The sequence below is a fragment of the Scyliorhinus canicula genome, chromosome 18 (genome assembly GCF_902713615.1).
Source record: "Scyliorhinus canicula chromosome 18, sScyCan1.1, whole genome shotgun sequence".
Taxonomy (NCBI): Eukaryota; Metazoa; Chordata; class Chondrichthyes; order Carcharhiniformes; family Scyliorhinidae; genus Scyliorhinus; species Scyliorhinus canicula.
The window spans coordinates 74,053,540-74,124,952 of record NC_052163.1 but is presented as its reverse complement, the minus strand read 5'-3'; the positions used below and the strand labels follow the sequence as shown (position 1 = coordinate 74,124,952).

The 71,413-nt window shown below is 51.3% G+C and overlaps 2 protein-coding genes across 3 annotated transcripts; one reads left to right on the top strand and one right to left on the bottom strand.

The window, feature by feature from the left end:
* Positions 1–12,738: 12,738 nt before the first annotated feature.
* LOC119953510 (mitochondrial import inner membrane translocase subunit Tim8 A-like) lies at positions 12,739–13,080 on the bottom strand. The gene has a single exon (XM_038777865.1). The coding sequence runs from the start codon at positions 13,061–13,063 to the stop codon at positions 12,788–12,790; it is 276 nt and encodes a 91-aa protein (XP_038633793.1). The 5' UTR covers positions 13,064–13,080; the 3' UTR covers positions 12,739–12,787.
* A 15,774-nt stretch (positions 13,081–28,854) lies between these two features.
* Positions 28,855–70,556, top strand: LOC119953252 (lipoprotein lipase-like). 2 transcript variants are annotated; one of them, XM_038777304.1, is made up of 10 exons: positions 28,855–29,373; positions 34,697–34,866; positions 40,039–40,218; positions 46,265–46,376; positions 50,496–50,729; positions 52,831–53,073; positions 60,206–60,326; positions 61,035–61,268; positions 63,283–63,391; positions 67,448–70,556. In XM_038777304.1, exons 1-9 carry the CDS (start codon positions 29,286–29,288, stop codon positions 63,362–63,364), a joined length of 1,464 nt encoding a protein of 487 aa, XP_038633232.1. In that variant the 5' UTR covers positions 28,855–29,285; the 3' UTR covers positions 63,365–63,391; positions 67,448–70,556. The 2 variants fall into 2 exon arrangements, with proteins under 2 accessions (XP_038633232.1, XP_038633231.1); XM_038777303.1 differs by having other exon boundaries at positions 28,856–29,373; positions 67,372–70,556.
* Positions 70,557–71,413: the final 857 nt, after the last annotated feature.

Genomic DNA, 71,413 nt, shown 5'->3' with positions numbered 1-71,413 from the left:
CTGTAAATCTGAAGCCACTCGTAGCAGGCGATACAGCCTGCAGGATAGGGTATTTATCAGAACAGAGGTCCGAAGGCTTCTCAGTGAGGGGGTTATAGAGGCCAGCAATAGTCCCTGGAGGTGGCCGTTAAGACATGGGAAAAATTCTGCATGGTTGTCGACTATAGTCAGACCATAAATAGATTTACGCTCCTTGACGCGTATCCCCTCCCCAGGATTGCAGACATGGTAAACCAGATCGGCCATTACCGGCTCTTTTCCACGGTGGATCTGAAGTCTGCATACCACCAGCTCCCAATCCGCCCGGAGGACCGCCACTACACGGCATTCGAGGCCGATGGCCGCCTCTTCCATTTCCTCCGGGTCCCTTTCGACGTCACTAATGGGGTCTCGGTGTTCTAACGAGCAATGGACCGAATGGTGGACCAGTACGGGCTGCGGGCCACGTTTCCGTACTTGGACAATGTCACCATCTGCGGCTACGACCAGCAGGACCACGACGCCAACCTCCACCGTTTTCTCCAGACGGCACAGAAACTGAATCTCACGTATAACAAGGAGAAATGTGTTTTCCGCACAACCAGACTAGCCATCCTCGGCTATGTCGTGGAAAACGGAGTCCTGGGCCCAGACCCGGACCGTATGCGCCCCCTCTTAGAACTCCCCCTCCCCCATTGCCCCAAGGCGCTCAAACGGTGTTTGGGCTTCTTTTCCTACTACGCCCAGTGGGTCCCTCAATATGCGGACAAAGCCCGCCCACTCTTTAGGGCCACACGATTTCCCCTGTCTGCCGAGGCACGCCAGGCCTTCGACCGCATCAAGGAGGATATCGCCAAAGCGGCCATGCGGGCGGTGGATGAATCCACCCCATTTCAGGTAGAGAGCGACGCCTCAGAGGTAGCTCTAGCAGCCACGTTAAATCAGGCAGGGAGACCAGTCGCATTTTTCTCCCATACCCTCTCCGCTTCAGAACTCCGACAGTCCTCAGTCGAGAAAGAAGCACAAGCCATTGTGGAGGCTATTCGTTACTGGAGGCACTACCTCGCAGGTAGGAGGTTCACCCTCATCACCGACCAAAGATCGGTTGCCTTCACGTTTGACAACTTGCAAAGGGGCAAAATTAAAAAGGACAAAATTCTGAGGTGGAGGATCGAACTCTCCACCTACAATTACGGTATTAAGTATCGACCCGGGAAGCTCAACGAGCCTCCGGATGCCCTATCCCGCGGGACATGTGCCAGCACGCAGATTGACCGATTGAAAGTCATCCATAATGACCTCTGCCACCCGGGGGTCACCCGGCTCGCCCACTACATCAGAGCCCGAAACCTGCCTTTCTCCAACGAGGAGGTAAAAGCGGTCACCAGGGACTGCCCGATCTGTGCGGAGTGCAAACCGCACTTCTATAGACCAGACAGGGCCCACCTGGTCAAGGCTTCTAGGCCCTTTGAACGCCTCGCGATTGATTTCAAAGAGCCACTCCCCTCAACTAACAAGAATGTTTACTTTCTAAATGTCGTAGATGAGTTCTCCCGTTTCCCATTTGCTATCCCGTGCCCCGACATGACCTCCGACACAGTCATTAGGGCCCTGCATAGCATCTTCACCCTGTTTGGTTTCCCCAGCTACGTACACAGCGACTGGGGTTCATCCTTGATGAGTGACGAGCTGCGTCAGTACCTGCTCGACAAGGGCATTGCCTCGAGCAGGACTACCAGCTACAACCCCAGGGGGAACGGGCAGGTGGAGAGGGAGAACGCGACGGTCTGGAAGACTGTCCTGCTGACCCTCCGGTCTAGAAAGCTCCAAGTCTCCCAGTGGCAGGAAGTCCTCCCAGATGCGCCCCACGCTATTAGGTCCCTTTTGTGCACAGCGACCACGAGCCTCACGAGAGGCTCTTCATTTTTTCCAGGGGCACTACCACAGGGGTCTCACTTCCGGCATGGCTGAGGACACCGGGCCCTGTACCCCTGAGGAAACACGTCAGGGCGCACAAAACCGACCCCCTTGTTGAGAAGGTGCGCCTGCTCCACTCCAACCCCCAGTGCGCCTTCGTCGAGTTCCCTGACGGCCGTCAGGACACAGTATCCCTCCGGGATCTCGCATCCACCGGATCCAGCACCCCCTCTACCCCCACAGAAGGACCCCTCACCCTACACCGCATGCTGCCGCCCCCTCGCGCTCCCGAGCCCATGAGCTCGCTCCACCAGTTCCGCGCACCCGCGCCGACCAGCCCCCAGCGCCCCCGGTCGAACCAGGAGAGTATGAAGCTTGGATACAACCCTCCCTGGAGTCCGCCATCGTACCCCAGCACACAACACCCATCCAGCCACCGCAAGCGGCTGCAACCCCGGTGCTCCGCAGATCACAGCGGACAGTTCGACCACCGGACAGACTGACTTTGTAGACCACCACCCCCGCCGGACTTGATTTTTTTTGCAGGGGGTGAATGTGGTGAATGTAACTTGGTAATTCACACTGTATCTTTGTAAGCGCAGTAGCGCTATCCGATCACTAGGGGGAGTAGTTCTGGGAATGCTCAGGAGTTTGTACGGGGCTCCACCCTTGGCTCCACCCACAACTCCTCCCCCTTGTGCTGCTGTATAAATACCCTTGTCCAGAGTCAGCCTGCAGTTCACCGAGAGTTCATCAACGGGTAACAGGCTGGCTCTGTAGTAAGTAGATTAAAACCACTGTTAAAATCGGAAAACACATGTGTGGTGAATTGATGGTTCCATCAGTAGCGATCTTTGAAGTGTCAGAAGACCCGAGAGTTCAGGGAGTGAAAGAGGCCGACGTTCTGGCCTTTGCCTCCCTGGTAGCCCGGAGACGGATCTTGTTAATGTGGAGGGACTCAAAGCCCCCGAGTATAGAGACCTGGGTTAGTAACATGGCTGGGTTTCTCAGTCTCAGAAAATAAAGTTTGCCTTGAGAGGGTCAATGCTGGGGATCTCTCGGAGGTGGCAGCCGTTCGTCAACTTTCTCGGGGAAAATTAAAATGTCAGCAGAAGCAGCATTCTGAAGGGGGGGGGTGCGGGTAGGTGCAATATGGTTGAGGGATGTACAGAAGGGGTTGGGTGGGAAATGTCTATTTTACCATGTTGATGTTTATGTTATTATTATTGCTTTTGTTAGAGTTATAAAAATTTTGCAAGTACTTCAATAAAAAAAATTTTCAAAAAAGAACAGTCCATCCTGCTGGTGAATGTCCAATCCTGGGAGCAGCTGCCATGCCTCATCCTGAGGCTTTGTGCCATTCCTCTCATCTTCAGCTGGGAGACCATATCCATAACCATTTGGGCAGCACGGTAGCATAGTGGTTGGCACAGTTGCTTCACAGCTCCAGGGTCCCAGGTTCAATTCCCGGCTGGGCCACTGGCTGTGCAGAGTCTGCACATCCTCCCCGTGTGTGCGTGGGTTTCCTCCGGGTGCTCCGGTTTCCTCCCACTGTCCAAAGTTAAGCAGGTTTGGTGGATTGGCCATGATAAATTGTCCTTAGTGTCCAAAATTGCCCTTAGTGTTGGGTGAAGTTTCTGGTTTATGGGGATAGGGTGGAGGTGTGGACTTTGGGTAGGGTGCTCTTTCTTGATGGGCCGAATGGCCTCCTTCTGCACTGTAAATTCTATGATTGTACGATAACAGAAAGCAGAATGAAGAAGCGAGATTTGAGAAGGTGCTCGAGACAGAAATATAGAATCCTTACCGTGTAGAAGGAGGCCATTCGGCCCATCGAGTCTGCATCAACGCTCCAAAAGAGCAACCTACATGGGCCCACTTCCCTTCCTTTGTAACCCACCTATCCTTTGGACACTAATGGGCATTTTAGCATGGCCAATCCACCTAACCTGTATCTTTGGACTCTGGGAGGAAACCCAAGCACCCGGAGGAAACCCACAGCGGCATGCGGAGAAAGTGCAAACTCCACACAGTCGCCCACGGTCAGAATTGAACCAGGGTCCTTGGCGCTGTGAGGCAGCAGTGCTAACCACTGTGCAACCTTGCCGGCCAAGAGAATGACATACTGTCATTCTCAATCGTTTCAGTGACAGTCTCTCCAATTATCCCCAGCATTGTCAGGGTGAGCTGGACCTGTCCTCCCCTGGCTACTCCAGGCCACATTGACCTGCAGAAAAGAGAACAGTGCGTCAGTGAACCATTGAGGTCACGGCGGGGCGGGCTAATCTGATGCCACCCACGATACAAGGGCGGGATTCTCTGTTTCAGAGACTAAACGTTGATGCCAGTGTTGAATCGGTGGACTTCTATGACAACTAAATTGGCGCCAGTCCCACAGCATTACAGGATTCGTTAATGGGCTAGCACTGGTGCCACGTGTAACTTGAGCGATTGCAATGAAAAACGGTGTCCGATTCAACAGGGTCGGGATTGCCACTCCAGAGGCTGACAAGTTGCGGCCACATATTAGCATTCCACTACCAACGCACACACATTCCCGCCAATAGGATGGCAGCACAGAGAGCGGCATCTCGGTTACCGGACACAGAGCACAAGACCCTGCTAGACGGTGTGGAGCAGAGGCGGACCACTCTGTTCCTTCCCCAGGGTGGGAAGGAAGCTGACAACTGCTGCCGTACATCGGGCTGGGTGCAGGTGGCAGAGGCCTTGAGCGCCGTGGGGGACAGGATGAGTAGGCAGCCCCTGGCACCAACCCCTGTCCTACACACCCATAACAACCCTCCACCCACCCAGAGGGCGACTGACCCCTCACCCGCTAACAGTGTGAGTGCACCCCACCCTGCACCACATTCCAGCACCCATACCATCCACCATGTCCGGGTGCCCTGGTCACAAAGGTCACCAGCTGCCCACCCCCCCGTGCTGCATGCGTCCGACAGACTAACACTGCGCGCTTTCTGTCTCCCTAAATTCCCTACCCTCACAGGACAAGGCGGCCCATAACCACAGAGAGAGAGATGACCGGAAGGCGAACACCGGACCTGCGGCCCCTCACCGTCGCGGAGCAGCAAGCACTGACCCTGGTCGGTGGGCCCGGAGCGGGGGCAGTTTCAGTGGCAAAGGTTGGCAGCAGGCAACATGGTAAGCAGCCACTGAGTTGCAGTGTCCTTATGCATGTTTGGCATGACCCCCACCTCTCCCACACTATCCCTACTCCCCACATCGCTCTCACACCACACCACATCCTCCATACTTCCCACCACCCCAACCCGCGATCCATAACCATGCATTATGTTTTGTGTCTTGCAGGATCACCTGATGCCGAGGCGGTACTTTATGGTGCCCCCCACCCCCGACCACAACCCCAAGCAGATTTCAGCGACGAGATGGCAACAGACAGCAAAGAGAGCCCCCTAACGCCAGCTCGAGACACCCTGGTACACCAGTCTGGGAACAACACCGACTTCCCATCACAGCTATCTCCAAAACCCTCCACCATCCCAGAGACACTCACTTCGGTTGGGCATGTTATTGAAGAGGCTCCTGGGGACTTCCGGTGGCGGCAATGCGGAGCTAAGCCGCATATTCGGCAGCTCCCGCTGAAAATGGACTTTGGGGCACTTTTCAGGGCCCCCAACGGAGCTGTGTCGGCAAATCCCGACGTGGGAAGAGGACAGGAGTCGACCCCTACGGTCCTATGGTCCGGACCAGGAGTGGGGTAAGGAGAAAAACGGAGAAAGCACCCCTGAAAAAGCGGGGGAAGGAAGACAAAATGGCGGCCGGCGGAGGCCTCGAGGAGCTGAGGCAGTGGGCTCAGGAGCAGCAGGAGACTCTGCTGCGCTGCTTCCAGGAGCTTAAGTTGGAGCTGCTGGAGTCGCTGAAGGTAACCAACAGGGAGCTGATGGAGACCCAGACAGCCCAGGGGGCTGCGATCCGGGAGCTGCAGCAGCAGGCTTCCGAAAGGGAGGATGAGGCCGTGGCCGTCGCGGGGAAGGTGGAGATGCACGAGGCGCTCCATAAACGATGGCAGGAGCGGTTCGAGGAGCTGGACAACCGGTCGAGGAGGAAGAATTTGCGGATCCTGGGCCTCTCGGAGGGGCTGGAGGGGTCGGACCTGGCGGCCTATGTGGCGGTTATGTTAAACTTGCTGATGGGGGCTGGGTCCTTCCTTGGGCCCCTGGAGTTAGAGGGGGCCCACAGAATTCTGGCTAGGAGGCCCAAGCCGAACGAGCCGCCGCGGGCGGTGTTGGTGCGGTTTCATTGGTTCGTGGATCGTGAGTGTGTGCTCCGGTGGGCCAAGAAGGAGCGGAGCAGCAAGTGGGAGAACACAGAGTTGCGGATCTTCCAGGACTGGAGTGCGGAGGTGGCGAGGCGGAGGGCCGGGTTTAACTGGACGAAGGCGGTGCTCCGCAGACGGAGTGTGAAGTTCGGCATGTTGCAGCCTGCGCGTCTGTGGGTCACCTATAAGGATCGGCACCATTATTTTGAGTCCCCGGAGGAGGCGTGGGCCTTCGTGCAGGCCGAGAAATTGGACTCAAACTGAGGGTCTAAGATGGGGGATGCTGTATAATACTGTATTTGTATTTGCTTGGTTTAATGTAAGATGTGGGTTGGCCTTAGGGTGTGTGGGGTGATGTCGATTTGTCTTTTCTATATGGGTTTTTCTGCAGGGGTCGGGTGGACGGGATCGGGCAGGGGGGTAAACGAGGAGTTCGGGGAGCTGGTGGGGGGGACTGACAATGGGAGTTGCCCTAGAGGAGGCGGGGCTGGGCAGGGCGAAAGCGCGGGCTTTCTGCGGGTTTCCCGCGCTGGGAGATGGTGGGGGCGGGGTCGGGGCTGAGCAGCGCGGGTCGTTGCTGGCTGTTTTCTTTTCCCGCGCAAGATCGGGGGGGGGGAGGACCCATTGACGGGCACGATGGAGGAGGGGTAGTCCCACGTGGGGAGGAGTCAGAGGTAGGGCGGGAGTCACCGGGGTCAGCAGAAGTTAGCTGGCTCACGGGAGTGCTATGGAGGGAGGGGCGCGGCTAGGAGGGGTCCTAGCCTGGGAGGGGAGGGGAGGGGGTGGGGTGGGGGGGGGGGGTACCGGGTTGCTGCTGAAACGGTCAGGAAGGAGCTGGAAGACGCAGGGGGTGCTGGAGGGGGGGGAGTTGCCGCCGTGGGAAACTGGCAGAGCGGGGGACGCTGGCCGGTGGTGGGCAAGGGATGGGGTATGGCTAATCGGCAGGGGAGGGGGACAGGGAGCCCTCTGATCCGGCTGATAACCTGGAATGTGAGGGGGCTGAATGGGCCGGTCAAACGGGCCCGGGTATTTGCGCACCTGAAGGGGCTGAAGGCGGATGTGGCCATGCTCCAGGAGACACACCTGAGTGGTGGACCAGGCTGAGGAAGGGATGGGTGGGCCAAGTATTTCACTCAGGGCTGGATGAGAAGAGTAGGGGGGTGGCGATCCTGGTGGGGAAGAAGGTGTCGATTGAGGCGTTAAATGTGGTGGCTGACAGTGGCGGGAGATATGTGATGGTGAGTGGTATGCTGCAGGGGGAGCGAGTGGTGTTGGTGAATGTTTATGCCCCAAATTGGGACGGTGCGGGGTTTATGCGGCGTATGTTGGGCCGCATTCCGGACCTGGAGGTGGGGGGCCTGATCATGGGGGGGGGAGGACTTCAACACGGTACTGGATCCCCCATTGGATCGATCCAAGTCCCGGACGGGTAGGAGGCCAGGTGTTGAGGGGATTTATGGACCAGATTGGAAGGGGTGGATCCCTGGAGGTTTGCGAGGCCAAGGGCCAGGGAATACTCGTTCTTCTCCCACGTACATAAGGCCTACTCGAGGATTTATTTTTTTGTCCTGAGCAGGGGGCTGGTTTCGAGGTGGAGGATGTGGAATACTCCGCCATTGCCATTTCAGATCATGCCCCGCGCTGGGTGGACCTCGGGCTGGGGGAAGAGAGGGACCAACGTCCGCTCTGGCGCATGGAGGTGGGGCTGCTGGCAGATGAGGAGGTGGCCGAGAGGGTTCGGGGGTGTATCGAGAGGTACCTTGAGGCCAAGGACAACGGGGAGGTCCAAGTTGGGACGGTCTGGGAGGCATTGAAGGCGGTGATGAGGGGGGAATTGATCTCCATCCGAACCCATAGGAAGAGGGGGGGAGCAGAGGGAGAGGGAGGGACTGATAGGGGAGATGGTGCGGGTGGATAGGAGATATGCGGAGGCTCCAGAGGAGGGATTGCTGGGGGAGAGGCGTAGCCTTCAGGCCAGATTCGACCTATTGACTACCAGAAAGGCGGAAGCTCAGTGGAGGAAAGCACAGGGGGCGGTATATGAGTATGGGGAGAAGGCGAGCAGGATGCTGGCATACCAGCTCCGAAAGCGGGACGTGGCCAGGGAGATTGGGGGAGTGACGGATAAGGCTGGGAAGGTGGTGCGGAGGGGAGTAGATGTTAATGGGGTCTTCAGAGACTTCTATGGGGAACTGTACCGGTCGGAACCCCTGGTGGAGGGGGGTGGAATGGGGCGCTTCTTGGACAAGCTGCGATTCCCGAGGGTGGAGGCAGGGCAGGTGGAGGGACTGGGGGCGCCGATCGAGCTGGAGGAGTTGGTTAAAGGGATAGGGAGCATGCAGTCGGGGAAGGCGCCGGGGCCGGACGGGTTTCCGGCGGAATTTTATAAAAGGTATTTGGACCTGTTGGGCCCCCTGTTGGTCCGGACCTTTAATGAGGCAAGGGAGGGGGGGGCTTTGCCCCCAACTATGTCACGGGCGCTGATTTCCTTGATCCTGAAGCGGGACAAGGACCCTCTGCAGTGTGGGTCATATAGGCCGATTTCGCTGCTAAACGCCGACGCTAAGCTGCTGGCAAAGATCCTGACCACTAGATTAGAGGATTGCGTGCCCAAGGTCATTCATGAGGACCAGACGGGGTTTGTGAAGGGAAGGCAGTTGAATGCGAACGTGCGAAGGCTCCTCAATGTCATTATGATGCCGGCCATGGAAGGGGAGGCGGAGATTGTGGTGGCATTGAATGCGGAGAAGGCCTTTGATAGGGTTGAGTGGGAATATCTGTGGGAGGTGTTGGAGAGGTTTGGGTTTGGGGAGGGGTTTATCCGGTGGGTGAGGCTGCTCTAAGAGGCCCCGGTGGCGAGTGTAGCCACAAATAGGAGGAGGACGGAGTACTTTCGGCTGTACCGGGGACGAGACAGGGGTGCCCCCTGTCCCCCTTGCTCTTCGCGTTGGCGATTGAGCCCCTGGCCATGGCATTGAGGGAGTCAGGGAACTGGAGGGGCCTGGTGAGGGGTGGGGAGGAGCATCGAGTGTCGCTGTATGTGGACGACCTGTTGCTGTATGTGGCGGACCCGGTGGGGGGGATGCCGGAGGTGATGAGGATTCTTAGTGAATTTGGGGGTTTCTCTGGGTATAAGTTGAACCTGGGCAAGAGTGAATTGTTTGTGGTGCATCCGGGGGATCAAGAGGAGGGGATTGGTAGGCTCCCACTGAAGCAGGCAGGGAAGAGCTTCAGGTACCTAGGGGTCCAGGTGGCTGGGAGTTGGGGGGCCCTGCACAAGCTCAACCTCACAAGGTTGGTGGAGCAGATGGAGGAGGAGTTTAAGAGGTGGGATATGTTACCGCTGTCACTGGCGGGGAGGGTGCAGTCCGTTAAGATGACGGTGCTCCCGAGGTTTTTGTTCCTGTTCCAGTGCCTCCCCATCCTTATCCCGAAGGCCTTTTTTAGGAGGGTCAACAGGAGTATTACAGGATTTGTGTGGGCGCATGGGACTCCGAGGGTGAGAAGGGTGTTCCTGGAACGGGGCAGGGATAGGGGGGTCTGGCGTTGCCCAACCTCTGTGGGTACTATTGGGCTGCCAACGCAGCAATGGTGCGTAAGTGGGTAATGGAGGGGGAAGGGGCAGCATGGAAGAGGATGGAGGTGGCGTCCTGTGTGGTCACGAGCCTGGAGGCGCTGGTAACGGCGCCGTTGCCGCTCCCTCCAACGAGGTATACCACGAGCCCGGTGGTGGCGGCTACCCTCAAAATTTGGGGGCAATGGAGACGGCATAGGGGAGAAGTGGGGGGCTCGATGGAGGCCCCGATACGGGGGAACCATCGGTTTGTCCCAGGGAGCATCGATGGCGGATTTCTGGGCTGGCACAGGGCAGGGGTTAGGAGGTTGAGGGACCTGTTTGTGGAGGGGAGGTTCGCGAGCTTGGGGGAGTTAGAGGGGAAGTTTGGGCTCCCCCAGGGGAACATGTTTAGGTACATGCAGGTGAGGGCGTTTGCCAGGCAGCAGGTGGAAGGGTTCCCCTTGCTGCCCCCACGAGGGGTGCGGGATCGGTTACTCTCGGGGGTGTGGGTTGGAGGAGGGAGGATTTCGGACATATACCGGGTAATGCAGGAGGTAGACGAGGCCTCGGTGGAGGAACTGAAGGGTAAATGGGAAGAGGAGCTGGGTGAGGAGATTGAGGAGGGGACGTGGGCGGATGCCTGGAGAGAGTGAATTCCTCCTCTTCCTGTGCGAGGTTTAGCCTCATACAGTTCAAGGTGCTGCACCGGGCCCACATGACTAGGACGAGGATGAGTAGGTTTTTCGGGGGCGAGGACAGGTGTGCTAGGTGCTCGGGGAGCCCAGCGAACCACGCCCATATGTTTTGGGCGTGCCCAGCTCTGGGGGAGTTTTGGAAGGGGGTAGCAAGGACGGTGTCGAGGGTGGTAGGATCCAGGGTCAAGCTAGGCTGGGGACTCGCAATTTTTGGGGTGGCAGTGGAGCCGGGAGTGCAGGAGGCGAAAGAGGCCGGTGTTCTGGCCTTTGCGTCCCTAGTAGCCCGGCGAAGGATCTTTCTTCAGTGGAAGGATGCGAGGCCCCCCAAGTGTGGAGGCCTGGATCAATGATATGGCGGGGTTCATCAAATTGGAGAAGGTGAAATTTGCCCTGAGGGGGTCAGTACAGGGGTTCTTTAGGCGGTGGCAGCCTTTTCTGGACTTCCTGGCGGAACGGTTGGGAAATAGGCCGGCAGCAGCAGCAACCCGGGGGGGTGGGGGGGGGAGTGGGGGGGGGTGGGGGGGGGAGTGGGGGGGGGGGAGTGGGGGGGGGGAGTGGGGGGGGGGGGAGTGGGGGGGGGGGTTTGGATCGGTGGGAGGGAGAACTGTGTACATGGGTTTGTGGGATGTGGCGGGTGTTATCTCTTTCCCTTTTGTTGTTTGGGTGTTCTTTTGGTTTTTTTTCTTTTGTTTGTAGTTGCTTTTGAAGTTGGGTGGGTGTTGTTCTTGGGGTGTTACCGCGGTTGTTTTGTTAATAGAGTTGAGATGTTTATATTTTGTAAAAATTTCAATAAAATTTTTTTTTTTTAAAAGAAGAGGCTCCTGGGGCACCATCTGGTGCACTCCACACACGTGCTGCAGTACATCAGCTGGAGGTAGGAACCCCCGAGATAACGGACGGTTGGAGGGCGGGCTGACCCCAGGGACTAGCCGAGACATGTCTCGGGCTTCTTGAAAGGGCGGTCCCATCGATAATGGAGATGCAGACACAGAGCCAGGGATGCCAGAGGACGTGGTGGAAACAGGCACAATAGCAAAATTTAAGAGGCATGTGGATGGATACATGAATCGGGCAGTAATAGAGAGATACAGAACTAGTAAGGGCGGGGTTTTTTTTTAGTTTGGGCCTGATCCTGTTCTGGATTTTTCTTTGTTCTTTGACTACATGAGGGGCTGTCAGCAACAACCCAGCGCCTGGAGGTGCAGTTGGAGGAGTCCAACCTGCCATCCCGCCTGCAGGGACACCCGGCCCCGCCCCCGCCTGACATCCGGCCCCCGCCCCCTGCCTGACACCCGGCCCCGCCCCCCGCCTGACACCCGACCCCGCCCCCGCCTGACACCCGGCCCTGCCCCCCGCCTGACACCCGGCCCTGCCCCCCGCCTGACACCCGGCCCTGCCCCCACCTGACACCCGGCCCCGCCCCCACCTGACACCCGGCCCCGCCCCACCTGACACCCGGCCCTGCCCCCCGCCTGACACCCGGCCCCGCCCCCACCTGACACCCGGCCCCGCCTTACACCCTGCCCCGCCTGACACACTGCCCCGCCCCCGCCAAAAAAAAAAAAAGAATGTTGGGAGCGCCGGGGGAGGGGAGGGTGGCGCGTGGGTGGGGGAAGTGTGTTTGGTTGGAACCTGACGGTGCCAGGTCCCTGAGGGAGACAGTATCTTGGCGGCCGTCGGGGAACTCCACGTAGGCATACTGGGGGTTGGCATGGAGCAAGTGTACCCCGTCTACCAAGGGGTCCGCCTTGTCGAGTCGGACATGCCTACGGAGCAGGACCGGTCCTGGAGCTGCGAGTCAAGTCGGGAGCGACACCCCGGATGTGGACTTCCCAGGGAAGGTAAAAACACCTTCATGGGGTGTTATTTGTGGTGGTGCACAGTAATGACTGGATGGAGTGTAGTGCATCAGGGAGGACCTCCTGCCAGCGAGAGGCTGGGAGGTTCCTGGACTGTAGGGCCAGCTGGACAGCCCTCGAAACCGTCCCGTTCTCCCTCTCTACCTGCCCGTTTCCCCGGGGGTTGTAGCTGGTTGTCCTGCTGGAGGCAATACCCCTGCTGAGCAGGAACTGACGCAGCTTTTTGTTTTTATGTTAAAAGTGCCACCATGCTTTATTTCTGGATGGCGTAACGTTCATACAGGAAACTCAGTATCAAAGACATGTTGGCTTGAGTTAAGGTCCTTTTAATGGGCTGCCACGGGATAGCCGGTCCTGCAGGGCTGTGCCACAACCACAGAGCAATGCTGCCCATCCTACACTGTGCCCATCCTGTACTGTGCCACGTGTTGAGGCAAATCCTTTGTATTGTATATTGCCGATCCATGGTCCTCCTGCCTGCTCAATCGTTCAGGCCCTCTGGTGACATCCTGCTTTTCTGCGTCTGTTCCAGTCGATTGAGGATGAACTGGCTGGTGTCGATGAAACGTTCCACACAGTTCACAAAGCAGGTTTCTGTTCTGCTGTCAAGCCGAGGGCCTGATTTATCCATACACTTATCCCAGCAAAGCTCAGTCAGGCCTGGAACCAGCTGTTGGAATTTCTGCTTCTGACTCTCCACCTCAATGAATTGTTGCAAATGAGGATCTGCGGACAGAGCCTGAGCCTGGGACTCCATGCCCCGTGTATTGGGGGGTCTGTACCGGCGAACCTGTAGTACAGGTTCTACCTTACATCCCCTAATACAGGTGTACACAGTGGATCACCACATAGGCCACTAACAGTCAGTGTCTGCGTGTGGCCAGTGTGTCTGGATCGACCCTCGCTGACTCATTACGGGAGGCTGATTTTACCTTCCGCACAGGAATGATCTCTGCCCTCACCAACCATCTTTGTTCCTCGCACTGTGACAAAGCGTCCCAGTAAGTGAAGAATATGCCACTTGAAAGCATCTCACATGAGATGAAGATCATGATGTGGTTGGTGGACAATCAGTGTTGATGTCCCACCTGCTGGTAGTTTTTAACATTCCTGTGCACTGTAACTCTTAAACTGCCTGATGCCCCCTTATGAGAGTGAGTTTGCAGTGAGGAGAAGGTTTACTTCCCCTGACCGAGGACATCAGATCATTCATTTCTTCTCATGCACTGCAGGGTGGCCCACTTTAGGGTGGCACAGGCACTGACCTCCCTGGCAACCTCCTCCCTGGCTGGCACATCCAGTTTGTGCACCTCCTGCTCCCATCCCAGGGAGAGAGGGCCTTCCACCTTTCCTAGAAAATCTGGAGAAGATCCCCAGGGAGGCTGGTTGACTGTGAGGCGGAAGGTTTTATTTGTTTTTCTAGAAATTCCGAGTTAAGTTCACAGCACACCTGGGCTGCAGTGTGTGAATGTGCGTGTGGGTGCCGTTTAAATATGGCGGCCGGACCTTTAACCCTAATAATGCCCGGCAGGGTGAATCTCGGCCCGGACCGCCACAAGATGCGATGAGCTCCTCACTGAAGCAGAAAAAAAAAGGTGAAAAGTGGATCAGTCGCGCGCAGACTGGTTTAGCACACTTGGCTAAATCGCTGGCTTTTAAAGCAGACCAAGCAGGCCAGCCGCACGGTTCGATTCCCGTACCAGCCTCCCCGGACAGGCGCCGGAATGTGGCGACTAGGGGCTTTTCACAGTAACTTCGTTGAAGTCTACTCGTGACAATAAGCGATTAAAAAATTTTTTTTTAATTCTTCCCGCCACCCAGCGGGAATCATGCCTGGTTTCCCGCCTGCCACAGCACTTATGTCTCTAGAATGGACCACTTTTCCCCAAAATGGTAAATGATCACCAGGGTCGTCGACGTTTGACCCAAGATTGGAGAATTTTGTAAATAGTAAGAATCTAGTGACTATAGAGGAGCAAAGAGAGCAAGGGAACCTAAGTAAACGAATGAGTAAAAGCTAGTCCGCAGGAACGATAAAATAATCAAAAATACCAATGGAATATTGGCCTTTATGCCAAGCAGGCTGGAACACAAAGTGAGAAAGTGATGCTGCAGTTGTTCAGAGCCTCACACAAGAGAAAATGAAATGAAATGAAAATCGATTATTCTCACAAGTAGGCTTCAAATGAAGTTACTGTGAAAAGCCCCTAGTCGCCACATTCTGGCGCCTGTTCGCACCCCCCCCCCCCCCCCCCCATGAGGAGATCCCCACATGAGGAGAATTGTGTTCAGTTTGGGCCCAGAGCTCAGGAACAAAACCTTGGAGATTCTCTCGAATTATACCGGGGCTTAAAGAAGTAAGTTATGAAGCCAGTTTGCACACATTTAGTTTGTCTTGCTTTGAATAAAGGAGATTTGGGGAAGAAGCTGGCCCTGTAGGAATGTCACTGGATGAGTTATCCCCAGATTAATGCTCTGGGGCCACGGGTTCAAATCTCATCACGACAGCCAGTGGAATTTAAATGCAATCAATAAATCTGGAATTGAAAATTAGTCCCAGTAATGGTGATCATGAAACCATTATTTACTGTTGTAAAAACCCACCTGGTTCAGTAATGTCCTTTAGGGAAGGGAATCTGCCATCCTTACCTGGTCTGGCCTACATGTGAATCCGGACCCACAGCAATGTGGCTGACTCTTGCCTGCCCTTGAACTGAAGTAGCTGAGTGAGACACTCAGTTCGAGGGCAATTAGGGATGGGCAACAAATGTTGGCCGTGCCAGTGACACCCACAGCACAGGAAAGAAAAAATAAAAAATGATGGGGTGATCTTGTGCTTACATTAATTAAAGAATTTGCAAGGGTAGCTGTGGAGAAAGTATTGTCTTTTGAAGAATCAGGAACAATGGCAATGTTATATTATTATAATATATAATAATTAAATAATAATAATTCATAATTAAATAGACTATTAATAATAATTTACTCCATTCAGGAGCAAAATCAGAAAGCACTTGTTTCCCACCATGGGCAGTCGTCCCTGAAAAGCTTGTGGTTGCTAGGCTAATTATGTCCATCACGTTGTTAGGGTAACAGTTTTTGCAGGTTGTGTATCCAGGGACTGGTTTAGCACACTGGGCTAAATCGCTGGCTTTTAAAGCAGGCCAGCAGCACGGTTCGATTCCCGTACCAGCCTCCCCGGACAGGCGCCGGAATGTGGCGACTAGGGGCTTTTCACAGTAACTTCATTGAAGCCTACTCATGACAATAAAGCGATTTTCATTTCATTGTTTTAATAAGGGTCCAAATACTTTCTCAGACTGAGGTAAAGGCTCAGCATTTTTGCTGTCAATCTTTGGCAGCGACGTGTTAGAACAACTAAATGTGATGGTTTGGCTCACTTTGCCAGAGCCATAGGGGCTGCTGCACTCCACCCAAGTTGCATTGTAGACTGCTGCTGAACATTACCTGAAAGGAATTTTATCCGTTCTGGGTTCAGCTTGCATGCACATACCTGCACTGTCATCAAGGGAAACTCATGGTTAATCAACCCATGATTAACAATTAGTGGAAAGATGGCTGATGGAAGATCTGAGCTGTGATGTGTACCAATGACTTGTGATATCCCCGTGCCAGACAGGAACTGGAGCATCATGATACTCATGTTATATCTAGAACATATGGGCATGATTCTGTGTCCAGCCAGCCCCGTTTTTCGGCGAGCGCGTCCCCGCCAGCAGCGGGATTCTCCGTTCCCACAGCCGGCCAATGGGGTTTCCCATTGTGGGCCACCCCACGCTGTCGGGAAACGCGTGGGCATTGGTGCGCTGCTGGTGGAGCAGAAGATCCCGCCAACGGAGAATCCCGCAGATGACATATATTCTGTTCTTCGATCCTTAGTATAAAAGCTCAAGAGGCCCGAGAAGGTAAGTTAAACAACATTTGAATAGTTGACACAAAGTAAAGACGGCAACGCAGCTTCCAACGCAAAGGTCTCAGTCAGGACTGTTGGGAGTGCTGGCCAGCTTTTCAAGGGCGCGTTTACAAGCTCCAGCTTGGGGGGGAGGGGGTGGTGGTATTCCATGAGTCCAATGGCACGCTCGATTGATGAGCACCCATGAGACTCATGAGGGTTATGATACTTAGGAAGCAGAAGAGAACAAATTAAGAACTAGGAGCAGCAGTAGGCCATCTGACCCTCGAGCCTGCTCCGTCATTCAATGAGACCATGGCTGATCTTTTGTGGACTCAGCTCCACTTTCCGGCCCGAACACCATAACCCTTAATCCCTTTATTCTTCAAAAAAACTATCTATCTTTATCTTAAAAACATTTAATGAAGGAGCTTCAACTGCTTCACTGGGCAGGGATTCATAATCCTTAGATTCATAATCCATAGATTCACAACCCTTTGGGTGAAGAAGTTCCTCTTAAGCTTAGTCCTAAATCTACTTCCCCTTATTTTGAGGCTATGCCCCCTAGTTCTGTTTTCACCTGCCAGTGATTGACACACAGGAAAACCAATGAACACACACGACACAGAACAACCAATCACCAGACAGGACACCACCACTATAAAGCCCACAGGGCATTAAGGCTCGCCCTCTCTCACAGGACACGGCTAGGGAGATAGTCACAGTGCACAGGCCAATGAACATCATCACCATGTGGTAGAGAGCTAGTCTGGTCAAGCCAGTAGGAGGTTATCAGTTAGGTTAATAGAGTGTCAACCCACAGCAGATTATGTACAGCAATAAAACAGTGTTGGACAATCTCCTGGGTCGGAAGCCTGTTTCTCGTTTTACTGCATCCAGTTGCAGTCGATGTTAGACCAACATAGATAACACATCATGGTACCAGGGAGTTATTAACTTTAATGAACCTACCTCCAGTGAATCTGAAATGACCAGCACGCAGCCATCCAGTGGCATAGAAAAGATCCAACTTCCTCCGCAACTCCGGATCTCCGGCAACCTCGGCGCCAACTGGAAAGTCTTCAAACAGAAATTCCTCCTGTATATCAAGGCCTCCGACCTCGAGGCAGCATCGGATGCCCGAAAGATCGCGCTGTTCCTGTCGACTGTGGGGGACCACGCCATCCACATCTATAACTCGCTCACGTTTGCCGATAGCGAAGACAAGGCGAAGTTCAGGACGGTTCTGCTGAAATTTGACAACTACTGCGACATTGAGGTGAATGAGAGCTTTGAACGGTACATCTTTCAACAGAGGCTTCAGGGTAAGGATGAATCTTTTCAGTCCTTCTTGACCCCGCATCCTAGCGCAGTCATGTAATTATGACGGCTGATTCCATGATTCGGGATCAGATCGTTTTCGGAGTCCAGTTTGACTCCCTGCTGGAGCAGCTCCTCAAAATCAAACAGTTGACCCTCTCCGTCACCATCGAAATGTGCGTTGTGCATGAGCATGCCAGGAATCGTTACTCCCGCATCAGGGCGGCAGAAAATACAAAACTAGCGTGACACTCACAGATGAAGCCCACAGGGACACAGTAATGTACAGTGTGAATTTATAGTGGTTACACATTCACCACACATTCACCACACCCATCACCTGACCGCACCTCTCCGCATGTCATCACGCCTCCTCCGGACATCTTGCACCACGAGGCCACCGATCTGGCAGCGATCCCATCTGTCCACAAGGCCACCGAGATGGCAGCCATCCCGCCTGTCCAGTTGCCGGCGTCCCACCCTCCACCTCTGCGGCGATCGACAAGAATTTGTCGCCCTCCACAAAGACTGAGGGCGCGATTCTCCGCTCCCCAGGCCGGGTGGGAGAATCGCGGGAGGGCTGCTCTGGCACCCCCCGCGATTCTCCCACCCCCCCCTCCCCAAAATGGAGTGTCGTGTTTTGCAACGCACCGCTCGGAGAATTGCGGGTTGCCGTTTTTCACGGCGACCCGCGATTCTCCAGCCCGGATGGGCCGAGCGGCCTGACGGGTTCACGCCGGCGGCAACCAAACCTGGTCGCTGCCGGCGTAAACATCGCGTGGAAGGTAAGTGTGGGGCCTGTGGGGAGCGGAGAGGGGATCGAGCACCACAGCCATGCTCGGGAGCGGATTGGGCTGCGATCGGTGCCCACCGATCGTCGGTCCGGCGTCGCTAAGAGACGCACTCTTTCCCCTCCGCCACCCCGCAAGATCAAGCCGCCACGTCTTGCGGGGCAGCGGAGGGGAAGATGGCAACCGCGCATGCGCGGGTTGGAGCCGGCCAACCTGCGCATGTGCGGCTGACGTCACTTAGGCGCCGCCGGCTGCGTCATTATCGGCGCCTAAGTGCCAAGGGCCAGCGTCAAGGCCCAGCGGCTGAGTACCCCGCAACACCGCTCCTAGCTCCCGGGGGGGGAGGGGGGGGGGGGAATAGGGGGCGAGGAGCGGCCTCCGACGCCATCGTGAAACACTCCAGGTTTCACGCCGGCGTCGGCCGTTGTGGAGAATTGCGCCCTGAATCTATAGACTTAAATCTTGTAAATTTTGTTCAGTTTGCTCTGTATCTGCACGACAGACACCTTCTCATGTACATATGTTCATTCATTCCCCACTTGTACATAGTTATGCATGCATATACAGCCACGTTCCAAAATGTATTTAAAAAGGGGGAGATGCCATACTATCCACTCATGTATATCATGAGATGCAGACAGGCAGTGATTGACACACAGGATAACCAATGAACACACACGACATAGAACAACACAGACAGAGGAACTAAAGCGCAAATGGGAAGATGAGCTGGGGGGGAGATAGAGGCAGGTCTTTGGGCGGATGCGTTAAGCAGGGTCAACACGTCCTCGTCATGTGCCATGCTCAGCCTGATTCAGTTTAAGGTCGTTCACCGGGCACTCATGACGGTGGCCCGGAGGAGCAAGGTTTGTGGGATAGAGGACAGGTGTGCGAGATGTTCGGAAAGGCCAGCAAACCATGTTCGTATGTTTTGGGCATGTCCAAAGCTTAGGGGATTTTGGCAGGCTTTTACAGATGACATGTCCACGGTGTTAAAAACAAGGGTAGTGCCGAGTCCAGAGGTGGCAATTTCCGGAGTGTCGGAAGATCCGGGAGTCCAGGAGGTGAGACAGGCTGATGTCTTGGCCTTTGCCTCCTTGGTCGCCCGGAGATGGATATTGTTATCGTAGAGGGACTCGAAGCCCCCGAATTCAGAGATCTGGCTTAGTGACATAGCTTGGTTTCTCAGACTTGAGAAAATAAAGTTTGCCCTGAGAGGGTCAATGCCAGGGTTTGTCCAGAGGTGGCAGCCATTTGTCGACTTCTTTGGAGAAAACTGTCAGCAGAGGTGGAAGGTGGTGGGTGGGGCAGTTAGATTATTGTTTCGAGGAGGTGGGACTTATGAGGGAGGGAGGTGGTCTTTGCATTATGTTTATATTTGTATTTGTACTGATTACTATTATTATTATCAAATTATAAATGCCAGAATAAAATGTTTTAAAAAATATATATAAACCACCCTGAACCCCAGGATTAGTTTCCAGTCTGTAACTCACTCTCGGTATCTCACAATATATATATATAAACCACCCTGAATCCCTCGATTAAATTCCAGTCTGTAACTCACTCCCGGTATCTCACAATTTATATATAAACCATCCTGAATCTTTCGATCAGATTCCAGTCTGTAACTCACTCCCGGTATCTCGCAATTTTTATCTAAACCACCCTAACTCCTCAATTAGATTCCGGTCTGTAACTCACTCCCGGTATCTTCCAATCTATATATAAACCACCCTGAACTCCTCGATTAGATTCCACACTGTAACTCACTCCCATGTATCTGATATTCTATATATAAACCACCCTGAACCCCTCGATTAGATTCCACACTGTAACTCACTCCCATGTATCTGATATTCTATATATAAACCACCCTGAACCCCTCGATTAGATTCCACACTGTAACTCACTCCCATGTATCTGATATTCTATATATAAACCACCCTGAACCCCTCAATTAGATTCCACACCGTAACTCACTCCCATGTATCTGATATTCTATATATAAACCACCTTGAATCCCTCGATTAGATTCTAGTCTGTAACTCACTACCGTGTATCTGATATTCTATATATAAACCACCCTGAACCCCTCGATTAGATTCCACACTGTAACTCACTCCCATGTATCTGATATTCTATTTATAAACCACCCTGAATCCCTCGATTAGATTCTAGTCTGTAACTCACTACCGTGTATCTGATATTCTATATATAAACCACCCTGAACCCCTCGATTAGATTCCAGACTGTAACTCACTCCCATGTATCTGATATTCTATATATAAACCACCCTGAATCCCTCGATTAGATTCCAGTCTGTAATTCACTCCCATGTATCTGATATTCTATATATAAACCACCCTGAATCCCTCGATTACATTCTAGTCTGTAACTCACTCTTGTGTGTCTGATATTCTATATATAAACCACCCTGAATCCCTCGATTAGATTCTAGTCTGTAACTCACTCCCATGTATCTTTTATTCTATATATAAACCACCCTGAACCCCTCGATTAGATTCCAGACTGTAACTCACTCCCATGTATCTGTTATTCTATATATAAACCACCCTGAACCCCTCGATTAGATTCCAGTCTGTAACTCACTCCCGTGTATCTGTTATTCTATATATAAACTACCCTTAACCCCTATGTTAGATTCCAGACTGTAACTCACTCCCATGTATCTGATATTCTATATATAAATCACCCTGAATCCCTCAATTAGATTCCAGACTAACTCACTCCCATGTATCTGATATTCTATATATAAATCACCCTGAATCCCTCAATTAGATTCCAGACTAACTCACTCCCATGTATCTGATATTCTATATATAAATCACCCTGAACCCCTCGATTAGATTGTAGTCTGTAACTCACTCCCTGGGTGGGATTCTCCCAACGGGAGACTGAGTGACGGCAGCGGAGTGAAACCCGGAGTGTTTCACTCCGGCGTTGGAGGCCGCTCCTCGCCACCTATTCTCCCCCCCCCCCCCCCCCCCCAGGGGGCTAGTAGCGGCGGTGCGTGAATCACGAACGCCCGGCCTTGACTCTTGCGTAAAAGCGGTGCGCCAAGAATGACGCGGCTGGCGGTGCCTAAGTGACGTCAGCCGTGCATGCGCACGTTGGCTGGCTCCAACCCGCACACGCGCGGTTGCCGTCTTCCCCTCCGCTGCCCCGCAAGACATGGCGGCTTGATTTTGCGGGCGGCGGAGAGAAAAGAGTGCGTCTCTTAGAGACGCCGGCCCGACGATCGGTGGGCACCGATCACAGGCCAGTCACCTCATGAGCACGCCCGTGGAGTTCGATCATCCCTCCGTCCCCCACAGGCCCCACACTTACCGGTCGCGCGATGTTCACACCGGCAGCGACCAGATGTGGTTGGCGCCGGCGTGAACCGGTTGGGTTCGTCAGGCCGCTCGGCCCATCCGGGCCGGAGAATCGCCGGTCGCCATGAAAAACGGCGAGAGGCGATTCTCTGAGCGGCGTGTCGCGTTTTGTGACACGCCATTTTGGGGGGGGTGGGAGAATTGCGGGGGGTGCCAGGACGGCGTGTCGTGATTCGCCCGGCCCTCCCGCGATTCTCCCACCCGGCGTGGGGAGCGGAGAATCACGCCCCCTGTATCTGGCAATTTATATATAAACCACCCTAATTCCTCAATTAGATTCCAGTCTGTAACTCACTCCCATGTATCTGTTATTTAATATATAAACCACCCTGAACCCCTCGATTAGATTGCAGTCTGTAACTCACTCCCATGTATCTGTTATTCAATATATAAATCACCCTGAACCCTTCGATTAGATTGCAGTCTGTAACTCACTCCCGTGTATCTGTTATTCAAAATATAAACCACCCTGAACCCCTCGATTAGATTTCAGTCTGTAACTCACTCCCATGTATCTTTTATTCACTATATAAACCATCCTTAACCCCTCGATTAGATTGCAGTCTGTAACTCACTCCCATGTATCTTTTATTCACTATATAAACCATCCTTAACCCCTCGATTAGATTGCAGTCTGTAACTCACTCCCATGTATCTTTTATTCACTATATAAACCATCCTTAACCCCTCGATTAGATTCTAGACTCTAACTCACTTCCGAATATCTGTTATTCTAGAGATAAAATACCCCCCAAACTCCTTGATTTGATGGCAGGGGTATTCTAGTCTGTTTGGTCGTGTTGCTATGTAATTACTCGTAGTTACTGTCACTGGGATTGTGAACAAGTAAATGCCTCACATTCCCAGATGGGCCCTTATCAGGAGAGGAAGCCTCCAGTGGCACTGTTCTGCTCACCCTTACAACACAATAATGTTGTTTCTAGATTTCTGAAATAGCTTTTAAGCTGCACATTGATGTTATCTTGTGAATTGGGCTGGTAATATTCCAGTGTAATGTGAAGAATGCGCCTGGGAGGCCCGCACACTATGTGATTGGCTTTTCTCCGCAGCCTGACTCGCTGCCCCGTCTAACAGAACTCACTCTGCTCAGCCAATGGGAGGGAGTTGGCTGCACACACCCACCACCCACCAGGGCAGGAAGGGGAGTGGGGTGTGGGAGGGCTGGGGTCGGGGGTCAGTGGGTGTGGGAGGGCTGGGGTCGGGGGTCAGTGGGTGTGGGAGGGCTGGGGGTGGGGAGTCAGTGGGGGTGGGCTGTGGGAGGGGTGGGGGTGGGGAGTCAGTGGGCTGTGGAGGGGTGGGGAGTCAGTGAGCTGTGGGAGGGGTGGGGGTGGGGAGTCAGTGGGCTGTGGGGGGGGTGGGGGTGGGGAGTCAGTGGGCTGTGGGAGGGGTGGGGGTGGGGAGTCAGTTGGTGTGGGCTGTGGGGGGGTGGGGGTGGGGAGTCAGTGGGTGTGGGCTGTGGGAGGGGAGGGGTTGGGGAGTCAGTGGGGGTGGGATGTGGGATGGGTGGGGAGTCAGTGGGCTGTGGGAGAGGTGGGGAGTCAGTGGGCTGTGGGAGGGGTGGGGTCGGGAGTCAGTGGGTGTGGGCTGTGGGGGGGTGGGAGTGGGGAGTCAGTTGGTGTGGGCTGTGGGGGGGGTGGGGGTGGGGAGTCAGTGGGTGTGGGCTGTGGGAGGGGAGGGGTTGGGGAGTCAGTGGGGGTGGGATGTGGGATGGGTGGGGAGTCAGTGGGCTGTGGGTGGGGTGGGGGTGGGGAGTCAGTGGGCTATGGGAGGGGTGGGGAGTCAGTGGGGGAGGGCTGTGGGAGGGGCTGGGGTGGGGAGTCAGTGGGCTGTGGGAGGGGTGGGGGTGGGGAGTCAGTGGGAGGGGTGGGGGTGGGGAGTCAGTGGGCTGTGGGGGGGTGGGGGTGGGGAGTCAGTGGGCTGTGGGAGAGGTGGGGAGTCAGTGGGCTGTGGGAGGGGTGGGGTCGGGAGTCAGTGGGTGTGGGCTGTGGGGGGGTGGGGGTGGGGAGTCAGTTGGTGTGGGCTGTGGGAGGGGTGGGGTCGGGAGTCAGTGGGGGTGGGCTGTGGGAGGGGTGGGGGTGGGGAGTGGGGTCAGGAGTCAGTGGGTGTGGGCTGTGGGAGGGGTGGGGTCGGGAGTCAGTGGGTGTGGGGAGTCAGTGGGTGTGGGCTGTGGGAGGGGTGGGGGTGGGGAGTTCTGTGGGTGTGGGGAGTCAGTGGGCTGTGGGAGGGGTGGGGTCGGGAGTCAGTGGGTGTGGGCTGTGGGAGGGGTGGGGGTGGGGAGTCAGTGGTTGTCACTGGCTGTGGGAGGGGTGGGGGTGGAGAGTCAGTGGGGGTGGGGAGTCAGTGGCGGTGGGAGGGGTGGGGTTGGGAGTCAGTGGGTGTCAGTGGCTATGGGAGGGGTGGGGGTGGGGAGTCAGTGGCGGTGGGCTGTGGGGTCGGGAGTCAGTGGGTGTGGGAGGGGTGGGGGTGGGGATTCATTGGGTGTGGGAGGGGTGGAGAGTCAGTGGGGGCGGGCTGTGGGAGGGATGGGGGTGGGGAGTCAGTGGGTGAGGGCTGTGGCAGGGGTGGGGGTGGGGAGTCTGTGGGTGTGGGAGGGGTGGGGGTGGGGAGTCAGTGGGCGTGGGAGGGGTGCGGGTGGGGATTCAGTGGGCTGTGGGAGGGGTGGGGGTGGGGAGTCAGTGGGCGTGGGAGGGGTGGGGGTGGGGAGTCAGTGGGTGTGGGCTGTTGGAGGGGTGGGGGTGGGGAGTCAGTGGGCTGTGGGAGGGGTGGGGAGTCAGTGGGGGTGGGCTGTGGGAGGGGTGGGGGTGGGGAGTCAGTGGGCTGTGGGAGGGGTGGGGAGTCAGTGGGTGTGGGCTGTGGGAGGGGAGTCAGTGGGGGTGGGGAGTCAGTGGCTGTGGGAGGGGTGCAGAGTCAGTGGGGGTGGGCAGTGGGAGGGGAGTCAGTGGGTGTGGGCTGTGGGAGGGGTGGGGAGTCAGTGGGTGTGGAAGGGGTGGGGAGTCAGTGGGTGTGGGAGGGGTGGGGGTGGTGAGTCAGTGGGCTGTGGGTGGAGTGGGGAGTCAGTGGGTGTGGGCTGTGGGAGGGGTGGGGAGTCAGTGGGCTGTGGGAGGAGTGGGGAGTCAGTGGGGGTGGGCTGTGGGAGGGGAGTCAGTGGGGGTGGGGAGTCAGTGGCTGTGGGAGGAGTGGGGAGTCAGTGGGGTGGGCTGTGGGAGGGGAGTCAGTGGGGGTGGGCTGTGGGAGGGGTGGGGGTGGGGAGTCAGTGGGCTGTGGGAGGGGTGGGGGTGGGGAGTCTGTAGGTGTGGGAGGGGTGGGGAGTCAGTGGGGGTGGGCTGTGGGAGTGGAGTTGGGGTGGGCTGTGGGAGGATTGGGGAGTCAGTGGGTGTGGGAGGGGTGGGGGTGGTGAGTCAGTGGGCTGTGGCAGGGGTGGGGCGTCAGTGGGGGTGGGCTGTGGGAGGGGAGTCAGTGGGTGTGGGCTGTGGGAGGGGTGGGGAGTCAGTGGGTGTGGAAGGGGTGGGGGTGGTGAGTCAGTGGGCTGTGGGAGGAGTGGGGAGTCAGTGGGTGTGGGCTGTGGGAGGGGTGGGGAGTCAGTGGGCTGTGGGAGGAGTGGGGAGTCAGTGGGTGTGGGCTGTGGGAGGGGTGGGGAGTCAGTGGGCTGTGGGAGGGGTGGGGAGTCAGTGGGGGTGGCTGTGGGAGTGGAGTTGGGGTGGGGAGTCAGTGGGCTGTGGGAGGGGTGGGGAGTCAGTGGGTGTGGAAGGGGTGGGGGTGGTGAGTCAGTGGGCTGTGGGAGGAGTGGGGAGTCAGTGGGTGTGGGCTGTGGGAGGGGTGGGGGGTCAGTGGGCTGTGGGAGGAGTGGGGAGTCAGTGGGTGTGGGCTGTGGGAGGGGTGGGGAGTCAGTGGGCTGTGGGAGGGGTGGGGAGTCAGTGGGGGTGGGCTGTGGGAGGGGTGGGGGGTCAGTGGGCTGTGGGAGGAGTGGGGAGTCAGTGGGTGTGGGCTGTGGGAGGGGTGGGGAGTCAGTGGGCTGTGGGAGGGGTGGGGAGTCAGTGGGGGTGGGCTGTGGGAGGGGTGGGGAGTCAGTGGGCTGTGGGAGGAGTGGGGAGTCAGTGGGTGTGGGCTGTGGGAGGGGTGGGGAGTCAGTGGGCTGTGGGAGGGGTGGGGGTGGGGAGTCAGTGGGCTGTGGGAGGGGTGGGGAGTCAGTGGGGGTGGCTGTGGGAGTGGAGTTGGGGTGGGGAGTCAGTGGGCTGTGGGAGGGGTGGGGTGGGGAGTCAGTGGGCTGTGGGAGGGGTGGGGAGTCAGTGGGGGTGGGCTGTGGGAGTGGAGTTGGGGTGGGCTGTGGGAGGGGTGGGGAGTCAGTGGGGGTGGGCTGTGGGAGGGGTGGGGAGTCAGTGGGCTGTGGGAATGGAGTCAGTGGGTGTGGGCTGTGGGAGGGGTGGGGAGTCAGTGGGCTGTGGGAATGGAGTCAGTGGGTGTGGGCTGTGGGAGGGGTGGGGAGTCAGTGGGCTGTGGGAGGGGTGGGGAGTCAGTGGGGGTGGCTGTGGGAGTGGAGTTGGGGTGGGGAGTCAGTGGGCTGTGGGAGGGGTGGGGGTGGGGAGTCAGTGGGCTGTGGGAGGGGTGGGGAGTCAGTGGGGGTGGGCTGTGGGAGTGGAGTTGGGGTGGGCTGTGGGAATGGAGTCAGTGGGTGTGGGCTGTGAGAGGGAAGTTTTGGGACCGGCTGCAGCTGGTTGCTTGAACACCGCCCCCCGCCCCCCATCCCAAGCCTGTACTCCAGTCATTGAGTTTGTGCTGGCAGCCGCTTGCAACATGTCTCTACTCACAGTGAACTTAACCCTTTCCTGGAAGTGCTTTAACTGGAGCTCCAACTTTGAATTCTGGCATCCAGTGTGATATCCATGGCCCAGTAAGGGTTTGGGGACTCCTCTCACTGTGTAAACCACCATCTCCCTCTCACCCCACCATTCCCATCAGTTGGCATGTGGAAAGGAGTACTGACATTGTGACCTGTCAGATTCTGAATCAGTCTGTAAAACCTTCCACTACACCCATTAATTAATTGACTCATGTTCAAACTTTGCCTAAATTGCAATCATACCAAATTCTCTTGCCCGATTCTGAAACAGTAACTTCTGGCTATAGTTCCTTCTCACTTTCATCTTAGATTTAAAGTTTTCCCTCCAGCAAGCACCCTGTCCTGACACGAGAATCATTAGCCCTTGAGGGCCCAAGTCTGAATGAGAATGGAATGTATCAGACATGCAGCAGGCTCGTAATAATATTCGGTTGTTGAAAGATGGGATGGAAAGTGCCTTCCCGAAACTGTTGTGACTAAACTTATGGGTTTACTGCCAGCCAGTGGGTACATCACGCTACTCCCTATTCAAATGTGGGCTTAAGCACCTGGAGTTATAAGGTTGAAACTGCAAAGCAAGCTCACCTCTCCAAGCACATCCACTTTCTGCAGTTCAGGGAGGTTCACTTTGCATTGTGCAATTCCCTCTCTGAACACATTGTTCGGAAAAGTTTTTTTTAAGGTTCACATCTCTCCCTCATTATGCAATTATATTTAATGAATCTAAAGCCCTTTATCCCCCGCTAGCCACAAGACCCAGGTATATTTTTGTCTCATTTTGTGCACAAGGCTTCCCATGATGAAGTGTCCACATTGATAATGAAAAATGCCTAAGTAAGCATGTCACGCTGTAACTATGTTCTCTCACCACTGCTCGTGCTCCAACAGGCTGTAGTGTGAAGAGACTTGAACTCCACTCATTTCTACTTCATCCTCGGCTTTGCTTTGAAGTATAAAGGGCAACGAATTAAAGTACCCTGAGAGAAATAAACCTTCCAATTAAGGAAGGAATACCAGCACATCCTGATCCAGCTCGCTTCAACTGAAATCTACTTTGAGACATTGGGCTTTTGTCTATCTACATCACCATGGGAGTTCATTCGAGAAGCTGCCCTCTGTTTGCTCCAATCAGAAGGGGTTGATCCATTGGAATTTTACCATAGAATCCCTACAGCGCTGAAGGGATTGTCCCATAAAGTCTGCACCAACCCTCAGGGGCTGGTTTAGCTCACTGGGCTAAATCACTGGCTTTTAAAGCAGACCAAGCAGGCTAGCAGCACGGTTCGATTCCTGTAACAGCCTCCGGAATGTGGCGACTAGGGGCTTTTCACAGTAACTTCATTGAAGCCTACTCGTGACAATAAGCGATTTTCATTTCATTTTCTGTAAGTGCATCGGATCTAGGTCCACTTCCTCACCCTATCACCATAACCGAAACCTGACCTGCACATCTTTGGATACTAAGGGGCAATTTAGCATGGCCAATCCATCTAACCTGCACATCTTTAGACTGTGGGAGGAAACCGGAGCACCTGGAGGAAACCCATGCAGACAAGGGGAGGACATGCAATCTCCACACGGTCACCCAAGATTGGAATTGAACCCGGGTCCCTGGGCTGTGTAGCAGCAGTGCTGACCACTGTGCGGTAAATTGGAGGGAGCTGGTTATTTGAACAATGGGAGTCTGGGATCGCTTCTCGCCCTTTTGGCTAAGGTCAAGCCAGCGGTGTGTTACCTGTTCTTGTCAGCTCGGGTCTGGTATGTCCCTTGTCTGGGGGACATGAATTGAATTGGTTATTAGAGGAAGAGACTTGCCCTGGCCACTCTGGACTAACTCTGAGAAAGGAATAAATAACAAAAAGATTCCTTCTACAATTTTGCTGGAATCACCCAGGACTGGGCAACTGGGAGGAGGAACATGGTCTGGTGAAGAAGAAACATCGGAACGAGTGCAGGGAGAAACTCTCTGGGATACCTGGCGGCACAGCTGGGGTAGGATGTGGCACCGGGGAATGTCCTGACTCTCCAACATTGGGGGTCTGACTCTCAGGGACCATGAAGTACATCTGCCACATCAATCATTCTGCTCCTTGTCACATGCTGGTGGAAGGGCTTTAAAAAAAGTCCCAGAAAGAAAACTGTGGAGTCGGAATCGCCCCCAACCCGGTGACCAGGTTGGATGTGTTTGAAGGAGTTCTGTCAGTTTCTCATGCACACCGCCCTTCAGAATGTTGGAAAGTTGAATGAATTGCAGGGGGATTTGCAGTTACACGTTAGCAACTCGAGAGTTTGGAGCCGTGCCAGAGGAAGGAGAAAAAACTTTCCAAAAGAGAAAAGACCGTACCCTTGGGATCAATGAATAACCAATAGATCGGCAGCGATTAGCATAATCACACTGGGGCGGTTAGAAAAAGTGGAAGAGGTAAATGGGATTGTGATAGAATCACAAGTAAAGAGAAGTCCTACATTAGAGTGAGAGATATAGAGAGACAGGGAGAGAGACACACAAATAAAGAGAGAAAGGATAGCTAGAGACAAGGACACAGAGGGAGAGACAGAAGAAAATATAGGTCAACTCCACAAGGCACAGCAAGAAATCTCCGCGAGAAACAGGATTTGTGAAGACAGCTGGATTCCTTCAGCTAAAGGATTATCAGGGCAAGAAAGTTATTATTTAAAAACCAAAACTAGAGCTGAGAATGGCAGGGGGAGGTTACATTGCCTGGATTTGCATTTTTCTGTTTCCCCTCAGCAGAGTATCAGCGAATCATCCAGCCCGTCACACAGGTAAAACCAATTCATATTTCATTCAGAAATTTAAATAATGACATTCAGAGGTTAACCTCAGTGGGCGCTGTGTTTTAGTGACCACCGTGTGAATGAAACTTTTTTTTCAGGCATTAAACTGAAATCGATTAGGAAATGTCAACGGGTTAACAATTAATATTAAAAAAAATATTTTTGTGTGTGTGTGTGTAATTTAAAAGTTGTTTGACCAGCAGCGAGTGGGTTACTGCCTCTGCCCTATCATCACTCCCTTATCATACAATGAGTTCCTGGTAATCCCAGAGGCTGCACGGTGGTGACCGAGAGTAACCTCCCAGTCCTTGGAGTGGAGTGAGGAACTGCACAATCCCCTGCTGTGCCCAGCGGGACCTCCGACATTCAAAGGCGCTCGATGCCTGATGTCAACATACTGCTCCCTGTGCTGAAGAACAGGGTAACTGGAGCAGAAACACGCCAGCATTCACTCACACCCAGAATGGAGAGGCACAGGTTTAATGGCAAATGACAAGATAGTCTCGTATCAAACTGTAATAGACATAAATCACATTGTAAACTAAAACACAATCACATACCTAATTATAAACTGTAATATAGTCCCACATCTAACCGTGAACCGCAAAAGTCATACTTGAAGTTATAAACTTAAACAGTTACATAGCAGGCACAAACTTGATTGTAATTTGCAATATAAACCAGGGGCTGGTTTAGCTCACCAGGCTAAATCGCTGGCTTTTAAAGCAGACCAAGCAGGCCAGCAGCACGGTTTGATTCCCGTACCAGCCTCCCCGGACAGGCGCCGGAATGTGGCGACTAGGGGCTTTTCACAGTAACTTCATTGAAGCCTACTCGTGACAATAAGCGATTTTCATTTTCATATAGTCTAACAGCTGTAAATTCACCACCGTAGCGCATCTAACTGAACTGCCAAAACTATTACATATCTAACTAAATTACAATGCAGTAAGAAGTCTTCGAACAACAGGTTTATTTGGAATCACAAGCTTTCGGAGCATAGCTCCTTCATCAGGTCAGTGTTCCAATATAATTGAATGGATAGAGGATTGGCAAGCAGTAGAAATAAATCAGGTTGGTGGGTTCCCTCTGGGGGCGTGGCTAATGTAAAAATACATTTCATTCAAAATATAGTATTTTTGATCAGTTTTGAAAAGGTTAAACTGTAACATGTAACTCTCAAAGTTGAAATAGTCATTCCATTTTGTATCCTGATTCATATCCTGAATCATATCCTGATTCATTATCAATTTGTGAAAAAAAATATTTTTATTCAAATTTCAGTTTACAAACATATAAAATATTCAACCAGATTCCTACAATATACAGAAAATATCCCCCATCGCCCAACCTGTCATCCCAATTTAAAAAATATATATTTTATTAACAATTTTCCAGAATAATACCATTACAACCATTTATGTAGAACAGTCAACTGTCTTCCAATCTTTCCATCTTCCCCACAAACCCAAAAGAAACAACCAATCCCCAAGGCCCTTCCTCCCCCCGCCCCTAAATTCTGATAGTGACCAACACTCCGAAAAAGGAAGTAAATGATAAACTGCTGCTACTTGAGGTAAACTCCTTCAGTCGATCCTCTCATTAGGTGCTTGATTTTTTTTCTAAGTGTAAAAATTCCATCAGATTGCTGAGACAAGCTGGTGCACTGGGCGGGGGCGAGGACCTCCAGTCAAACAAGATTCGCCTACGGGCTACCAAGGAAGCAAAGGCAACAGCATCTGCCTTTGCCCCTGTCTGTAACTCCGGCAAGTTTGAGATTCCCCAACAATAGCCACCAAAGGACATGGCTCCAAGTCAACACCCAAGAATGCCCAATAACTCATTGCAGTGTTAATGTAAGCCTACTTGTGATATTAATAAAGATTATTATTATTATGGTGCTGAAGAAGGAGATCCAAACATTCATGAGGCCAGGGCAGCACCAGAACATCTGTGTGTGATGGGCAGGGCCCCCAGAGCACCGCTCACACCTATCCCATACGTCTGCAAAACACCCACTCATTCGGGCCCTTGTCAAATGCACCCTATGCACCACTTTGTGAATTTTTACAGGCTTGCCTGACGCATGACGAGGTAGAGTTTTTAAAAATAAATTTAAAGTACCCAATTTTTTTTTCAATTAAGGGACAATTTAGCATTGCCAGTCCACCTACCCTGCACATCTTTGGGTTGTGGAGGTGAGACCCATGCAGACATGTGGAGAATGTGCAAACGCCACACAGACAGTAACCCAGGGCCAGGATTGAACCCGAGTCCTCGGCGCCATTAGGCAGCAGTGGTAACCATTACACCACTGTGCTGCCCACAAAGAGGTAGAGTTGACTCTATATAGAGCCTCACTCCACTTCCCATTCTCAAGTTCCTGGCACAATTCCTCCTCCCAAGTGGGCAGCACGGTAACACAGTGGATAGCACTGTTGCTTCACAGCTCCAGGTTCGATTCCTGGCTTGGGTCACTATCTGTGTGGAGTCTGCACCTTCTCCCATGTCTGCGTGGGTTTCCTCCGGGTGCGCCAGTTTCATCCCACAAGTACCAAAAGATGTGCTGTAGGTGAATTGGACATTCTGAATTCTCCCTCAGTGTACCCGAGCAGGCGCTGGAATGTGGGGACTAGGGGCTTTTCACAGTACCTTCTTTGCAGTGTTAATGTAAGCCTACTTGTGACAATAAAGATTCTAAAAAAAAAAGTTAAAAAAAAAAATTATTTAAAAAATTTCATCCAACAGGACCTAATCTGTTGACATTAGCCGACCGTAGGTCTCCGACACCCCTGCCTCCCCGACACTTGCTGCCGAAAGAACTTGCCCATCAATGGGGTGTGGGAGGGCGTGCATAGGGAAGGGAGCAATCTCCAATCTCCTTGTGCGCAAAGTTTCGTACCTGGTAATATCCAAACTGGTTAACTCTTGAGGGCTTAACCTATCCAGCCACTTCTCAAAACTCAGCAACTTAACATCACCAAACAGATCCGCAAACCTTTCCAACCCTTCCTCCTTCCAAACCCCAAATCCAAAACCGCTGGCACCAAAGGGTGGTTCCCACATTGGGGCCAACATTGACAGAGCACCCAGTTTGAAGTGCCGTCTAAATTGTCCCCATATTTTCCAGGTGGCCACCACCACCGGATTGGCAGCCCATTTCATTGAGAAAAACAGAAGGGGAGCCGTAACCAATGACCTCAAGCTGGAACAATCATTCCTCTCCATCCGCCCCACATGGACTCTGTCCCTCCATTCCACCCCCGCACCTTTTCAATATTTGTCACCCAATAATAATATAATAGGTTGAGTAATGCACGACTCTGTGGTTGTTTATTCCTTTGTAAAAATAAAATGGATCCACGGGTCCTACCCTCCCAAATAAAAGACTAGATCATCTTATTAACTCCCATTTTAAAAAAAAATACTAATTATCCAGAAATGTTGCAGATTCCGGCAACTCACAGCATCATTTAGTCCAGTATTATATGAGTGGAAATGAGGAAGGTACAATGTTTGGATAATTAAACAATTTTTAGCACTAATTTATGTTTTATAATTTTAATGCTTCAGGTAAATATTTATGTCTATGTTGTGTTCCAATTCGCACACTTGTAGTTGGGCATTATCATAGAATCATAGTATTTACAGTGCAGAAGGAGGCCATTCGGTCCATCGAGTGCACCGGCTCTTTGAAAGAGCACTCTACCCAAGCCCACACCTGCATGCTATCCCCATAACCCAGTTACCCCACCCAACACTAAGGGCAATTTTGGACACTAAGGGCAATTTATCATGGCCAGTCCACCTAACCTGCACATCTTTGGACTCTGGGAGGAAACTGGAGCACCCGGAGGAAACCCACGCAGACACGAGGAGAACGTGCAGACTCCGCACAGACAGTGACCCAAGCCGGGAATCGAACCTGGGACCCTGGAGCTGTGAAGCAATTGTGCTAACCACCAAGCTATCGCGGTGCCCATTCTAACATCATTCCATAATCCAGAAATGACTTGGTCCCGACCATTCTGGACTGGATAGGTTATGGTATTAATCTAATTGGAAAAATAGATTTGACAATCATTTGCTAGTTATTGATGATTCAAAATGTGCCAGGTTCATCTTAGTAACATTTGTGTGGTTACGTTCACAAACTAAAGCAAGTTTATGTGATACAGTTGTTTGCCATATTTTCAGTAAGTAAACACATTAAGAATGCTGCCAAGAATGTTATCGCAACCTTCTGCTTCAAACTCGGATTTGTAAATAATGCTTGTGACGTTTAGTAATTTAAAACCCTCCATGGAGATCAGTTACTCCGCTGCAATATGCACATCCTGGCTTAGCATGCTAAAATTCACCAAATCTTTGCATCAATTATAGCTTATTCACAAATAATATCTGAAAATAAAGCCTAGACGTAATGTTGATGTATGTTCCAGAATTATCACTAAATAACAATAGGGGACAAGACACAGTTGTACTCCCGGAGAATGCAGAATGAGTCTGAATTATGATCTGTACATAATAATTGTTAAATTACCTCTGGCGATAGCAGTTATCCCAGACTTTATGGGTCCCGTATTCCCCAAGACCCCATCCCCCAAGCAAAATGGCAACGTCTGCTGCCCCCTGACCCTTTCCCCTCCCTCTGACCACAAGACCCTTTGGAAATGTCGTCCCCTTGATGTACACATTCCATCTGTCCTCGCTAGCAGCCTCCGACTGTCACCCTGCAGCAAGCTGGATTCAGACAGACTGGGTTTGGGGGTAGGGGAGTGAGTGAGGCTGGCTCTGCGTTGCATTCATGTGATCATAGCTTGGGAGTGAAAATAGTTTGGGCCTAATGCTGCTGAGGTCAGCTCTTAGCCCCTGTCTGACTCATTAGAGCAAAGAAAAAGGAAGAGGAACAGAGGCTTTGGGAAATTGCTAGAAACACTTCAATTTGTTTAAGAAAATACATTTTTATATTTCCAAAATCAAGTAACTTAAACATTGATCTCATGCTCCCATCTTGTCTCTCTCTATCCTGTCGTCTGACCTGTTTGTAACCAGCGGCCTCCATCCATTATGCAGTTAACTCCTCGCCCAACTTTCATTGACCCCCAACATCAGCAAATCATTTCATCACCTTCAATCCATATATGCCATCTCCGAGTTCAGTTTATCCATCTCCGCATCTTCTTTCCACCCACCTCGGCTTTCATTCTTCCCCTAATCCCTCCTACCATGAATTCATCCCATCACCGCTCAATGCTCTGAGTGTGCCTTTACTGCAACTCCATTAAGAACTGTTCTTGATTATCCACAGCTCCTCAAACTGAAAGAGACTTCAGCAGTGTACAGACAAAGTTCTCTCTTCGCACCACCTTGGATCCTGAAGGTGATTCTTGCTACCTGATCCCTGGCCAGTTGGATTCCATCAGATGGTGCAACTTCAATCAAACCGCAAGAACATTCTTGGTTATACACGGATGGACAGTAAGCATCGTCAAATAGAAATACATCATGAAATGTCTGATTATTCTTCCCTCGATAAAGGGCAATATTTAGAAATACCAATTGTTCTGGTCAGCCGGATAGGATGAAAAACATGTTACTGGCTGGGTTCAGCGCTGTAAACCAAAAATCAGCACGAAATTGCAGGGCAGTAAGGCCTCGGCTGCTGAAAATCAACAATTAATCCAGTGGCAAATGTCCCTGAAACACACTCAAACTCAAACACACCCAAGGGGCTGGTTTAGCTCACTGGGCTAAATCGCTGGCTTTGAAAGCAGGCCAGCAGCACGGTTCGATTCCTGTACCAGCCTCCCCGGACAGGCGCCGGAATGTGGCGACTAGGGGCTTTTCACAGTAACTTCATTGAAATTGAAGCCTACTCGTGACAATGAAATGATTTTCATTTCATTTCAAACCAACCTTCATACTCCCCTCACACACACTCAATCCAACCTCCACACTCCCCTCACACACACTCAATCCAACCTCCTCACTCCCCTCACACACACTCAATCCAACTTTCAAACCCACCTCACACACTCAATCCAACCTCCACACTCCCCTCACACACACTCAATCCAACCTTCATACTCCCCTCACACACACTCAATCCAACCTCCACACTCCCCTCACACACACTCAATCCAACCTCCACACTCCCCTCACACACACTCAAACCAACCTTCACACTCCCCTCACACATTCAATCCAACCTCCATACTCCCCTCACACACACTCAATCCAACCTCCACACTTCCCTTAAACACACTCAATCCAACCTCCACACTCCCCTTAAACACACTCAATCCAACCTCCACACTCCCCTTAAACACACTCAATCCAACCGTCACACTCCCCTCACACACGCTCAATCCAACCTTCACACTCCCCTCACACACGCTCAAACCAACCTTCACACTCCCTCACACACGCTCAATCCAACCTCCACACTCACCTCACACACACTCAACCCAACCTCCATACTCCCCTCACACACACTCAATCCAACCTCCACACTCCCTCACACACACTCAAACCAACCTCCACACTCCCCTCACACACACTCAATCCAACCTCCACACTCCGCTCTCACACACTCAATCCAACCTCCATACTCTCCTCAAACCAACCTTCACACTCCCCTCACACACACTCAAACCAACCTTCACACTCCCCTCACACACACTCAATCCAACCTCCACACTCCCCTCACACACACTCAATCCAACTTTCACACCCACCTCACACACTCAATCCAACCTCCTCACTCCCCTCACACACACTCAATCCAACTTTCACACCCACCTCACACACTCAATCCAACCTCCACACTCCCCTCACACACACTCAATCCAACCTCCACACTCCCCTCACACACACTCAATCCAACCTCCACACTCCCCTCACACACACTCCATCCAACCTCCATACTCCCCTCACACACACTCAATCCGACCTCCACACTCTCCTCAAACACCCTCAATCCAACCTCCACACTCCCTTCACACACACTCAATCCAACCTCACATACTCCCCTCAAACCAACCTCCACACTCCCCTCACACACACTCAATCCAACCTCCACACTCCCCTCAAACACACTCAATCCAACCTCCATACTCCCCTCACACACACTCAATCCAACCTCCTCACTCCCCTCACACACACTCAATCCAACCTCCACACTCCCCTCAAACACACTCAATCCAACCTCCTCACTCCCCTTAAACACACGCAATCCAACCTCCACACTCCCCTTAAACACACTCAATCCAACCTCCACACTCCCCTCACACACCCTCAATCCAACCTCCATACTCCCCTCAAACCAACCTTCACACTCCCCTCACACACACTCAGTCCAACCTCCCACACTCCCTCAAACACACTCAATCCAACCTCCACACTCCCCTCAAACACACTCAATCCAACCTTCACACTCCCCTCACACACACTCAATCCAACCTTCACACTCCCCTCACACACACTCAATCCAACCTTCATACTCCCCCCCCCCAAGACACACTCAAACCAACTTTCATACTGCCCTCACACACTCAATCCAACCTCCACACTCCCCTCACACACTCAATCCAACCTCCACACTCCCCTCACACACACTCAATCCAACTTTCACACCCACCTCACACACTCAATCCAACCTCCTCACTCCCCTCACACACACTCAATCCAACTTTCACACCCACCTCACACACTCAATCCAACCTCCACACTCCCCTCACACACACTCAATCCAACCTCCACACTCTCCTCACACACACTCAATCCAACCTCCACGCTCCCCTCACACACACTCAATCCAACCTCCATACTCCCCTCACACACACTCAATCCAACCTCCATACTCTCCTCAAACACCCTCTATCCAACCTCCATACTCCCCTCACACACACTCAATCCAACCTCCATACTCCCCTGAAACACACTCAATCCAACCTTCAGACTCCCCTCAAACACCCTCAATCCAACCTCCACACTCCCCTCACACACACTCAATCCAACCTCACATACTCCCCTCAAACCAACCTCCACACTCCCCTCACACACACTCAATCCAACCTCCACACTCCCCTCAAACACACTCAATCCAACCTCCATACTCCCCTCACACACACTCAATCCAACCTCCTCACTCCCCTCACACACACTCAATCCAACCTCCACACTCCCCTCAAACACACTCAATCCAACCTCCTCACTCCCCTTAAACACACGCAATCCAACCTCCACACTCCCCTTAAACACACTCAATCCAACCTCCACACTCCCCTCACACACCCTCAATCCAACCTCCATACTCCCCTCAAACCAACCTTCACACTCCCCTCACACACACTCAATCCAACCTCCACACTCCCTCAAACACACTCAATCCAACCTCCACACTCCTCTCAAACACACTCAATCCAACCTCCACACTCCCCTTAAACACACTCAATCCAACCTTCACACTCCCCTCACACACACTCAATCCAACCTCCACACTCCCTCAAACACACTCAATCCAACCACCACACTCCCCTCAAACACACTCAATCCAACCTTCACACTCCCCTCACACACACTCAATCCAACCTTCACACTCCCCTCACACACACTCAATCCAACCTTCATACTCCCCCCCCCCCCAAGACACACTCAAACCAACTTTCATACTCCCCTCACACACTCCATCCAACCTCCACACTCCCCTCACACACTCAATCCAACCTCCACACTCCCCTCACACACACTCATCTAACCTCCACACTCCCCTCACACGCACTCAACCCAACCTTCGCACTCCCCTCACACACACTCAAACCAACCTCCACACTCCCCTCACACACTCAATCCAACCTCCACACTCCCCTCACACACACTCATCCAACCTCCACACTCCCCTCACACACACTCAACCCAACCTTCGCACCCCCCTCACACACACTCAATCCAACCTCCACACTCCCCTCACACACACTCAATCCAACCTCCACACTCCCCTCAAACCAACCTTCACACTCCCCTCACACACACTCAATCCAACCTCCACACTCCCTCAAACACACTCAATCCAACCTCCACACTCCCTCAAACACACTCAATCCAACCTTCATACTCCCCTCACACACTCAATCCAACCTCCACACTCCCCTCACACACACTCAATCCAACCTCCACACTCCCCTCACACACACTCAATCCAACTTTCACACCCACCTCACACACTCAATCCAACCTTCATACTCCCCTCACACACACTCAATCCAACCTCCATACTCCCCTCAAACATACTCAAACCAACCTCCACATTCTCCTCACACTCAATCCAACCTCCTCACTCCCCTCACACACACTCAATCCAACTTTCACACCCACCTCACACACTCCATTCAGCCTCCACACTCTCTTTAATCAGTCAATTATCCACCATCAAAGAAATAAAGTGGGATTTTCTTCATAAAGCAATGTTCCCCAGAATAGCGCAATGTGAGTCGCCACTAATGGGATTTTTTTTTGGTATGACAGATGCAATGATAATGTCTGAAGCACAGCAACTCCTAAAACAAGGCATGTGATGTTGACCTGCCGGTTTGCTTTTCATGGTGCTGTTTAAAATGCTCCTGAATTTTTCTGTATCAAGCAATTAATATATGCATCTGATTAACCATTTAATCCCTTCTGTACAGAAGGAGGCCATTCAGCCCATCGAGTCTGCACCGACCTTTTAAAAGAGCTCTCTACCTAGGCCCACTTCCCTGCCCTAGGGGGCAATTTAGCATGGCCAATCCACTTAATCTGTACAGCTTTGGACTGTGGGAGGAAACCGGAGCACCCGGAGGAAACCCACGCACACACGGGGAGAAAGTGCAAACCCCACACAGAGCCAAGGCTGGAATCGAACCTGGGTGGATTGATTCTGGGGATGAAAGGATTGAAAGGGTTGACATATGAGGAGAGATTAAAAAGTTTGGGTTTCTACATACTGGGGTTTACAAGGATCAAAGGGGATCTGATTGAGGTGTATAAAATACTAAATGGGATTGATAAAGTAAATGAAGACCAAATGTTCCCCCTTGTGGGGAAATCTAGAACAAGAGGTCACGGATATAGGTTGAGAGGCGGTAGAATTAGAAGTGAGATGAGGAGGAACTACTCACAGAGAGTAGTTCATTTGTGGAACCTGCAGCCCCATAGTGCAGTGGGAATCATTAAATGGATTCAAGAAGGAGAAAGATAGATTTCTGACTTTAAAAAAAAAACAGGTTAAAGGGATATGATGGGGACAGATGGGGAAGTGGATATTGAGACCAGGAAGAGATCAGCCATGATCTGATTGAATGGCGGAGCAGGCTGGCTGGGCTGAATTGCCTACTTCTGTGCCTAATTCCCATGGTCCAATGTCCTTGGCGCTGTGAGGCAGCAGTGCTAACGACTGTGCCACCATGCTGCCTGTGCTAACAGTAGTCGAAATGGGGCTGACAGAAGCTTGTAAATCTATATTTACTTTGGGAAGTCTGTCATTAATATTTGTCAAGGGGTTGGCACTGTCCTTGAATGGGTCTTTCTCACTTTTCTGCCATTAGTCCTACAACTCCGTACAGTGTGAGAGAGCACGCAAGCGATTTCATTCTCATTATATTTGCTTTGTAGGTCACAGGCATGTTTGAGAGTTGGATTCCAAAGCTTGTCCTTGCTTTATATGAGAGAGAGAGGGATTCCAACGTTATCGTGGTGGATTGGTTAGCCCGAGCTCATCAACACTACCCAATTGCTGCTGACAACACCAAGCTGGTTGGCCGTGACATTGCCTACTTTATAGAATGGCTGGAGGTGGGTCTCAAATACTTCCGTCTTTCCTGCTCTTCCCACTATCTCCACTTCAGCTCCGGAATTCCATGTTACTCTCATTTCCTGAAGGTTATCTTCACTGACCCCAATATCTGGCTGCTTTTAGATGGTGATTTCCCCGATTTAACAACAGACCAATTTTGGTAAATTTCTTTGCCACCAAATCTATTGTGTACCTTGAAAGGATCCCGCCCCCTCGCCCCTAGCCTCACTTCCTACATGTCACTAATTTTTGCTAAGATGTAGAACATGATATCATTAGATCTCACAGCTTGTTTTAGTTCGCAAATTAACAATGCACAAAGATGTTGCATATGTAACAGACTTGCATTTATATAGTGCCTTTCAAGTCCTAGGGCCATCCTGAAACACTTTGCAATCAATTGAGCACTTCTGAGGTACATTCTTGCACAGTCCCTTGAGTTCAAGGATGAGTTGCTTGCACTCTGATTCGATAGGTTCTGAAATGGATGATCATCCAATGCATGATCTGCAAATTTGCCGCATGTGGGGCAGGTGGTGGATGCAGGGTTGGGTAAAGGGGGTGTCTCAAGGTTTGTTCACTCTCTTCGATACCTCGATGCCACATCCCTGATTGAGTCTAATAGGGTGTTTGGTCTCTTCTTCATGTTGGCTGGTCACAAGCCAGGGACTCCCATTGAGACACTGGAATGTTTGACCTTTTTGCTGATGCTTTGAGGACAGTATTTCTGGGAATCTCCTGTCACAACCAAATTCCCCGGTGAGTTGATGTTTTGGGCGTCTGGTTTTGGGTATATGAACATGTCCCGTCCAGTTTAGCTGTTTTTCAGTGATTAACACATTGATGCTGGGAGAACGTGCAGACTCCGCACAGACAGTGACTCAAGCCGGGAATCGAACCTGGGACCTGGGAGCTGTGAAGCATCTGTGCTAACCACTATGCTACCATGCTTCCCCACATTCTGGCGCCTGGATGGAGAATTTAGAATGTCCAAATTACCTAACAGCACGCCTTTCTGGACTTGTGGGAGGAAGCCGGAGCACCCGGAGGAAACCCACGCAGACACAGAGAACATGCAGCCTCCGCACAAACAGTGGCCCAAGTCGGGAATCGAACCTGGTGCTGTGAAGCAACAGTGCTAACCACTGTGCTACTGTGCCTGCTGTGGTGGGATTTGAATGTCTGCGCCTCTCAATTATTAGTCCAGTGACATTGTCCCCATTTCCCCCCTCAATTCTGGCAGTTCTACGTACCACACCATAGGAAGGATATCTTGGTCTTGGTTGTACTGTAACGTACATTTATTGGGGTGTTATGAGGAGAGATTAAACAGTCTAGGCTTTTATTCCCTGGTATTTAGAAGACCAGCTGCTGGTTTGATCAAAGTTTTCAGGTGATGAAGGGAAGCATTGGGGAGACTAGGACAAGGGGGGGATAGTGTTCAAATTTGAACTAGATCTTTCAGGAATAAAATTAGGAAACATGTCTACTTGGGAGAGGTTTGGAAATCTCTTCCACAAGCTGCATTTGATACTATATCAATGGTAAAAGACAGAGATTAATAGGTTTCTGTTAACCAAAGGTATTGAAGGTTATGAGGGAAAAGGAGGGTCCATGGAGTTAGCTCACAGATCAGCCATGATCTTACTGAAAGGTGCAGAACAAGTTTGAAGGGCTGAATGGTCTCCATGCCTAACAACCAGGTCACTTGTTTCTGAGTTGTTGGTCGAAGGAATGATCAGGGCATCAGGGAGAATTCTTTTGTGCTTCTTTGAATAATGCCAACGGGATTCCTATTATCAGATCCTAAACTGAAAAATTAATTGAATCACAATCTAATAATAATAATAATCGCTTATTGTCACAAATAGGCTTCAATGAAGTTACTGTGAAAAGCCCCTAGGATGTTGCCCAGTGTATATTCATTTCCTATGGCTCTTTCCAACTGAGAGTCCATTTACAACATTCCTCAGGAGAATATTTCATCCAGTGAGGAACAATACTTACTGGGACTCTGGAGGGATCAGAGTGACAAGAATCTGTGAGTTCACTTGTATGTTAGATCTGGGCAGTCTATGCAATGTCTTTATGACATGGGGCATTTCCAGCAACCAGCTGATGACATTGTGTGTGCTGACCTACCCTTGGTGCATTCAACAGAGTGTCTACAAAGGCCGGGCACCACATTCAGGCAGAGGGAACACACTGGGACAGGGACAGGCTGGCTGATCTATCGAGCCTCTTCATGTTGCACCCGAGAATTCTGATCCTCAACAATCCCCATCCACCAGGAGTCGTCTCCTGGGAAAGGAAAAGAACAGCATAACTAAAAATCTTCGGTCAAGTCAGAGGGGGAAAAAAATGGGGGAGACCTCTCTAACCTCGAAAACAGTGATGTGGAGATACCGGTGTTGGACTGGGGTGGGCACAGTAAGAAGTCTTACAGCACCAGGTTATAGTCCAACAGGTTCTATTTGGAATCACTAGCTTTTGGAGGCAGTGAGTCTCCTGATGAAGGAGCTGTGTTCCGAAAGCTAGTGATTCCAAATAAACCTGTTGGACTTTAATTTGATGTTGTAAGACTTCTTGCTCTGAAAACAATGCAGACAAGTTCCAGGTGATTGCAGCAACTATCATCCAGTCCACCAAGTTTCATTGGCTGTGATCACAGCTGCAGTCATGGGCACTGCGATCCCCACGCAGGCCACGGACAAACAAGCTTTCCGAATGAGATAAACAGTTCTGAGACAGAAGGTCAGCGATTGAATCCTGTCTCCAGCAACTGGAGCCAACAGTCGAGGCCGACATTCCACTTGTACTGAAAGAGCGCTGCACTGTCTAAAGTGGTGGTGTTTCTGGATGACGCATCAACCCAAGGTGCCACTTGCCCTTTCTGATCCCATGTCACTGCACGTTTTGAAAAAGTTCTTCCCTGAGCCAACCTTTATTATTAAGAACAGTTTATCTGGCCATTATCACACTGCTGTTTGAGTTTACTGTGGGTCTATTGGCTGCAGTGTTTCCTACATTACGGCAGTGAATACACTTTTTTTTAAATTTGGAGTACCCAATTCATTTTTTTCCAATTAAGGGGCAATTTAGCGTGGCCAATCCACCTACCCTGCACATCTTTGGGGTGTGGGAGCCAAACCCACGCAAACATGGGGAGAATGTGCAAACTTCACACGGACAGTAACCAAGAGCCGGGATCGAACCTGGGACCTCGGCGCCGTGGGGCAGCCGTGCTAACCCACTGTGCCACCATGCTGCCCTGTGAATACACTTATAATGCATCCCCTTGTCGTTGAGATGCCACGAGCAGGGTCGCCAATCATCCCGGATTTTCCAGGACTTTCCTGTAATAATAATCTTTATTATTGTCACAAGTAGGCTTCCATTAACACTGCAATGAAGTTACTGTGAAAACCCCCAGTCGCCACATTCCGGCTGATGTTTGGGTACACTGAGGGAGAATTCAGAATGTCCAATTCACCTGACAGCACACCTTTCGGGACTTGTGGGAGGAGGCTGGAGCACCCGGAGGAATCCCACACAGATACGGGGAAAATATGCAGACTCCACACAGACAGCGACCCATGCCGGGAATCGAACCTGGGACCCTGGCGCTGTGAAGCAACAGTGCTAACCACTGTGATAACCTGGGGGCCTGTCATCCAGCATCCCTTGTCAAGTCTTCCCACAATGTGTTTGTCCTGGATTTCCACGACAGGAATTGTTTCTTTTCATGTGCATGGCACAGCAAGATTGATGGTGTCTGTTTGGGGCAGGTGTTCAGTGGGTTATGTACCTGAGATGGCGAGATTGGATTCAGAACAGGCCACATGGCTGCTGGTGACTCACTTCCCCCACCGCCCACTTTGCCACACTTAACTGAGGCATTCACCAGTACACACCCCACCTTCCCACCCACCTCAGCTCCCCCCCCCCCCCCCCCCCCCCGGGTCCCACCCACCCCTGCTTTCCAATTCCGTCCCACCCATATCTGCTCCCCCCTCCATCCCACCCATACCTGCTCCCCACTCCCACCCACCTCTGCTCTCCCCCGTCCTGCCCCCTCTGCTCCCCACCTTCCCCCCCTCCCACCTTCCCCCCCCCCCCCACCTTCACCCCCCTCCCACCTTCCCCCCCCCCCCCTCCCAATCCCTCGCCAGCTCCTCCATGACCATAGTTGGTCACCCTGATCATAAGGGCCGCTATATAAATAAATTTTGGTTTTCTTTATTGGAAACATGTTGATAATTAAGACCGTGCCATGGTACAGTGATAATGTTCAAACAAAGGTTCCTATACCTAAGTATCCAATGAACCCTATTGAGACTGTGACCTATAATCCTCAGACTCTGGGATGAGAGATTGAATTCTTGAGCGAGTCTGACTCACCAGGCATGAGATCTTTGAGTTTACAGATGGATGTCAATCTAATTCCAGGTCTTGCATCTGTAAGCCTGGGGGGAAATGTCAAGAAGGCATGTGAACATCTCCAATATGCTGAATCCATTCACTTAAAGAAAAAAGAAAAACTTTTATTGGTAAACAAACCTCACCTTTAGGAAAAGTACAACCTCTATATGAAAAATATCTGTCCCCTGGGGTGGCAGGGGGTGGGGAGGGGGGGGGGGGGGGTCTCTCAGGCCATTAGAGACCCTGGGTGGTCAGGAACAGGGAGGGTGGTGTCCTGGCATTCCCTTTGGCACCTGGGCAACTTGGCACTGCCAGCCTGGGACCCTGGCACTGCCATCTGAGCACCCTGGCAGTGTCAGTGTGGCACTGTTAGGGTGCCAGGCTTGCAATGCCCTGGTGCCAGGTCTGCACTGCCAGGGATCAGATTGGGGGAGGTGCTGCAGCCAGTGAGAAACAGCCCGCTAAATGTGCGCAAAGCCAGATGTAGATGGTGTTTGTCGAATTGCACCCTCCATAGTGAACACGGCTAGGGACCAAGAACTGGAAAATGGGATTTGAACAGATAGGTGTTTGATGGCCAACGCAGACCAGATGGGCTGAAGCGCCCATTTCTGTACTATCAAACTCTAACTTGAAACCAATGGACGGGATTCTCCATTTTCTGGATTCTCTGCTCCTGCAGCCAGCCAATGGGGATTCCATTGTGGCCACCCCCACGGCATCAGGAAACCCGCGGGTTCGCTGCCGGCAAAGTGGAGGATTCCGCCAACGGAGAATCTCACAGCTCGTCTACAATTGTGCTCGTGAAGCTACTGGTCTGCTTCCAGGGAATATGGATTTGGGTTTTTTTGATGATGCGATTGAGCAGGACAACGTGTTCACTTCAGTTTCAATGTTAAAGATGACGGTGAGATTACGGTCTGCCGTAACAGCAACACTCCTGTAGTTAATGGTTCACAGATAGGATAGTATGACATCTGTGTCACTGACATCAGTCAGCCATGTGTTCGACCCTCCAGGGATCTACGAGCTACAAGCTTACACTGTAATCTGTTATGATGTAGTGAGAATAAACATGTGTTGAGCAGATTCAAGGGTCTGTCTATAGTCTAAGAACTTAGTCTCACACCTCCAGCCCAAGACAGCTGGACCCAATCTCAGAATGACCATGGTGTTTAATTGTGTTTAGCTACAAGTCCCAGCAACAAATCGCCCTTGTCCGTTGTCTGGGAAGGTTTGCACTAGAGGATCAGGTGTTTATTATAATGGTAAATCAGCCCCACCTATTTCCTGGCTTGGTCCAATAGGACAAAGGTCAAAGGTTGTTGGTATTAGGGTATTGGTGAATTTAGCTCTGTTTTCTCCAACTAAACACATCTAAGAAAACAGCCCCATGCTATGCAGTGTGTTGGGAGATTCAGCAAATTCAAACAGAATCTCCCCAAAGTAGAATTTCAAAAATTGTACCCATTATAATGGATCAAAATTGAGTAAATGATGCAGGTCAGCACCGCCCTGATGTTGGAGTGAGGTTGTGGGGATGAATGGCCGCCTCCTGCCTACCGAATGCCACAGAGATCAGGTTTCATAAGATATTGTGTGTTTTCTATTCATTTTCTTCAGGAAAAGCTGAACTTCCCATCGCAAAATGTCCACCTGCTGGGGTACAGTCTCGGGGCTCACGTCGCTGGCTTCGCAGGAAGTTACGGACTTTACAGAGTGGGTCGGATAACAGGTGACAGCACACGTTGCAGTCTGGATAATGATATAATCTGGATTGTGCACTGTTCAGTTTAGCAAGGGTGTGGGGAGAGAAGTGACCAGGGACTAGGTGGGGGGGGGGAAGAGAGAGAGAGTGGCCAGGGTGCCGGGGAGGTGGTGGGTGGTGGGGGGGGGGGGGGGGGGGGGGGGGGGGAGAAAGGAGGGGAGGTTGAGGAGTGATCAGGGGGGGGAGAGAGTGACCGGGGGAGGAGGGGGAGAGAGGACCAGGTGTAAGGGGAGGGGGGAGGAGAGAGAGTGACCGGGGAGGGGGAGAGAGAGTGACCAGGGAGTGGGGGGGGGGGGCAGCAGGAGAGAGAGGGGTGTCGTGGGGGGGTGGGAGGGGGAAGGAGGAGAGAGCGTGACCAGGTTGCGGCAGGGGAAGGGGAGAGAGTGACCAGGGGGGAGAGAGAATGACCAGGGTGCCGGGGGGGGGGGGCAGCAGGAGAGAGAGTGACCGGGGTGGGGGGGGGGGAGGAGGAGAGAGCGTGACCAGGTTGCGGCGGGGGAAGGGGAGAGAGTGACTAGGGGGAGAGAGTGAGCAGGGGTTGTGGGGGTGGGGAGAGGGAAGAGAGTGAGCAGGGATTGGGGGGGGAGAGGGAAGAGAGTGAGCAGGGGTTGTGGGGGGGGGGAGAGGGAAGAGAGTGAGCAGGGATTGGGGGGGGAGAGGGAAGAGAGTGAGCAGGGATTGGGGGGGGGAGAGGGAAGAGAGTGAGCAGGGATTGTGGGGGGGGGAGAGGGAAGAGAGTGAGCAGGGATTGTGGGGGCGGGGGGTTGTAGGGGGGCGAGTGCCTGACGGTGAGTGAAGGGAGGTACGGGCACGTGAGGGTGGAAGCAGGAGAGGATACAGGGGTTAAATAAAGAAGGAGCAATTTGTTTGGAAAATCACTTGTTGCTGACAGCTTCGAGTCTGCTCCACAATTCAATCACAGAACATAGAACAGTACAGCACAGAACAGGCCCTTCAGCCCCTCGATGTTGTGCCGAGCCTTGTCCGAAACCAAGGTCAAGCTAGTCCCACTCCCTGTCATTCTGGTGTGCTCCATGTGCCTATCCAATAACTGCTTGAAAGTTCCTAAAGTGTCCGACTCCACTATCACAGCAGGCAGTCCATTCCACACCCTAACCGCTCTCTGAGTAAAGAACCTACCTCGGACATCCCTCCTATATCTCCCACCCTGAATCTTATAGTTATGCCCCCTTGTAACAGCTACATCCGCCCGAGGAAATAGTCTCTGAACGTCCACTCTATCTATCCCCCTCATCATCTTATAAACCTCTATTAAGTCGCCTCTCATCCTCCTCCACTCCAAAGTGAAAAGCCCTTGCTCCCTCAACCTTTCCTCATAAGACCTATCCTGCAAACCAGGCAGCATCCTGGTAAATCTCCTTTGCACCCTTTCCAATGCTTCCACATCCTTCCTATAATGAGGTGACCAGAACTGCACACAATACTCCAAATGTGGTCTCACCAGGGTCATGTATAGTTGCAGCATAACCCAGCGGCTCTTAAACTCAAGCACCCTGTTAATAAACGCTAACACACTATAACACACTATATGGTGGATTGGAAATTAGCAGGTGGATTGGAAATTAGCAGGTGGATTGGAAATTAGCAGGTGGATTGGAAATTAGCAAACGTGACGCCACTGTTGAAAAAGGATGGTAGGCAGAAAGCAGGAAATTATAGGCCAGTGAGTTTAACTTCGGTAATAGGGAAGATGCTGGAATCTATCATCAAGGAGAAATGCGAGGCATCTGGATAGAAATTGTCCCATTGGGCAGACGCAGCATGGGTTCGTAAAAGGCAGGTCGTGCCTAACTAATTTAGTGGAATTTTTTGAGGACATTACCAGTGCAGTAGATAACGGGGAGCCGATGGATGTGGTATATCTGGATTTCCAGAAAGCCTTTGACAAGGTGCCACACAAAAGGTTGCTGCATAGATAAAGATGCATGGCATTAAGGGTAAAGTAGTAGCATGGATAGAGGATTGGTTAATTAATAGAAAGCAAAGAGTTGGGATAAATGGGTGTTTCTCTGGTTGGCAATCAGTAGCTAGTGGTGTCCCCTCAGGGATCCGTGTTGGGCCCACAATTGTTCACAATTTACATTGATGATTTGGAGTTGGGGACCAAGGGCAATGTGTCCAAGTTGCAGATGACACTAAGATGAGTGGTAAAGCGAAAAGTGCAGAGGATACTGGAAGTCTGCAGAGGGATTTGGATAGGTTAAGTGAATGGGCTCGGGTCTGGCAGATGGAATACAATGTTGACAAATGTGAGGTTATCCATTTTGGTAGGAATAACAGCAAACGGGATTATTATTTAAACGATAAAATATTAAAGCATGCCGCTGTTCAGAGAGACTTGGGTGTGCTAGTGCATGAGTCACAGAAGGTTGGTTTACAAGTGCAACAGGGGGATTAAGAAGGCAAATGGAATTTTGTCCTTCATTGCTAGAGGGATGGAGTTTAGACTAGGGAGGTTATGTTGCAATTGTATAAGGTGTTAGTGCGGCCACACCCGGAGTATTGTGTTCAGTTTTGGTCTCCTTACTTGAGAAAGGACGTACTGGCGCTGGAGGGTGTGCAGAGGAGATTCACTAGGTTAATCCCAGAGCTGAAGGGGTTGGATTATGAGGAGAGGTTGAGTAGACTGGGACTGTACTCGTTGGAATTTAGAAGGATGAGGGGGGATCTTATAGAAACATTTAAAATTATGAAGGGAATAGATAGGATAGATGCGGGCAGGTTGTTTCCACTGGCGGGTGACAGCAGAACTAGGGGGCATAGCCTCAAAATAAGGGGAAGTAGATTTAGAACTGAGTTTAGGAGGAACTTCTTCACCCAAAGGGTTGTGAATCTATGGAATTCCTTGCCCAGTGAAGCAGTTGAGGCTCCTTCATTACATGTTTTTAAGGTAAAGATAGATAGTTTTTTGAAGAATAAAGGGATTAAGGGTTATGGTGTTCGGGCCGGAAAGTGGAGCTGAGTCCACAAAAGATCAGCCATGATCTCATTGAATGGCGGAGCAGGCTCGAGGGGCCAGATGGCCTACTCCTGCTCCTATTTCTTATGTAAGCCGCCTTCACGGCTCTATCCACTTGAGTGGCAACCTTCAGAGATCTGCGGACATGAACCCCAAGATCTCTGTGTTCCTCCACATTCCTTAGAACCCTACCGTTGACCCTGTAATCCGCATTCAAATTTTTTCTACCAAAATGAATCACCTCACACTTATCAGGGTTAAACTCCATCTGCCATTTTTCGGCCCAGCTCTGCATCCTATCAATGTCTCTTTGCAGCCTACAACAGCCCTTCACCTCATCCACTACGCCACCAATCTTGGTGTCATCAGCAAATTTACTGACATTTTCTCATTCCCATTCTCCTGCCTTCTCCCCATAACCCCTGATCCCCTTATTAATCAAGAATCTATCTATCTCTATCTTAAAGACACTCAGTGAATTGAACTCCACAGCCTTCCACAGGAAAGAGTTCCGCAGATTCACCATCCTCTGGCTGAAGAAATTCCTCCTCATCTGTTTCAAAGGATTGTCCCTTTAGTCTGAGATGCTGTCCTCTGATTCTAGTTTGTCCGACAAGTGGAAACATCCTCTCCATGTCCACTCTATTCAGGCCTCACAGTATCCTGTAAGTTTCAATAAGATCCCCTCTCATCCTTCTAAACTCCAACGAGTACAGACCCAGAGTTCTCAAACCGTTCCTCATACGACAAGTTCTTCATTCCAGGGATCATTCTTGTGAGCCTCCTCTGGACCCTTTCCAAAGCCAGCACATCCTTCCTTAGATATAGGGCCCAAAACTGCTCATAATACTCCAAATGGGGTTTGACCAGAGACTTTTGCAGCCTCAGAAGTACATCCCTGGTCTTGTATTCTAGAATAACTGATATCTATTCTCATGCATTGGGACCCTTGGGCCTGTTGTCTACTCTATAGTTACATATGTAAATAATTACATCATTAATGTATTTATTTGTAATGATTTCACTGATACTTTACTTAATTCTATCTCTCTTGTGTTCTGATTTATTTAATGTTTGTGTTTCTATTTGTTTTGCCCCCATCTCAGGCCTGGACCCGGCTGGGCCCGAGTTTGAAGGGGTTGAGGCCCACCATCGCCTTTCCCCAGACGATGCTGTGTTTGTGGATGTCCTTCACACTTTCACTCGGGGATCATTGGGTCGGAGTATTGGGATTCAGCAACCTGTGGGCCATGTGGATATCTACCCAAACGGAGGAAGCTCCCAGCCTGGTTGCAGCTTGGTTACAGTGTTGGGAAACGTGGGTTCACAAGGCGTGTACGGTGAGAGAAACCGGCCTTAGCCGGGTTATTACTAATCTAGAGCTACAAACAGAAAGAACATCAACTTTCATTTATATAGCACCTTTCAAGGTCGCAGGACGCAGCCAAAGATTATCATAGATTATCATAAAATTTACAGTGCAGAAGGAGGCCACTCGGCCCATGGAGTTTGCACCAGCTCTTGGAAAGAGCACCCTACCCAAGGTCAACACCTCCACCCTATCCCCATAACCCAGTAACCCCACTCAACACTAAGGGCAATTTTACATGGCCAATCCACCTAACCTGCACATCTTTGGTCCGTTGAAAGTACCTATGATCATGAATGTGGGAACATGGTTGACAATTTTGGCCTAGGAAGATTCAATTAGCATCATTGGCTGTAAAATCTGTTTCAGTGACTTCGATTAAGGGCTAATACCATCCTGATTTGGAACTATATCACCGTTCCTTCACTGTCACTGGGTCAAAATCCTGGAACTCCCTCCCTAAAGAGTATTATGGGGTGTACTTGCACCTCAGGAACTGTAGTGGTTCAAGAAGACAGCTCACCACCACCTTTTTGAGGGCAATTAGGGATGGGCAATAAATGCTGGCCTAGTTAGCAATGTCCACACCCTATAAACGAATAAAAAACACTGGTGGTGGTGGTGGGCTATCCTGCAGTACTTTGATTTAGTGCCAGACAAGTGTCAGTTTAACATATTATCCTAAAAGCAGCACCTAAGACAGTGCAGCGCTCCCTCAGTACTGACCCTCTGACAGTGCAGCGCTCCCTCAGTACTGAGCCTCTGACAGTGCAGCACTCCCTCAGTACTGACCCTCTGACAGTGCAGCGCTCCCTCAGTACTGACCCTCTGACAGTGCAGCACTCCCTCAGTACTGAGCCTCTGACAGTGCAGCACTCCCTCAGTACTGACCCTCTGAAAGTGCAGCGCTCTCTCAGTACTGACTCTCTGACAGTGCAGCGCTCCCTCAGTACTGACCCTCTGACAGTGCAGCACTCCCTCAGTACTGAGCCTCTGACAGTGCAGCGCTCCCTCAGTACTGACCCTTTGACAGTGCAGCGCTCTCTCAGTACTGACCCTCTGACAGTGTAGCGCTCCCTCAGTACTGACCCTCTGACAGTGCAGCACTCCCTCAGTACTGACCCTCTGACAGTGTAGTGCTCCCTCAGTACTGACCCTCTGACAGTGCAGCGCTCCCTCAGTACTGTCCCTCTGACAGTGCAGCGCTCCCTCAGTACTGTCCCTCTGACAGTGCAGCGCTCCCTCAGTACTGAGCCTCTGACAGTACAGCGCTCCCTCAGTACTGTCCCTCTGACAGTGCAGCGCTCCCTCAGTACTGACCCTCTGACAGTGCGGCACTCCCTCAGTACTGACCCTCTGACAGTGCAGCGCTCCCTCAGTACTGTCCCTCTGACAGTGCAGCGCTCCCTCAGTACTGACCCTGTGACAGTGCAGCGCTCCCTCAGTACTGACCCTCTGACAGCGCAGCACTCCCTCAGTACTGAGCCTCTGACAGTGCAGCGCTCCCTCAGTACTGACCCTTTGACAGTGCAGCACTCCCTCAGTACTGACCCTCTGAAAGTGCAGCGCTCCCTCAGTACTGACTCTCTGACAGTGCAGCGCTCCCTCAGTACTGACCCTCTGACAGTGCAGCACTCCCTCAGTACTGACCCTCTGACAATGTAGCACTCCCTCAGCATTGTCCCTCTGACAGTGCAGCGCTCCCTCAGTACTGACCCTCTGACAGTGTAGCGCTCCCTCAGTACTGACCCTCTGACAGTGTAGTGCTCCCTCAGGTTTTTGCCCTTGTCTCATGGGGTAGGACTTGTTCCCATGAACTTCTCACTGGGAGGTGAGTGCTGTACACTGGGACGTTTACCACTGATTCTAACATGCTCAGTGACGCACCATTGCTGCTGTCTCGAGAGTGATGTGAGATTTGAGTTGAGCGGCAGCTGGTTAGTGAGCTGGAAGTCTGGGAGCTAAAACAATGTTCATGTGTCCTCCAATGAGAGTCTTTGTGTTGCTTGATGAGTGACCACTGCACATGCACATTCCCATCAGTGTCTAATTGCCAGTTTGTTTGTTCACAGCGGTGGCGAATGCTATTAAATGCCAGCATGAACGTGCAATCCATCTGTTCATTGACTCCCTCCTCAATGAAAATTACCCGAGTGTGGCGTACCGCTGCTCCAACCAGGAGACCTTTGAGAAGGGTGTCTGTCTGAGCTGCCGCAAAAACCGCTGCAATACACTGGGTTACGACGTTCGGAGAATACGGAGTAAAAGGAGTGGCCGTATGTACCTGAAGACCGGGGCAGACATGCCCTTCCGAGGTAGGCATCGAAGCCAGTGACACCCTGTACCCCTGGCACATCATTATCAGAGAGCCCAGGATCAGATATGAGATAGAAAGTGTGTGTCTCTAATACCAATACTATTTTCTGTCCTTATTAGATCCTGAGGTTTATATTGGCAAAAACAATTTGTTAATTCGAGTGTTTCCTGAAATCAGCGGCTCCAAGATTTAGAGTTTATTATCACAGCCCCACCCCACTGAACCATTCAAAATCACAGCCCCTCCCCACTGAATCATTCAGAATCACAGCCCCACCCCACTGACCCATTCAGAATCACAGCCCCACCCCACTGAACCATTCAGAATCACAGCCCCACCCCACTGAACTATTGAAAATCACAGCCCCACCCCACTAACTATTCAAAATCACAGCCCCACCCCACTGAACCATTCATAATCACAGCCCCACCCCACTGAACCATTCATAATCACAGCCCCACCCCACTGAACCATTCAGAATCACAGCCCCACCCCACTGAACCATTCATAATCACAGCCCCACCCCACTAACCATTCAAAATCACAGCCCCACCCCACTGAACCATTCAAAATCACAGCCCCACCCCACTGAACCATTCATAATCACAGCCCCACCCCACTGAACCATTCATAATCACAGCCCTACCCCACTGAACCATTCATAATCACAGCCCCACCCCACTGAACCATTCATAATCACAGCCCCACCCCACTGAACCATTCAGAATCACAGCCCCACCCCACTGAACCATTCATAATCACAGCCCCACCCCACTGAACCATTCAGAATCACAGTCCCACCCCACTGAACCATTCAGAATCTCCCTGGACAGCCAGATGTTACACCCACTGTGCTGTTAGGGATTGAGTTCCAAGTGTTTGACCCAATGACAGTGAAGATCCAAGTCGGGATGGTGAGTGACTTGGAGGAGAACCTCCAGGTGGTGGGGTTCCCAGACATCTGCTGCCCTTGTCCTTGTAGATGGTCATGATTTGGAAGGTGCTGCCTGAGGAACCTTGGTGAGTTCCTGCAGTGCACCTTGAAGATGGTACACACGGCTGTTACTGTGTGTCAGTGGTGGAGGTTTTGAATGTTTGTGGAAGGGGTGAGAATCAAGCGTGCTGCTGTGTCCTGGATAGTGTTGTTGGAGCTGCACTCCATGCAGGCAAATGGAGAGTATTTCATTACACACCTGACTTGTGTTTTGCAGATGGTGGACAGACCTTGGGGAGTCTGGAGGTGAATTATTCGCCACAGGATTCCTAGCCGCTAACCTGCTCTTGTAGCCACAGTATTTATATGGCTAGTCCAATTCAGTTTCTGGTCAATGTCACCCCAAAGATGTTGATATTGGAAGAATTGAGCAATGATAACGTCATTGAATATCAGGCTGACTGCCTGATCTGCCCCCCACGTCACTTCTATATCAGCTTCCTGGGGCTGTTGGCTCAGTGAGCATGTTCCCATTGATCTTGGTTGTTTATCTGCCGTGATGAGTTTCCCAAAGTTTGTGTTACTGTGACTATCCAAAGTCCGCAGTCCTCCCCTCCTTTCCTGGCCCATGTCCCCATCCTTCAAGTTTCATTGTGACCACCTTCCTGAATGGGCCTGAACAAATTTGAATCAGGCTGAAGATTATTCCGCAGATGTGACTGATTGACCTCATCCAAAGGTTTTCGATCAATCGATTGTCAATCTGATTTAGCCTTTAAATTTGAGTTTGACTCGCCTCTGACCCTGCAGTGTCCTGACTGCTTTCAGAGCAAGGATTTAAAAAACCTGTAACCTCAGCACATTCGTCTCGCTCTGTGCTCTTTGACCTTCTGAGGTGATCAGAGAGAGTGTTTCAATATGTCTGTTATTGTTTGCTCTGTTACTGAATCTATTTGCAGTTAGTCAGCCTCTGTTGATAAAACTCTTGAGTTGCAATACTCCGTACATGGGCTCAGAGTTCATCCAATCAGTGAAGGCGTTTGAGTAAAATGATTCTGTTTACTTTACAAAAATTTACAACATCCGGAGGCACCACACACCAGGAAGGAGAGATTGGCCTTGATATGCATGAATTGCAGGTTCAATAGACTGATACCAGTGAGGAAGGATAAAATTAAGACAATAGGGTGCATCAAGATCGCCTGTTTACCATTTAGTTTAGTTTAATCAAGCTATTCACTGGAGAAATAGATTTGATTGGACCGTGACAGAAATGATTTCCTCTGGGGTGGGGAATCTAGAACTACTGGGCCTCGCATCTTGCCCTTGTTTTGATTTAGCCTACTGTATTTGCTGCTCATGGTACAATCTCCTCTATATTGGGAGACAAACATGGACTGGGTGACCACTTTGCAAAACACCGTCACTCGGTCCACAAGTATGACCCCGACCTTCTCGCCATTTCAATTCACCATCTTGCTCTCATATTGACATTTTTGTACTCTCCCTGTTATAATGTTCCAGTGAAACCCATGGTGGCTGGAGGAACACCTCCTCTTCCGGTTTGGCACATTACAGCCTCTGGAATGAAAAATCTGAGTTCAACAACTTCAGACCGTGAACTCTGTCCTCCATTAATGTTTATTCCCCCCCCCCCCCCCCATCTTGTTCTCATGTTTTTACTTTCAGTCAATGCTGACCTTTATTCTGCTACTAAGACCTACTCTGGGCCGAAGCCTTAGATTTTACTCGATCGTTACCATTCCCTTTGTTTTGTGTCCATGACATCTTTGTCTTCTAATGTGCCCACTCTCTACACTATCCCTGACCTTCTATTTTGCCCCACTTGCCTCTCCCCCTTTAAAATCTATCACATTTCAACCTCTGTCCAGCTCTTTGACTCAAAACATCATTAACTCTTGTTTCCTTCTCCACAGATGCTGGCACACTGGCTGAGCTTTTCCAGCATTGTTTTTGTATCTCCTTTTATGTGGGAGGGGAGGTGGTAGTGATATGGTATCATCATTGGACAAGTATTCCTGAGACCCAGGATAATGCTCTGGGCTCCCAGATCGAATCCCACCATGGCAGATGATGATATTTGAATTCAATATAAAAAAAAATCTGGAATTAAAAGTCTAATGATGACCATGAAACCATTGCAATTGTTTAAAAAACCCAGCTGCTTCACTAATGTCATTTAGTGAAGGAAATCTGCTGTCCTTACTTGGTCTGACCTCCGTGGGACTCCAGATCCACAGCAATTTGGTTAATTCTGAAATTGCCTCGCCAGCCACTCAGTCCAAGGGCAATTTGGGATGGACAATAAATGTTGGCCCAGCTAGCGACATCCAACGTCCCATGATTGAATAAAAGAAAATGAGCGCTGTTGCTGTCTGTGGATGAGGGGAGGATATCACTGTGAGCAGGGTCTGTGGTTGGATCATATGAAGTGAGTTTTACATGATAACATTCTGGGGAATTAAAACTCTTTGAGCTGGTCTGCGGGTTAAGAAATGAAGTGTATTGTAACACAACCTATGGACTTGTATTGACACTCAGCGTCTCGCCATGTTCAGAGTCAAGCAGAGAGTCTGTATGACAGATTCACAGAATTGTTACGGTGCAGAAGGTGGCCAATCAGCTAATCTTGCCTGCACCAGCTCTCCAAATGTGCATCATAACATAGTGCCATTTCCCTACCTTTTCCCTGTACCCCTGCACATTATTTCCATTCAAATAATCATCTAATGTCCTCGTGAATGTCTCGATTGGACCTCCCTCCACCACACTTCGAGACAGTGCATTCCAGACCCCAACCACTCGCTGTGTGAAAAAGATTTTTCTCGCATTACGTCTGCTTCTTTTGCAAATCATTGAACTGTACCCTCTTGTTCTTGGTCCTTTTACATTGGGGAATATCCCTATCTACTCTGTTCATCCCCTTATGATTTTAAACATCTCTATCAAATCTCCTCTTAGTCGTCTTCTCTCCGCTGAGAACAGTCCCAACCTCTCCAATTTGTAAACCTCTTCTGCACTCTCTCCAATACATTCACATTGTTCTTATAGTGTGGCACCTTGAACTGTACTCAATACTTCAGCTGATATCTAACTAGTGGCTTGCATATGTTCATCAAAATCTACTTGTTCTTGTACTCTATGCCCCTATTAATAAAGCCCAGATTATTATATGCGCTGTTAATTCTCTCCACCTTTCCTGCCACCTTCAATGATCTTTGCACATATGCACCCAGGTCCCTCTGCTCCTGTACCCCCTTTAGAATTTTACCCTTTATTTTATGTCTCTCCATGTTCTTCCTACAAATATTGCATCACCTCATACTTCTCTACATTGAACTTCATCTGCCATCTTATCTGTCCACTCTAACAACTTGTCTGTGCCCTTTTAAAGTTCTACACTGTCCTCTTCACAGTAGGCAATACTTCAATGTTTTTATCATCCACAACTTTGAGATTGCCCCTGCACACCACGATCTAGATCATTAATATGTATCAAGAAAAGTAAGGGTCCCAACACCAACCCCTGGGGAATACCACAACAAACTTTCCTCCAGCTCAAAAAATATCCATTGACCATTACTTTCTGCTTCCTGTTATTCAGCCAATTTTGTATCCATGTTAGTGCTGTCCCTTTTATTCCATGAACTGTAACTTTTCTCACATCTGTTTTGTGGCACTGTATCGGATACCTTCTGAGGTCCAAGTACACAACATCAACAGCATTACCCTCCTCTACCCTTTGTTACCTCCTCAAAAAAACTCCAGCAAGTGAGTTAAACACTAAGTATGGGCTGGGGCAGGGGGAAATGTTTAGATACATGCAGGTTCGAGATTTTGCCAGAAAGGAGATACAGAGCTTCCCGGTGGAGCCGGCCTCCACATTGCTGGAGGTGGTGCTCACGACATGGGGGCTGGAGAAGGGGGTAGTGTCAGTGGTTTATGGAGCTATTTGGGAAGAGAAGAAGGCACCACTGGAAGGGATCAAAGCGAAGTGAGAGGAAGAGTTGATAGAGGATATGGAGGAGAGGTTCTGGTGTGAGGTGCTCCGGAGAGTGAATGCCTCCACCTTGTGCGCGAGGTTGGGGCTGATACAGCTGAAGGTGGTATACAGAGCACACCTCACAAGGGCGAGGATGAGCCGATTCTTTGAAGGAGTTGAAGGTGTGTGTACGTTGTGGGGGGGCCCCCCGCTAATCACGTTCATATGTTTTGATCCTGTCCAAAGCTAGAAGATTACTGGAAGGAGGTTTTTAGGGTAATTTCTAAAGTGGTGCACGTGAAACTTGGACCTGGGCCCTCGAAAGGCCGTATTCAGGGTGTCGGACCAGCCAGGGTTGGAAACTGATGCGGAGGCAGATGTTGTAGCCTTCGCCTCGTTGATCGCCTGAAGACTGATCCTGTTGGGATGGAGAGCAACCTCTCCACCCTGTGCCCTGGAGTGGTGGGGGGACCTGTTGGAATTCTTGACTCTTGAGAAGGTTAAGTTTGAACTGAGGGGAAGGATGGAGGGGTTCTACAATTCATGGGCATTATTCATTATGTACTTTCAAGAACTGGATAACATCAAACATTAGTTCGGGTGGGTGGGAGGGTTGGGGGGAGGGGGGCTGTGTGTGCTAATGGCAACTATGGGTGATCCCTAATTCGTTTTTGTCATTTATTGTGTGAACGAATGTTTGGGTGTTGGTGGGAGGATGGGATCGTTATTGATATGGGGATTGACATATTTGTTACTGAATATTGTTTATTGTTCGTGGGTGTAAATTTGGGAGGAAATGTGAAAAAGGAGAATAAAAAATATTTTTTAAAAAAGTGAGTTAAACACTATTTCCCCGTTAGAAATCCATTCTGGCTTTTCCTAATCAACCCACATTTTTCCATATGATTACTAATTTTATCCCGAACAATTGTTTCCAGAAGCTTTCCCACCTCTGTTAAACTGACTGTCCCTGTAATTGCTGGGGATATCTTTCCAAACTTTTTTGAACAAGGGCGTAACGTTTACAATTCTCCAGCTCGATGGCTCCTCCCCTGAGTCTAAAGAAGACTGGAAGATTATGACCAGCACCTCTGCAATTTCCCTCCTCACTTCCTTTGGGGCGGCACCGTGGCACAGTGGTTATCACTGCTGCCTCACAGTGCCAGGGACCCGGGTTCGATTCCGACCTCGGGCGACTGTGTGGAGTTTGCACTTTCTCCCCGTGTCTGCGTGGGTTTTCTGCGGTTTCCTCCCACAGTCCAAAGATGTGCAAGTTGGGTGGATTGGATATGCTAAATTGTCCCTCAATAGGGTTACAGGGATAGGAAGGGAGATTGGGCCTAGGTTAGGGTACTCTTTCAGAGGGTCGATGCACACTCAATGAGCTAAGTGGCTTTCTGCACTGTAGAGATTCTATGATTCCTTCAATATCCTTGGATCTTTCGTCACCTTTTCAGTACTGACAGTTTATTCAACACTTCCCCCTTATCCATTGTGAACTCTTCGAGGAACAAAGTTTCCTCGACTGTCACCATGTCCTGGGTAGAATCTAACTCCTTGGTAGAGACTGAGTTATTGCTCTCCATGACTTCTTCCAGTTCTAGTGGTGCTTCCAGCCCCCTCCTCCTATCATCTGGCATGTCCAGTCCATTGAGGAACTTTCATCCCCTTCAGGGAGTTCTAGGTGTTAATTCCCCAGTGGAAGGTCTCAAATGCTTCCTTTCCTATATTTTCTGAACCCCTCATACTAGGAATATTTAACCCCAGTCTTGCCTTTCCTTGAGCCAGCTTTCTGTTATCACCACATCATATTTCCACATTGCAATCTGCACTATAACTCCCCAATCTTATTTACTATATACCGTGTGTTCACAATCATGCACAAGAATGACTTTACCTATTAACTGGCTATCTCTACACTGATGCTCTCTGTCCTTCTGAGTATTTTGTGCATCCTGATATTTCCTCTCCAATATTTCCTCATGATTCCCACAACCCTGCTGAGTTATTTTGAAGTCCTCCCGACAGCACTGACCATCTGTGTGAGGCCAAACTGGGGAAACAGCCCCCAGAGCGCACTGTGTGGGTGACAATCTGAGCTTACTCCAGCGACATTGCGGTCAATGTTTGGAGATTAATATTTCAATAGTGCTGCTGTTGGTCTCCGTAACTGACATTTCTTTCCTCTCACAGTTTATCACTATCAGTTAAAGATGCATTTCTTCAGGGACATCAACCAAACTGAGACAGCTGCAAATTTCCTTGTTTCGCTCAGTGGAACCTTGAATGAATCCAAAGGACTTGCGGTTCATGTGTGAGTATTTTGCACCAGCGAATGAGCGCTTTGGCGCTGGGCCGTGAGCATTCTGGGCCGTGGGCGGCACAGTGGTTAGCACAGTTGCTTCACAGCTCCAGGGTCCCAGGTCCAGTTCCCGGCTTGGGTCGCTGTCTGTGCGGAGTTTGCACGTTCTCCCCGTGTCTGCGTGGGTTTCCTCCGGGTGTTCTAGTTTCCTCCCACAGTCCAAAGATGTGCAGGTTAGGTGGATTGGTCATGCTAAATTACCCTTAGGTTAGTTGGGGTTAATGGGTTACGGGGACAGGGTGGTGGTGTGGTCTTAAGTAGGGTGCTCTTTGCAAGAGCAGGTACAGCTGCTATTCTGACAAGATGTTAAACTGTCCTCTCGGGTGGATCAAAACGATTCCTTGGCACAATTGAAAGAATGACATGGGAGTGATCTCACTATCTTCAACCACATTACCCGAGTGTTACCACATTGCTGTTTGTGGGATCATGCTGTGCCATTTCTCCAAATTACAACATTTCAAAAGTACTTGAGCTGTGAAGTACTGTGAGGATGTCCTGAGGTCCGGCAAGATCCTATCAAAATCCAAGTGCTTTACTTATTCATTTTTAATCAGTTCTTCCTGTCACCGAAAGGTCCACACTGGGCAAGGTATTTGAAACTTTGTTGCTGCCTAAGTTCTGTTCGATCTCAATTAATCATCTTGTGTTCCTTCACAGCCCAGATATTTTACCAAACAGAACCTATTCGTTCCTGGTGCACACAGAGGTTGACATTGGAGAGCTGCTGATGGTGAAGTTACAGTGGGAATCTTCCTCTTCACTCTGGTCCAGCATCGTGGGGAAGGTCACCCAGCCATGGACAATGTGGAGATTCTGGGAGACCAGTGAGAAGGTCACCAATGACCTGGAGATAAGAAAGATGCGAGTGAAGGCTGGAGAGACACAGAAAAGGTTGGTCCTGGTGCAAAGATGTGCCGATTAGTTGGATTGGCCCATGATGAATGCGCGGAGTTACGTGGGATAGGGTAGGTAGCGTGCTCGTTCGGAGAATTGGTGCAAACCCGATGGGCCGATTGGCCGTCTGCACTATGGATAAGGAGAACAGCAAATTTCTGTCGGGGGGTCATGCAACTCAATTGATGTAACTTCCGAGGGAAAATTGTAGTTACTTTCATGCAATCGAACCAAATGGGAACTATGTCCCACAGGAAGCGTGTTTATCTGCGTGTTTCCCGGCATTCTCAGCAGCAAGAAACACAACGCTATCTAACATGACTCCAGCTGCACTTAGTCACGTTTCCTGCACTTGAGGAGCTCCGCTTGCCAAAGTTGCTCAGTGTAGGGAGAGATCGGGATGACATTTAAAAATGGCGTCCTAACCTTTTGAACCCTGGACATGACCCCAGAACATCCCCAAAGCTCTAATTCACCTAGAATTGGGTCTTGCCTTTTGTTTAAATTCACCAAATGTGGATATGTCAGCAGGTACAATAATAATAATGGCAGGTGTGAGGTGAGGCGTGGGGGCAGGTCTAGAGGATCCTGGGAATCTATAAAAAGCTCAACCCACGGCTGGAATTGAACTCGGGTCCCTGGTGCAGTGAGGCAGCAGTGCTAACTATTGTGCCACCGTGCCATCATTCTTTCCCTTTGATGTTACCCACCCTGTCGACCTGGCTTTTAACATATATGTGCCAATCCCCAATCTCTACACTTTGAAATTACCTCTACAACATCCCATTGTTTTCTCCTAGTCACATAGATAAAGACTTGCTTTTCTCACTGGGGTGCTAATTTGTATATCCAAACCCCCTTCAGACAGCTGCCCTTTTGATTTTATCCCAATTTCATTTTTTAATCATAATTTTCCACATAGCTCCGTAAATTCTGCTTTAATAGAACCAGGTAAGGTCTAGTGCCCAGGTAAGGCCTAGTGCCCAGGTAAGGCCTCGTGCCCAGGTAAGGCCTCGTGCCCAGGTAAGGCCTCGTGCCCAGCTAAGGCCTAGTGCCCAGGTAAGGCCTAGTGCCCAGCTAAGGCCTAGTGCCCAGCTAAGGCCTAGTGCCCAGCTAAGGCCTAGTGCCCAGCTAAGGACTAGTGCCCAGGTAAGGACTAGCGCCCAGGTAAGGCCTAGCGCCCAGCTAAGGTCTAGTGCCCAGCTAAGGCCTAGTGCCCAGCTAAGGACTAGCGCCCAGGTAAGGACTAGCGCCCAGGTAAGGCCTAGTGCCCAGCTAAGGCCTAGTGCCCAGCTAAGGCCTAGTGCCCAGCTAAGGCCTAGTGCCCAGCTAAGGCCTAGTGCCCAGGTAAGGCCTAGTGCCCAGGTAAGGCCTAGTGCCCAGGTAAGGCCTAGTGCCCAGAATGTCTATATTTAGCCAGTGCTGTCACATTGTCAAAGATGCCAATCAGCTTTCCATAGGATCCTTACAGTGCAGAAGGAGGCCATTCAGCCCACTGAGACTGCACCAACCCTCTGAAAGAGCACCCTACCTAAACCCATTACCTCACAACCCCACTTAACCTGCACATCTTTGGACACTAAGGGGCAATTAATCATGGGCAATCCACCTAATCTGAACATTTTGGGACTGTGGGAGGAAACCGGAGCACCCGGCGGAAACCCATGCAGACTCCACACAGACATCCAAGCCTGGACTCGAACCTGAATCCCTGGTGCTGTGAGGCAGCAGTGCTCACCATTCTGCCACCGTGTTACCCTTTGAAAAGCATTGACCGACGACACTTGTTTGGCAGATCTCGAGATCTGGTCCCAGCTGCAACTTTGGTGAAAGATCACCTGGAGGACAGGAAGTGAGGAGCCACCTCAAGCTGTTGCTCTGGGTTTGGCCCCACCCGCTGCTGGTGTTGGAGTGGGAGATTGTTGATCCTGCTGGAGCATCGGCTCAAACTGCGTGAGGTTCAGCCACCCTGCTGGGGGTAATCATTAATGTCTCCCTTTTCTGAATGCAGGATTGTGTTCTGTGCAAAAAACTCTGCCTCTGTGAAGATGCGGCCAGGACAGGAGTTGACTTTTGTGAAGTGTCACAACTGACAGATTTTCAGGAGACCAGCAGATCAGGTGCGTGCAGTGGTTAAGGAATGTGTAATGAATATGACTTTTAGGCGTTGCAGCTCTTTGACCCTTTTACCCAATCCAGAATCATCAGAGATACAGGCCGGGACTCTCCTGTCCTGCCACAGCGAATGGGAGATTAGGCTGAGCACCAAATTCTCCGTCCTCCCTCCCAGCGGTAGTGGGACAAACTCGCAATCGAGAATCCGCCCACAGTCAGAGAACGCGGGGTTAATGAAAGAACTTTCCTTTTGGTGATGAGCTATTCACCCAGAAAATGTGAAACCATTGATTATCAGGTGAGCAGGCAAAGGGTTCAGGATACAGAAGCGTATTTCACTCCAATACCTCCCTCTCCAAGTTAGGTCAGTTTGATTGCCTCATGGTAGACCGGCCTCCAGTCCTCCGTCAGTGTGACTTGAATCACACTCTCCTGTGCTTTGACAATGTAGTGACAGTTCAGCTGTACACAAATTAGCAGATTTATTGGTAAATGAAAAGAGACTTGCACCTTTCATGGTTACCAGGGGGCCACAAAGCGTTTTACAACCAATGGAGGGTGGTCACTGTTGTGATGTAGGAAAGGGGGCAGCCAATTTGTACACAGCAAGATGCCACAAACAGCAAAGTGACGATCACCAAGCAATCTGCCTTTTGTTCTGTTGTGTGAGGGATAAGTATTGGCCAGGCCAAAATGATAAATTAAAATTATTTTAGTCGTGTGTCGGGCTTTGCTCACTGGGTAACACTTTTTGCTTTGTTAGAGGATTGTGTGTTCAAACACAATGATTCAAGTTGACATTTTCAGTACAGTACTGAGGGAGTGCTGACGCCAGCATGGGAACAGTGGCATTTTACGCCAGAAAAAAACGGTGCAACAGCTGCACCGATTCCGGGACTGTTGGCCGCGTAGGGTAAAGAACCCGGCTCCCAAGGCAAAAGTGGCTGGCTAATGGCCGGGACCGTTGGCCGCGCAGGGTAAAGCTCCCGGCCCCCAAGGCAAAAGTGGCTGGCCAATGGCCGGGACCGTGGCTGCGCAGGGTAAAGCTCCCGGCTCCCAAGGCAAAAGTGGCTGGCCAATGGCCGGGACCGTGGCTGCGCAGGGTAAAGCTCCCGGCTCCCAAGGCAAAAGTGGCTGGCCAATGGCCGGGACCGTGGCTGCGCAGGGTAAAGCTCCCGGCTCCCAAGGCAAAAGTGGCTGGCTAATGGCCGGGACCGTGGCCGCGTAGGGTAAAGCTCCCGGCTCCCAAGGCAAAAGTGGCTGGCCAATGGCCGGGACCGTAGCCGCGCAGGGTAAAGAACCCGGCTCTCAAGGCAAAAGTGGCTGGCCAATGGCCGGGACCGTGGCTGCGCAGGGTAAAGCTCCCGGCTCCCAAGGCAAAAGTGGCTGGCCAATGGCCGGGACCGTGGCTGCGCAGGGTAAAGCTCCCGGCTCCCAAGGCAAAAGTGGCTGGCTAATGGCCGGGACCGTGGCCGCGTAGGGTAAAGCTCCCGGCTCCCAAGGCAAAAGTGGCTGGCCAATGGCCGGGACCGTAGCCGCGCAGGGTAAAGAACCCGGCTCTCAAGGCAAAAGTGGCTGGCCAATGGCCGGGACCGTGGCCGCGTAGGGTAAAGCTCCCGGCTCCCAAGGCAAAAGTGGCTGGCCAATGGCCGGGACCGTGGCCGCGCAGGGTAAAGCTCCCGGCTCCCAAGGCAAAAGTGGCTGGCCAATGGCTGGGACCGTGGCCGCGCAGGGTAAAGCTCCCGGCTCCCAAGGCAAAAGTGGCTGGCTAATGGCCGGGACCGTGGCCGCGCAGGGTAAAGCTCCCGGCTCCCAAGGCAAAAGTGGCTGGCTAATGGCCGGGACCGTGGCCGCGCAGGGTAAAGCTCCCGGCTCCCAAGGCAAAAGTGGCTGGCTAATGGCCGGGACCGTGGCTGCGCAGGGTAAAGCTCCCGGCTCCCAAGGCAAAAGTGGCTGGCCAATGGCTGGGACCGTGGCCGCGCATGTGCACGGCGGCAGCCTGTGTGCGGCCGCGCTGTGCAACACGGCACCGGCCGCACGCGGACCTGGCCTACCAAATAATGTCCCCCACCCCTCGTGTGAAGCCCCCCGGCCAGTGGCACGGCTCCCCCCCGCGCCCCCCCCCCCCCCCCCCCCCTCCCGACTGTGGCGGCGCTGGACACAGTCTGCGGCCACCACACGGGGTCCACAAAGAAAAATAGCATAATTGTTCCGCGTCGTCGGGAACGCGGCCTATCGGGGGTGGAGCATCGGGGAGGGTCTCAGTCATGTCCTAAGACCGTCTCGACGGCGTGCAGCGTACTCTTCAAGTATGCCGTTTTGAGGGGGCGGAGCATTGCAAAAGCGGCACCCCCCCCCCCCCCCCATTTCGGCGAAACGGATTCTCCGACCGATCGCCAAATGTGATTTAGGCGTCGGCGACCGGAGAATTCCACCCATCATCTTTCAGGTGAGATGTTGAACCAAGAACCAGTAATGCTCAGTGGACAGAACCACAGCAGTTCAAGAAGGCCACTTTCTCTAAAGAATTAGATTATCGTCATTATCTGATTGGTGAATGTGAGATCTTGCTTTGCTCAAATTGATTCCTTCATTTCCCTACATTTGAAAATTAGTTTGGCTTTGAAGCGTTTTGGCAGGTGCTATATAAATGCACGTCTTTATTTGATTTGTTATAGAGCCCAGAAAGGGAAAGTGTAATTCAGAAATTCACACTGTGGTTTCCACTGGAATGGTTGAATGGGGTGGTGTTCCTTAGTTATTCTGCCAAGCTGCCCTGTCAGTTGGCTGCGGTCTTACCTGGCCTACTGGTCAAAGTCAATTCTTCCAGTTGGCTGAGACCCAAGTTTGCTTGACCAGCAAATCTGCTTGGGGGAGTTCCTGGGTGTTTCATTTCATCATCCTTTCTAATGCTGCTAATTACTCTTGGAGCCTAGTCACTATCCATAAGACTTGAGTCAAGGGAGTAATGAATAGTCCTCACATGTAGTCTCAACAACACTCAAGAAAGGCAGCACAGCGGTGCACTGGTTAGCACTGCTGCCTCACGGCACCGAGGTCCCAGGTTCGATCCAGTCTCTGGGTCACTGTCCATGTGGAGTTTGCACATTCTCCCCGTGTTTGCGTCGGTTTCGCCCCCACAACCCAAAGATCTGCAGGTTAGGTGGATTGGCTGTGCTAAATTGCCCCTTAATTTGAAAAAATGAATTGGGTACACTAAATTTTTAAAAAACCACTCAAGAAGCTTAAACACCATATACGTCACGATAGTTTCTTAATTGATACCCTTTGATATGAAGCTCAACCATCTGCAGGTTGCATCACAATTCACCAAAGTTACTGTGCCAGCACCTCCCTACCTTGTGAATCTCCAGCACTCAGAATGGGAGCAATTCCCCTTCCTCTCCCAGGTATCACTATTTTCGTATCTTAGCATCCCTACAGTGCAGAAGAAGGCCATTTGGCCCATTGCGTCTGCACTGACCCTCCACATGAGCACCCTGCCCATGCCCCCCACCCTATCCCCGTAACCCCACCTAAACCTGTGGACACAGCCTGGCAATTTTAGCATGGCCAATCCATCTAATCTGCACATCTTTGGATTGTGGGAGAAAACCCACGCAGACACAGGGAGAAAGTGCAAACTCCACACAGTCATCCAAGGCCAAAGTCTAACCCGGCCCCTGGCACAATGCTAATCAAGGTACTCTACCCTTGATAATACTGCCCATATCTCTCAAACCGATGTAAACAGAACAGTGAAACTCACTGCACTAAGGCTCCTACTGGTGCCAGCCAACCAGAGGAATTGAAAATTGCCCTCAGAATGTGAGCTTAATGCGCAGAGTCCCTCAGAGAAACTATTGGAGAATATCTTACAGTGTTTATTCATTCTCTCACACAGCTGGAACTCTCTCTGCTAGTTTTGATATACGTAGCAATCTTTCCAACTTGTGATTATTTTATTTCTGGTAACTTTCTTTAGGTGTGCAGACACAATTTCCACAACCTTACAGCCTGGAGTATCTCAGTGGCCTAAAAACATTCTCATCTCCACACAGACATCACAGTCTCAGACCAACTTCTTTCTTCCCAAGAATTGTTTGGCTGGTGGAATTCTGAAGAAATTGGATGAACGATTGTCTTAAAACTGCATCGAAGACAATCTTCTCACTTGAGGGATATAAAGAGCCAAAAAAGACAGTCTGCTTTGATGAGAAGCCTCTGCTCAGCAGAATTCTCCATCGATTGTATTTGATCATCTGTTACATATAAACCTTCCTTTGATGCACAGGCGCAGTCTGACTGTGGCGTGAGTGACGGGTACAGTCTGACGGTGGCGTGAGTGACGGGTACAGTCTGACGGTGGCGTGAGTGACGGGGACAGTCTGACTGTGGTGTGAGTGATGGGGACAGTCTGACTGTGGTGTGAGTGATGGGGACAGTCTGACTGTGGTGTGAGTGACGGGGACAGTCTGACTGTGACGTGAGTGATGGGGACAGTCTGACTGTGGTGTGAGTGATGGGGACAGTCTGACTGTGGTGTGAGTGACTGGGACAATCTGACTTTGGCGTGAGTGACGGGGACAGTCTGACTGTGGTGTGAGTGACGGGGACAGTCTGACTGTGGTGTGAGTGACGGGGTACAGTCTGACTGTGGTGTGAGTGACGGGGACAGTCTGACAGTGATGTAAGTGACGGGGACAGTCTGACAGTGGCGTGAGTGACGGGGACAGTCTGACTGTGGCGTGAGTGACGGGGACAGTCTGACTGTGGCGTGAGTGACGGGGACAGTCTGACTGTGGCGTGAGTGACGGGGACAGTCTGACTGTGGCGTGAGTGACGGGGACAGTCTGACTGTGGCGTGAGTGACGGGGACAGTCTGACTGTGGTGTGAGTGACGGGGACAGTCTGACTGTGGCGTGAGTGACGGGGACAGTCTGACTGTGGTGTGAGTGATGGGGACAGTCTGACTGTGGCGTGAGTGACGGGGACAGTCTGACTGTGGTGTGAGTGATGGGGACAGTCTGACTGTGGCGTGAGTGACGGGGACAGTCTGACTGTGGCGTGAGTGATGGGGACAGTCTGACTGTGGCGTGAGTGACGGGGACAGTCTGACTGTGGTGTGAGTGACGGGGACAGTCTGACTGTGGCATGAGTGACGGGGACAGTCTGACTGGCGTGAGTGACGGGGTACAGTCTGACTGTGGCGTGAGTGACGGGGTACAGTCTGACTGTGGCGTGAGTGACGGGGACAGTCTGACTGTGGCGTGAGTGATGGGGACAGTCTGACTGTGGTGTGAGTGACGGGTACAGTCTGACTGTGGCGTGAGTGATGGGGACAGTCTGACTGTGATGTGAGTGACGGGGACAGTCTGACAGTGATGTGAGTGATGGGGACAGTCTGACTGTGGTGTGAGTGACGGGGACAGTCTGACTGTGGTGTGAGTGACGGGGACAGTCTGACTGTGGCGTGAGTGACGGGGACAGTCTGACTGTGGCGTGAGTGACGGGGACAGTCTGACTGTGGCGTGAGTGACGGGGTACAGTCTGACTGTGGTGTGAGTGACGGGGACAGTCTGACTGGTGTGAGTGAAGGGGACTGTCTGTGGCGTGAGTGACGGGGTACAGTCTCACTGTGGCGTGAGTGACGGGGTACAGTCTGACAGTGGCGTGAGTGATGGGGACAGTCTGACTGTGGTGTGAGTGACGGGGTACAGTCTGACTGTGGCGTGAGTGACGGGGTACAGTCTGACTGTGGTGTGAGTGACGGGGACAGTCTGACTGTGGCGTGAGTGATGGGGACAGTCTGACTGTGGCGTGAGTGGCGGGGACAGTCTGACTGTGATGTGAGTGACGGGGTACAGTCTGACTGTGGCGTGAGTGACGGGGACAGTCTGACTGTGGCGTGAGTGACGGGGACAGTCTGACTGTGGCGTGAGTGACGGGGTACAGTCTGACTGTGGTGTGAGGGACGGGGACAGTCTGGCTGTGGCGTGAGTGATGGGGACAGTCTGACTGTGGCGTGAGTGACGTGGACAGTCTGACTGTGGCGTGAGTGATGGGGACAGTCTGACTGTGGCATGAGTGACGGGGACAGTCTGACTGTGGCGTGAGTGACGGGGACAGTCTGACTGTGGCGTGAGTGAAGGGGACAGTCTGACTGTGGCGTGAGTGAAGGGGACAGTCTGACTGTGGCGTGAGTGACGGGGACAGTCTGACTGTGGCGTGAGTGACGGGGACAGTCTGACTGTGGCGTGAGTGACGTGTACAGTCTGACTGTGGCGTGAGTGATGGGGACAGTCTGACTGTGATGTGAGTGACGGGGACAGTCTGACTGTGGTGTGAGTGACGGGGACAGTCTGACTGTGGCGTGAGTGACGGGGACAGTCTGACTGTGGCGTGAGTGACGGGGACAGTCTGACTGTGGCGTGAGTGACGGGGACAGTCTGACTGTGGCGTGAGTGACGGGGACAGTCTGACTGTGGCGTGAGTGAAGGGGACAGTCTGACTGTGGCGTGAGTGAAGGGGACAGTCTGACTGTGGCGTGAGTGACGGGGACAGTCTGACTGTGGTGTGAGTGACGGGGACAGTCTGACTGTGATGTGAGTGACGGGGACAGTCTGACTGTGGTGTGAGTGACGGGGACAGTCTGACTGTGGTGTGAGTGACGGGGAGAGTCTGACTGTGAAATGAAAATGAAAATCGCTTATTGTCACAAGTAAGCTTCAAATGAAGTTACTGTGAAAAGCCCCTAGTTGCCACATAGTTGCCTGTTTCGGGGAGGCTGATACAGGAATTGAACTGTGCTGCTGACCTGCCTTGGTCTGCTTTAAATGCCAGCTCTTTAGCCCTGTGCTAAACCAGCCCCCTGTGGCGTGAGCGATGCTTGATCCTGTCAGTTGGTGAGAGATGCTCTCTTTCTATTTGCTGTTATCTGTATTTATTTAATGTATATATTCAGTCTGTATAAATCCACTTTGTAAATATGAGATATTTTTTACTTGAGTTTCTTTTGTCTGTCTGTGCAGATGGTCTGAAACTGTCGATGTCCCTTTCCTGTCCTTTAAAATGTTCGCTTGCTGATGTGTAGAAGTTGCAGTTTGTTCCGAGCTTTCCCTGCTGTGTTTGTTTATGTATCAGTAAATTGGGATGTATTCTGCAATATTTCAATATGATCAGTCTCCATTTCTTGACACAAGATATACTCTCCACTTCAACCCAGTATCCAGCATAGGTCCAATGATTTTCCCTGAATATGCACTGATATTTGAGTGGAGCTGTTAGTCCAGACCATGGATATAAATACACTCTCTACCCTGTATGTAGCGGAGAGGGGTCCCCAGAGTGTCGCCTGTGTCTATAGCAGAGAAAGGAGTCCTGCACTGTGTGTGTGTGTGTGTGTGTGTGTGTGTGTGTCACATTGAGAAGGTAACTATAATTTATTAAAAAATGGATCTTGTTGGGAATGAGGATGTCTTTTCCCGTTGTAGCTTTGGAGTGTTTACTTGTTTGTTCTAGAAAGCAGTCTGTGGGGGAATGCGAGGCCAGCACAATTTGCAGCCCCAGTGTTGGTTGTCTGAGTAACTTTGGTCATGAAGGGTCAGGAAGAATGGGGCAGACCAGTTGGCCGTCAGGCCTGGCAGTATGTCACAGAAAGGGTAAACGTGAACCCCACCACCCTAAACACAGACTCCAAGGACTTAGCAACAGCTTTGCAAATGCTTCCATTGGACAAAGAGTGAGGCACAGTCCCAACTGCAAGTAGTGGCACAGCATTTCTAATGAATTTTCAAAAATACTGCACTTCAACAAAAATGTTAGCAAGATTGGACGAGAACAGTGTTGAGGGGAGAAGTGATTTGTAAACTCGAGGCTCCTATACTGAATCCTGTCCTGACCCCTCTGGGCAATCCCACATTCTTACTGAGGAGCCTCCTCCCGATGATAGAAGGGCAAATGGGCAGTTTTCAGAAGCTTGACACCCTGTTAGACACCATCCGCGCGATGGACCCCGTCCCACCCGC

Excerpts from the sequence above, each read along its gene's own strand:
- LOC119953510 (XM_038777865.1), bottom strand. The coding sequence starts at position 13,063 with ATGGAGTCCCAGGCTCAGGCTCTGTCCGCAGATCCTCATTTGCAACAA.
- LOC119953252 (XM_038777304.1), top strand. The coding sequence starts at position 29,286 with ATGGCAGGGGGAGGTTACATTGCCTGGATTTGCATTTTTCTGTTTCCC. Across the intron at positions 60,327-61,034 it reads AAAGGACTTGCGGTTCATGT|CCCAGATATTTTACCAAACA; the intron begins GTGAGTATTTTG and ends GTTCCTTCACAG. Across the intron at positions 61,269-63,282 it reads GCTGGAGAGACACAGAAAAG|GATTGTGTTCTGTGCAAAAA; the intron begins GTTGGTCCTGGT and ends TTCTGAATGCAG.